Source organism: Arachis hypogaea, chromosome 6, assembly GCF_003086295.3.
Source record: "Arachis hypogaea cultivar Tifrunner chromosome 6, arahy.Tifrunner.gnm2.J5K5, whole genome shotgun sequence".
In the NCBI taxonomy this organism is placed as follows: domain Eukaryota; kingdom Viridiplantae; phylum Streptophyta; class Magnoliopsida; order Fabales; family Fabaceae; genus Arachis; species Arachis hypogaea.
Genome location: NC_092041.1, coordinates 95764189 through 95836277, shown reverse-complemented (window position 1 = coordinate 95836277; position 72089 = coordinate 95764189). Strand labels below are relative to the sequence as shown.

At 38.2% G+C, this 72089-nt stretch overlaps 3 protein-coding genes across 4 annotated transcripts; 2 read left to right on the top strand and 1 right to left on the bottom strand.

Moving 5' to 3' along the window:
• Positions 1 to 14199: 14199 nt before the first annotated feature.
• Positions 14200 to 27526, top strand: LOC112805771 (protein FAR1-RELATED SEQUENCE 5-like). Its single transcript, XM_025848107.1, has 6 exons — positions 14200 to 14322; positions 25476 to 25535; positions 25641 to 25842; positions 26270 to 26387; positions 26472 to 26824; positions 27123 to 27526. The coding sequence occupies exons 1-6, from the start codon at positions 14200 to 14202 to the stop codon at positions 27524 to 27526; spliced, it is 1260 nt and encodes a 419-aa protein (XP_025703892.1).
• Positions 27527 to 34548: 7022 nt separating this feature from the next.
• LOC112697031 (uncharacterized) lies at positions 34549 to 37606 on the bottom strand. 2 transcript variants are annotated; one of them, XM_025750011.3, is made up of 3 exons: positions 37467 to 37606; positions 35912 to 35970; positions 34549 to 35332 (listed from the first exon to the last, which is right to left on the bottom strand). In XM_025750011.3, the coding sequence occupies exon 3, from the start codon at positions 35248 to 35250 to the stop codon at positions 34681 to 34683; it is 570 nt and encodes a 189-aa protein (XP_025605796.1). In that variant the 5' UTR covers positions 35251 to 35332; positions 35912 to 35970; positions 37467 to 37606; the 3' UTR covers positions 34549 to 34680. The 2 variants fall into 2 exon arrangements, with proteins under 2 accessions (XP_025605796.1, XP_025605797.1); XM_025750012.3 differs by having other exon boundaries at positions 35912 to 35964; positions 37467 to 37605.
• A 25033-nt stretch (positions 37607 to 62639) lies between these two features.
• LOC140173721 (protein FAR1-RELATED SEQUENCE 5-like) lies at positions 62640 to 64203 on the top strand. The gene is made up of 3 exons (XM_072198262.1): positions 62640 to 62654; positions 63202 to 63874; positions 64001 to 64203. The coding sequence occupies exons 1-3, from the start codon at positions 62640 to 62642 to the stop codon at positions 64201 to 64203; spliced, it is 891 nt and encodes a 296-aa protein (XP_072054363.1).
• The last annotated feature ends 7886 nt before the right edge of the window (positions 64204 to 72089 follow it).

Sequence of the window (72089 nt, the reverse complement as noted above, 5' to 3'; positions counted from 1 at the left end):
GAATTAAACTTCATATCTAGAAAGAAATTAAGTTAAATAAATGTAATTAATATTCTAGATCTAAGAAAGAATCTAGTATTTGTTAAGAAATGATTCAAAGTTGTAATGGAATTCAACAAATAATTTTACTTAAAAATAGTGTATTCATAGAAAAATAATATTGTACTGAAGACATATTCAAATTAGCATAAATAATAAAGTAGTAAATATTTTTTTGTATAAAAATTTTTGGTGTCCAGCAATTTTAGCAATTTTGGCCCGCATAAACACTAAGTTATTTTTAACAAATAATTTTATTAATTTATGTGTACAAATTTTAAAAAAATATGAGTGAAAAATGTATTAATTTAGGTGTAAAAATTATATGTTTCTTATGTACAAATTTCTATTGATGTGGGTGTAAATTATTACTAGCCAAATACTATTCCAAAATAATAATATTTGCTAACCATATAGCATTACTCTTCTTTATATATTGTTGATAGATTCTTGTGATTTATGTCAAATTTTATTATCTCTCTAAAATTACAATCAATTGAATATAGGCATAATAATAATTTTAATAATAAATTTGATATTTGTATATAATCCAAAATTATTAAGAAATATTTTTACTAAAGTTGAAAGAAATACATATTTACTAGAATTGATTTATAATAATATTTGTGAATTAAATAACAATATTTTATAACTTTTATTGATAATTGTTCTAGGTTTACATATGTGTATTTATTTAGAATTAAAGATAAAATTTTTAAAATATTTAAGAGATATAAAATGAAAATAAAAAATATACATGATAAAAAATACAGCGATAGAGGTAGAGAATATTTGTCTAATGAATTTCATAATTTTTGTAGTCACATAATATTGTGCAAGAATCTTCCGCTTATCACGTAACAAAATAGTTTGACAAAAAAAATACCTAAGAAATATGGTTAATAAAATACAACTAAATCAAAATTATATTAAAATTTATGGAGTGAGACATTATTGACAGTATCTCATATTTATAATAGGGTAAGATACAGAAATATTTCTTCTTATGAAATATGGAAAGAAAGAATAAATAATTCGAACAATCTAGAAGGTTGTGAGTATTTATCTTTTTATTGACTTCTTAATTAAAAGAGAATTAAATTAATGCCAAGAGTCATCAAAAATATCTTTATAGAACATGATCAAAATTATAAAGCATATAGAATATTGGATTTAGTGTCTAATACAGATGTTGAATCAAGAGAAGTACAGTTTATTAAAAATATATTTATCAATGATTCAACTTCTTACTCAAAATATTCTAAAAATGATACTAATATTTTACATACAATAAATGATCAAAATAATAAATATATAAGTGATAGAATTGATTGAATAAAAAAAGAGATTGAGAATGAGAAAAGTAAAGGAATTAGGTCCAATATTTATTTCTTCTCAGACTATGACTTTTTTTTATTGAAGAAATTATGAATTTTGTAACAAACATGATTCTTATTATGATGAACATAAAGGGTGATCCTCAAACGTTCAAAGAGATCAGGACATTTCGAGATTCTGAGTTTTAGAAAGAAGTAACGAATAATGAAATGTATTAAATATTATCAAACAATAATTTAGTCTTACTTGATTTGCCTCTAGAATTAAAATCTATTAAATATAAGTGGGTGTTTAGACAAAAATATAACATTAGTTATTCACTATGAATCTTTAAAACAAGATTATTGGCTAATAAATTTAGAGAAATTAAAAAAAACATGTAGACTACTTTGATATCTACACACTTGTGATAAGAATGACTTTTATTAAGACACTTATAATATAAACATACATTTACAAGTTTCACATATATTAAATGAATGTTGAGACAAATGTTCTAAATGAAAAAATTTATATGGAGCAACCAAAATATTATGTGCTATCTAAAAATAAAAAGAAAGTTTGTAAATTAATTGAGTCATTCTATGGTTTAAAACAAGTGCCTAAATAATGGCATGATAAGTTTGATTAATCAGTAGTGTTATCAAATAATTTCTCACATATAATTTAAAGAGATGTATTTATTTAAAATTTACTAAGAATTATGGAGTATCTAATGTTTGATTCACTATTTGAGTAACGAATGAGTATCTAACTTCAAGAGATGAAGAATTTGAATGAAGTTGATATAATTTTAAGCATAAAGATTTCTAATAATGAAATTGGCTTTAAATAAAAAAGGTATTAAAGTATTTAATCATCTCACAATTAAAGAAATTCATACATCCTATGATCTTAATTTTAAATTAAAAGAGAACATGGAAAGACCTGTAGCATAATTAGAATATAATAATGCTATATAATGTTTAATGTATACAATACAATTCATTACACCAGATCTAATATAGCATTTATTGTGTATAAACTATCAAAATTTCTAGAAAATCCTAGCAACGACCAAATAAAAGCTATAACAAAGTTTTTTATTATCTCAAGAAAATCATAAACTTGGGATTGCATTGTAGTGAATATCCCATAGTTTTGGAAAGTTATATTTCGACATAAGTTGGATTACAAACTTAGTGATAATCAATTTAGTTTAAGATGGATTTTCACTATAGAAAGTAGAACAATAAGTTTGGCGTAAAAAAATAAACATGTATCTCATATTCTACTATAAAGACTGAGTTTGTAGTTTTATGAACCACAAGTAAAGATGCAGAATGACTAAAAAAATTGTTATATGATATAAAGTTGAGGCCACAATAAGTGAGAATCATTTCAATTTTTGTGATAATAAATCAACAATACCTGGACCATAGAATAAAGTTTATAATAAATACTCTAGACACATGTTTGAGAAATAAAGTTTGTAAAGTAACTAATAAATATAAAAAAAATTTAGCAAATCTTTTGAGTCAATATTTGTCAAGGAATAAAATCAAAGAGGTTATTGGTAAAATCAAATTAAAATGTATTGGGATTAAATGATAGGAAGTAAACCTTATTTAATTGACAAATAATTTTAAAGTTTAATGGATAATAAACATTATTCAACAAACAGAATAATAAGATATAGGATTTATTTCCTATAAATAAATTAAGAGGATAAATTAAATTTTTTATAAATTGATAATAATATTTGTTAAAAATTTTTACCTATATGAAGATAAAAGTTATATTATTTTAGTTGAAAATTCTAAAAATTATATTCTTGTAAATATTTATAAGACCAAGATGTATAGAAAAAATTATTATATAAGTACTTAAAAGTATAAATTTTTAAACTCGAAGAATATGAATTATGTGTCTAATTTTTTGGTATTACACATGGAATATTGATTTAATTAATTATATTTTTTGTCAAAATTTTTAAAATTTATACTAGAAAAATATTTACACGTTGTTTGAATTTGTTGAAAATGAAAGGAAGAAAAATGTTTGAAAGGAAAATGGATGGAAAAGTTAATTTTATATTGTTTGTATAGAAAGTGAAAAGAGAATGAAAAAGAAAAAAGTTGTGTGAGACCACTTAATTTTTTTTTATCTCTAACTTATGAAGAAAATTGAGAAAGAAGGAAGAATCAATACAAAATGACTTATATATCCTTTGAATTATATATAATTTGTGTATAGTTTTATTATATAGTTTTTGGAAGATAGAGTTAAGTATATTAATAAAAATAATATATTAAAGTATTGAAAGTTAAATTGAGTAACTAATTTTTTTTGAAAAAAAGACTTAAATATATTAATAATTTGTAATTTACATATAATATAAAAAAGAGTATTAACGTAATTTTACTCTATTTTTATTTTCTCTCTTTTCAATTTTCTTTTTATAATACCCTAACTATCAAACTGTCACGCTTCCGGCTGCGCCATTCTGATAGCTCAAGTATTACAACAACTCTTAAAATATTAAATATTAAAACATGAGCCTGTTTAAAACTTAAACCGAATTTTTTCAAATCATACATCCATATCACACACACACACACATATATATATATATATATATATATATATATATATATTACTTTACAGGCATTACATAATCAATTTTCTATCCCTCTTATAGAAACTTGTAAAGATAAAGGCAAGGAAAAAATTAACTAATACAACCCAAAACATCATTTAAAATAGAAAAGGAATAAATGAGCTTTTTCGAACTTTGTCGTCCATAACCTGAAAAAGAAAGACCTGTAGGGGAGTGAGAATATAGTCCTCAAAAGGCTTCTTAGTAGAGGATTTTGAGAATTGTTATAAGAAGATATTTTTAACGTAAACTGTTTTCAAGTTCAGTAGTTATCATTGTCTTGTGAATCTATTCAATATCGACATATAATTAAATCCGAAATTCCAACACCCATATCTTAATTTCGCAAAAGTTTCATTCTTTATAAATAGACATAATATTCAATATAAATACCAAGGGATCAATCAACCCAAACTCACCAATCACGGCCTCCAACCCAATATACAATCAAATCTTGGCCTCTAGCCCAACAAAACTCATCATCGCTATCATCAATCCACCACCAATACTTAAAACAGAAATCAGTCACAGGCACAAACAAATACAAGACAAACATACTCAAAGAACAATTATAGCAAATATCACAGTTACTAGTTAAGCATAACTTATCAGATAGGCAAACCAAAACAATTTAAGCACCCCTAAACAATGGCAAACAAATGTAGTATGATGCATGTCTGTCCTACTGGCAGTGAACTCACGTGTAAGTTACTTTGCCAGAGCCCAACACATCCGGTAGCTAATCTGGATATCGTCCTCTTGAAAACCAGTGGGCGGTACACCACCACGAACCCCACCTGGTGGGCGGTACACACTACAAGAAAAAGCATATTTTTTTATGCAAAAATCGACGGCTATCTCTCCCGTCGATATTTAAAAAAAAAAGATAATTAAAAATAAACTAATAAAATCGACAGCCTGGTTGTCGATTTTTTTATGTTGCATTAAACCTTTTTAACTATCGTCGACAAACTAGGGGGTGAAAATACCTTTATTCTAAAATCGACGGACCTAATGTCTATTTTTATATTTAAAATATCGACAAAGCTCCTGTCGATAAATTTGAACGGTTTAGATTACTTTCTAAAATCAAATAAATGGTGTGGATTTAATGTATAAAATAGACACAAAAGCCGTTGATTTTTTTCAAATTAAAATTGACAATGATACCGTCTATGTTTATTGCTAAAAAGACCATCCCCGTGCCCACTTCCCGCCTCCAAGTCCAAAAATACCATTTTGCCCCAAATTCCTCACCAACCCTCATTTTATCCTTTTCTTTTTTGCATTCCTCACCAATCCGCCTCCAAGTTCAGAAACAACCCCCATTCTCTTCTGCGGGCGTCACGGTTGCGCCATTGTCACTCTGTTTGCTCGCGCCGCCGTCGCGCTCTGTTGCTGTCGTGCCGCTGTCGCTCCTCACTATCGCTCCTCTTGGTCGCACTGCATGTCACTCTGCTGCTGCCGCGCTGCCATCGCTCCTTCTCTCTGTTGCCGCCATGGCTCCTCCTACTTTGGTCCTTCTCCATTCTCTCTCAATCGAGCTCACAAGAACCAGGTATCATTTTCAAAGCCAACTTCAGTTTCAATTGGAAATCTTCTATTTTAGGTGTAAACTATGACCTAATTGTAATATCCTGTTTTTTAAATCTAGAAATCATGGTCATCATGTTTATTCTGGTTCCATTTTATTTTAAGAGCTAAGACTAAGTTTAATAATTCCATAATTTCACAGAAGCTCGTTTTATTTCTCTGTTTGGTGGAAACAGAAGCACTCTTAATGGTGGATTCTCATACTCACATGGTCCATATTTAAGCTAAGATCTTTCTTTCAATTTGTAACAAAATTATTAGGTAAATATGAAGTAGTAGTAATGTAGTATTAATTTGCACCTCTGCAACTTGCATGGCCATTCTGTTCATAATTATTAGTCATATATTGTGTTCATAATTGTAATATGGGTCCATGGGACTAAAATTCAGGTTGTGTGCTTTGTTGTTCAGATTCCTGTCAATAAAAAGAACAAGAAAGAAAGTTACCAAGAGGAATTGGAGGAGCACATTGTGTCACTGATTTCTTCATATTTGGTAAGCAAGCAAGTGAGGTTACTATGGAGTTCACTTAGGATGTTTGATATAGGAGTGAATAGCTTTTACATTTTACATGTAATTTATCTAAGATTTTGAAATCTATAATGGTCAAATTACACCATTGTCTTGTTTTGCAATGCCTGTGCATTATGCATTTTTCCTTGACATTATCAATGTAAAAAAGAAGGAGGAGTGTTATCAGATCAATTGTTTAATTGATAGTTTAATTTTTAATCTTTCTCAATTGCATTATTTGACTTGTGTAGAAGTTTCTAGTATTACTGAATGAGATAAGGCCTAGTTAATTGTTGAATGTCCCACTCCCGCATTGTTGCCTTAGTATTGTAGTCTGTTCCATGTTATTTGCAATTTTGCATATTAAATAGACACCAGATTTTTACATTTTTAGTAGAACAGTTAATTTCATACATGCATGTTATATGTATACCGGACTTTGCCTTTTATGATATTGAACTTTCAATACTCTTTTAACTTGCATGGATCCCGTCGCTACACGTGGCAACAAACTTACCATCGTTTCCATTGATTCGCCTCTGCTATCAACAATCGTTCCATCGGTCTCGACAACACCGTAAGTATTCTCTCTTTACTCTCTCTGCATAAAACAGGTTGTGAGGTTTTCGCTTTTCTCTTTGCTTTGCTCGGATTTATATTTATTCATCTCATTTGGCAGATTCTTATTTTTAGTGTTCACATAATCAATAGTAGATTCTTATGTCAATTTGCCGCAATTTTTTATATCAATGTTTACATAGATAATAGATCAATAAAGTAGCTATGTTCTTTATGTACCGTATTGCAGTAATTTTTTAAGAGCAATTCGTTAATCTAAATAATAATTGAGACTAATAGTTTTTAGCATAAAAAATAGAAAATTAGTTAGTATTGATTAAATATACTTATACCAAGATGTTGAAGAAGCAGTTGAAAGCAGAAAATATGTTGAGGAGAAACACCAAGATGAAGAATCTCATCTTCTTATATTCACTCAATTGTGTCTTGTGTCTCTAGTTAACTAACCTGTTCTGCAAGTTACCATTACAATCTTACTTTTCTAATGATAAATGATAAAAAAAATGTTAAGGGAACAAGATATCTACCTGTGCTGCTTCTAGAATTCTTTATATGACTTTATTATTGATGATGATTGATGAATGAATGAGAAAAAGAGAGATGCAAATTATGTGTTGAATTAATGTTCCTGATCTAATTATATGTTGAGCCTTCTTCAATTATCAACGACAAGTGAACAGGGTACTTCACATGGAGTTTCATCATTTATCTATGAACTCACTGTGCTTGGTTATTTCGTGTTTGTATTCTTCTTATCTGACTGGCTTTCTTTCTTTCTCATTTAATAGCTCTTCATAACTTAATTTGCACTATCAATTCGAATTTTATCTAGTCTTGTAGCTAATAATATTCATTCAAGGCACAATCATTACATGTGGTTATTTGAAGTGTCTTTGCTTGGGTTTCCTTACATCAGCAAGCCCTGTTTTGACCATTTGATCTTTTGCCTTTCCTCGTAGGATTTCAGCAACAATGTTATCTCTCAGCACGTCTAAGGGGTATTAAATGATAGTGCATTAGAGTAACTATATGCACAATTCAATATCCTACTTTGTAGTCCATTTCTGCAACTTGATCCAGCACTCCTTCAAACCATTCAAAAGATCCAGGTTCTCTGGTGACCCAGTAGAAGTAAGCATTTGTAGTCCTTTGTGTTCTCTTGTTTCCACTTGGCGTCAAATTTGAAGATGCAAAACTATTTAAGCTGTCTCCTGATTTTGTTGTTTCCGTCATTGATTCCTGCACATGAGATTATACAATTGATATCTGAAGAAAAAGAAAAAATCAACTTTACGAAAAATCTATTAAGATTATGTATAATACCATTTCATCAATTACTCTAGTTTCATTGATAAGATTCCTGAGAATGCTAATGAAAGGAGTTGCTCTAATTCCTAATCCTATGAGGAGCAATACATCATAACTCTGGTAGTCTTGTAGGAAATTAAAATCATTAATAATGAAAAATCGGAACCGAAGTTGCATGTATGATAGAACGTATGACATTTGGTGCAGGCTCTTATGAAAAATTTATTTTCTATTCTTTATTCAATCTATTAACCGAAATTCATATAAAATTACAGGCTCTTATGAAAAATTCAACTGATGCCATAAAGGAATCAAGGGTCCCTGAGATGTTACATTTGGTGAGTTATTTGCGATATGTAATTTAGGCATACATAGTCATCTTGATTGTTTCTAATTTAACATATTGAAAGTTATTGGTGAGTTATCTGCCATATGTAATGTATATTTGACAAATGAAAAATCTTTTTTGATTGCATTGCAATACTAAAATCTGCAATATGTAATTTTATTTTTATATTTAAAAGTTTATTTGTCTTGTTATTTATACTCTATATAAATTTATTTCTATATTTATTTGCATTAATTGTTTACTATTTTTCAAATAGAAAAAATAATTAAAACATATCTATTAAAATCGACGGAATGGTTGTCGCTTTTTAATTTTAAAATAGACAAGAAAAACCAAATATAGACAAAATTTGTTGGTATCTAAATAATAAAATCGACGGCAACTATGTCAATTTTATTGGATCAAATATCGACGGTAATGTTGTCAATTTTAGTAAGCATATATAAATGAAAACATTGTCGATTTTATTGAATCAAATATCGACAAAAATGGCGTCGATTTTATATAATAATATCGACGGCAACGTTGTCGATTTTAGTAAGAATGTAAAATTCTCTAACTCATATTATAGATAGTAAAGCCGTCAATTTTATTAAATTATTATCGACTTTATTAGAATTTTGAAAATTCGACAAGCTTTATAGCAACCACATCCGCCGTTCATTTTGCCGTCGAAATTTAATATTATCGACGGCTAAGCCGTCGATTTGGCCGTCGATTTTAACGATGTTTCTTGTAGTGACACCACCACGAACCCCACCATTGTGAGCAGTACACCACCATGAACCTTGCAAGATCTTCAATTGGAAAAAACAACATACACATGTGGCCGGTAAACCACGACGAACCCCACAAAGCATTCACTTTTAAAAACATGTGGGCGGTACACTACCACGAACCCCACACAACATCCTCTTTTAGAAACATGTGGGCAGTACACCACCCCGAACCCCACATACATCTCGACACTAGGTAAGCGGTAAACCACCACGAATCTTGCTAGGTCAAAGTTCAAAACAATTTCATTTTTATTTGAAAATCAACATCACACCTTACAATCTTTTCCAAAACCACCCTACTTAAAACAAGTTCTTCTTTCATACAACACCCAATTTTTATTTAACCAAGATTTTTTTCTTCCAAACCAATTTCAAGACCATTTCAGATTAAAACATCTTTCAAAATACTAAAAGAATCATCTATTAATTAAACCTCACGGTGGGGTCTTGAGACTTTAGCGAGGATGACAACCAATCTCATTCTTTAAAATTATTAAACTCCTTGAATTATAATTCTTTAAAATATAGTTCTTTAATCAAACTCAAAACATAAAGCTTTTCTTAATAAATCAAAACTCAAAATATAATCCTTTCTAAATAAATCACATTCAAAACATAAAGTTTTTCTTAATAATTCAAACCTAAACATAAATCTTTTCTTAATAAATCAAATCCAAGGCATAACCCTTTTTATTAATAGTTCAAACTCAAAACTTAAATCTTTTCTTAATAAAGCTCAAAACATAATTCTTTTATTAATAAATCAAACTTAAAGCATAGCTCTTTATGTAATAAATCGAAATCAAATAATATGATTCTTAAATCAAATTTTCTTTTAAGTAGTGCTTCAAATAAAGTCTCAAGATTTCATAAAATTTTGGCAGCACCTTCCCTAAAACTCAGACTTTGCCACCTTTTTGGGTCCCAACCAAACCAAACCAAACGACTGTCAATCATTCAAACCACTTTCAAATTCTCAAAATCTTTTCCAATAGATCAACAAAACCCATTCCCAATATCTCAAATAATTTCAAATGCCAATTCATTTTCAATATCAAATTAAACCCCAAACCAAGAAAATCATTTTACATAGTATTTAATCAAACCAACTTTCTAACTCAATAATCAGAAACAGCCATAGCCCAATCATCATCATAATACCCTTAATCCAAGTATAAAACCCGACTAAACATCTTTAATTAATTGATAAACCATTCAAACACGCATTTACGTTCATTCAAGGCAACGCATTTCAATTCAAAATACTTACAAAATCATAAAAAAACATATTTTTCATATTAATATCAACTTAAAACAATTCTCGAAAGTAAATTAAGTTTAAGAAATCGGCCATACCTTGATAAGTCGAAACTATAGCCCAAACACCTCACAGAATTCCTTTCGTCTCGACCCAAAACCAACGGCAACTGCAACCTCCGCTCTGCTCTCTTCCACAGCAGCAGAAACAGCCCGTACATGCAACATGCCTCCCCGATAACTTAATCCTAAAACATTAACGCCGCAAAAAACTTAATAATAATACATAATTGAATACTAACGCGCGGGTTCCAAGTCAGAAATACTTACTATAATGACAAAACGAAGCAAGCGAAACTCTGAATCGACCCGGCAGCAGATCTGACAACTATTTCAAGCGACAGCGGTGACCAAAAGCTTCGGTGACTACAACTACAACAACCACGCCGTGATGATAAAAACCCAGGAAATTAAGAGAACGAAAACGCAACTATAAAATCCTTACCGACGGTGAATCTCAGCAGCGGCTGCGGTATTTTCAAGTGACAGCGGCGTGGCTGGTTTTTCCTCTGGCAGTGGCTATAATGGAAACAGCTTCTTCTCCCTCCGTTTGTGATCTAACGGCAGCTTCTGATGGTGACTGAAGTGGATATGAACGGTGGCGCTGAAGGGACGTGGTGGCAAGGAGCACAGCGACGACGTTAGGTTCAACGGACGGCGGTGGTAGCAACTGGCTTGACGGCGATGACTCTTCTCTGTTCATGCTTCCAGTGGCAGCAGCAAGGACATGTTCATTGGCGGATATACGAGTTATAGATAACGTAAATCACGGGTTTTGGGAACGTTAGAATCTATTCCTCTAGGTTACTCAGCTAGGTGTCTCAAACTCTGTAGATGTTATGTGACTTGTTCTTTCTCGATGGGCCTTGAGGTTTTTGTTTGCGATTTCTTCCTTGGAAAGTAATTTGACTATCTCCCAATTCTATCCTTTTGTTTATATGCATTCTCGTCTGATCTAATCTACATATATCTGTTTAAAATTCCTTGAATTATCTACCTTTGCTTGACTAAACTTTTCTCCTTGACTCCTATACTCTTTAATGTAACTTTGAAAATTGTTTGGTACCTCAAAAGATCCTTGGCAATATTAAATGAATCATTATCAATTGAGTTGTCCTTCTTTTCTCAAGTCTAGTATCTTTCTGAATAAAATTGAGGATTGCTTTAGAATCACGTATGACCTTTAGGCGTAGCAAACGAAACGTTGTCTCTTTAGAATGCAGTTCGTGAACATAAAAAGGTGGATCGGTAAGTGTTCCACATTATGAGAAGTTATGGGAGTTTCATTTTTCGTGAAAAGGGTTTCCGGATGTTAGCCTTTTGACCAATTTCTTTTGGGTTGCGAAGTGACTGATGGAGTTCGAATGAAGTTTTGAAGTGGGTACAAGAGCGGTGAGAGAACGCTTTACCCATTGTCTAAATACCAACCTGCTTTGTAGCCTTTTGCCACATTAACTATAGCTTTGCTTTGTGAACGCCTGTCTTGTATTTTCTGCCTTACACCATGTTCCACCCTTATATTTAAATCTTACAGTTATTTAGTATTTGAACATTTATATACATGTGTATGCTCAGATTTGTTACTTTTTCAAAAAAAAAAGGTATTTAAAAGAGTGCTAAGACTATGTATTACCTTATGTATTACTTTAATTTTCGAGGACGTAAATTTTTATAAGGTGGGTGGAATGTAAGACCTAGAATTTTTGAAAAGTTATTATGAACTAATTTTAAATTATTTACAGTTTTAAGTTCATAAATTATTTTATTGAAGATAATTAAAGGTAGTTTTGATTAATTGGATTTGAAATAAAGTAAAGTTTTTATCCAAACTCTATAATTATGGATATATGATTTGAAAAAATTCGGTTTAAGTTTTAAACAGGCTAATGCCTTAGTATTAAATATTTTAAGAGTTATCGTAATATCCGAGCTATCAGAGTGGCGCAGCCGGAAGCGTGACATTTTGATAGTTAGAGTGTTACACTTTCCATCCAAACAAACAAAAAAAATTCTCTCTGTTTTCTTTCCATTCATTTTTTCTTTATCCAAACAACATATAAAAAGATATATTTTTTCTTCTATTTTCTTTCTTCTCATTTTTCATCATACATCCAAACACACCCTTAATTTTAGTGCATATTCTTTACACATATACTACATTAATTAAGTGTGCATTTTAATTATTGAGAATTATAATTTTTTTAAAGGAAATATAAAATTTATTATTATTTCTTAGCAAAAGAATTCTTAGAGGTTTTGTTATATTGTGCCAAAATATTATTATCAATCTAATAGTAATTCTAGATAGAAGAATATATCTTTAAAGATAATAATGTAATCATACTTTTTTTTGTGACGATGTAATCATACTTTAAAACCATAATAAAATTTATTTTTTATTATCTTTTATTTGTTATTTCCCAACATATATAGACAAATTTATAAGGTTAGAGAATTTAAAAGGAAAAAAGGTTAAATAAATATACTCATTTAAAGAAAGAGAAACTCTACTAATTCTTCCATTCCAACTCAGAGAATGTGTGGATGAGCAAAAGAAATTTATCATTCCTCACCAAGTGCTCATAATTCAACCATTGACCTGGGTACAAAAAAGTTTAAAACTTTGAGCCGATTATTTTATTTGCAAACTAGCATCTAACTAGGATTAATTGAAGGTGAATATCCTAATCGCCTTAAAATACTCCATCGCACCACCAAAAAAAAGGAAAAACTACCAAAATGAAAAAACAAAAAAGGGTTACAAACTCCTCCTGGCTCGATCCCACTACAACTCATTATTCGGCATCCAAAGTGGATATTTTCATTTGATACTCAAATATGATTGTTTTTTTAAATAATGCAAATTTTTCTCTCGTGTATTTTCTGTTAATCCAACTTAAGGGTTAAAAAATTTGATGATAAAAATCACATTTGAGTTATGAAAATAGAAGAGAAAATATATTCCGCATTCAGCATCTATATGCAGCCCTTCTCAAGCCTTGACATGATTTTAAGAGTCTGTTTGACAATTTTTCAAAGAAAAAGTATAAGATGCCAAGAGTTGTATCTGCCAATTATTACCAACAATAACTAAAATTAAATAAATATAATTTGCTATATTAATCAGGAATTTAGTGGGGTCCATTATTATTGCATTTTCAAAGAATAAGGATTGGTAACGTAACATGAGGTTTCACATCATCGCGGTGCAATCCGTCACGCAACCCTATTCCTCTTTCACAAACGCCGGCCGTGACTCATTCGTGCAAATTTTTTACTCACTAGGACGCTGCCATTACCGTCCAACGGTGACTGTGCCTTCCCCTGGATCCTACTTTGTGGCACCACCAGTCCCATGGAAGAGAACTATGACGTGAGTGTATGAAGGAGTCACGCAACCCTCTTCTCCTCAACCATCTCCGGTAATCTCTCTGTCCTGAAATTGTTCACTTCTCCAAGAATCCATAATCATTGTTTGATTTGTGACACATCCTCTTCTACGCGAACCAATTTTTTGACCCCGTGCTTCCTGTGAGTGATAAAGCCATCATATGCAACCATATTACACCCCACCATAGGGGCTGTCATTGTCGTGGATGCACATTCAGCCATAGCCATAGCCTTCCAACACTATAGGATCAAGGTGAACAGCCCTCAAAAGTCACTGGTAATGTGAACAGCTACACTCATTGACAAATAGTTTTTAAAATAGTCTCCGTTGAACGCGAGTGTACCACATGACGTCGATGGATCAATCAATTTTTGAAGAAGTATCGTACGATACTACATATAATGTGAGTGATCATCCTAATTCCATCGATGTTAATGTCATGTCCTTGAGTGAAGATGACACACAACGTGTGAACACGGTAATTTGTGTGTTAGTAGTACATTTGATTATGTCTATTCGCACCTTTTTTTTAATTTTTGAGTTTTTAATAGTGATAGGTTTTATTGGAAGGATTGTTATTTCATTTGTTTAATTACAATTGGTTTGGTGATGAGCGGATAATTTATACACTTTTTGGCATTGTTTTTAGGTAGTTTTTAGTAGGATCTAGCTACTTTTAGGGATGTTTTCGTTAGTTTTATGCTAAATTCACATTTCTAGACTTTACTATGAGTTTGTGTGTTTTTTGTGATTTCAGGTATTTTCTAGCTGAAATTGATGGACCTGAGTAAAACTCTGATAGAAGGCTGACAAAAGACTGCTGATGTTGTTGGATTCTGATCTCCCTACACTCGAAATGGATTTTCTGGAGCTACAAAACTCCAAACGGCGCGCTCTTAACGGCGTTGAAAAGTAGACATCTAGAGCTTTTCAACAATATATAATAGTTCATACTTTATTCAAGTTTAAATAATGCAAACTGGCGCTCAACGCCAGTTTTATGCTGCATTCTGGAGTCAAACGCCAGAAACACGTCACAAACCAGAGTTAAACGCCAAAAACACGTTACAACTTGGCGTTTAACTCTAAAAGAAGCATATGCACATGTAAAGCTCAAGCTCAGCCCAAGCACACACCAAGTGGACCCCGGAAGTGGATTTCTGCATCAATTATTTACTTCTGTTAACCCTAGTAGGTAGTCTAGTATAAATAGAACATTTTATTATTGTATGAGACATCTTTGGACGCCTAGTCCTTAGACCAAGTCCTTTTCCCTAGTTTCGAATTTCATATTATATTTTCGGGGCTAGCCATTCTTCCATGCCTGAACCATCACTTATGTATTTTCAACGGTGGAGTTTCTACACACCATAGATTAAGGTGTGGAGCTCTGTTGTACCTCAAGTTTTAATGCAAAGTACTACTATTTTCTATTCAATTCATGCTTATTCTTATTCTAAGATATTCGATGCACTTCAACCTGATGGATATGATGATCCGTGACACTCATCATCATCCGTCCTTATGAACACGTGCTTGACAACCACTTTCGTTCTACTTTAGACGGGGCGCATATCTCTTGGATTCCCTAATCAAAATCTTCGTAGTATAAGCTAGAATTGTTGGTGGCATTCATGAGAATCCGGAAAGTCTAAACCTTGTCTGTGGTATTCCGAGTAGGATTCAGGGATTGAATGAATGTGACGAGCTTCAAACTCGCGATTATTGGGCGTGATGACAAACGCAAAAGAATCAATGGATTCTATTCCGACATGATCGAGAACCGACAGATGTTTAGCCGTGCTGTGACAAGAGCATTTGGACTATTTTCACTGAGAGGATGTGATGTAGCAATTGACAACAGTGATGCCCTACATACAGCTTGCCATAGAAAAGATTAAGAAGGATTGGATGACAGCAGTAGGAAAGCAGAGATTCAATAGGAGCAAAGCATCTCCATATACTTATCTGAAATTCCCGTCAATGATTTACATAAGTATTTCTATCTTTATTTTATGCTTTATTTATTATTATTTTCGAAAACCATTATAAACCTTTTGAATCCGCCTAACTGAGATTTGCAAGATGACCATAGTTTGCTTCATACCAACAATCTCCGTGGGATCGACCCTTACTCACGTAAGGTTTATTACTTGGACGACCCAGTGCACTTGCTGGTTAGTTATGCGGGATTGTGACAAAGTGTGATTCACGTTTGAGAGCGCTACCAAGTTTTTGGCGCCATTGTTGATGATCACAATTTCGTGCACCAAGTTTTTGGCGCCGTTGCCGGGGATTGTTCAAATTTGGACAACTGACGGTTCATCTTGTTGCTCAGATTAGGTAATTTTCTTTTTGCTTTATTTTCAAAAAATTTTCAAAAATCTTTCAAAAAATTTTTACTTCTGTTTTCGAAAAAATTATTCTAAATTTTTAAGAATGAATTCTAGTGTTTCATGAAGCATGTTAAAGCTTGGCTGGCTGAAAAGCCATGTCTAACTCAATTGGATTGAGGCTTCCCCTTATCAGTATATGAAGTTGGATGAAGTATCAGCTGTTGTATGTCTGATTTATATGCTAAAGCTTGGCTGGCCATTGGCCATGTCTAGTGTTTTGGACAGAAGCTTTCGCAAAAGGCTTGGCTGGCTATTAAGCCATGTCTAATTCCTGGACCGGAGCTTTAGACTAACATTGCAAAGATTCCTAGAATTCTTATTAAAAATTTTGAATTTCTTATTTTATTTTTCCTATATGTTTTTGAAAAAAAAAAACCAAAAAAATTAATAAAATCATAAAAATAAAAAATATTTTGTGTTTCCTGTTTGAGTCTAGTGTTAATTTTTAAGTTTGGTATCAATTGCATGTTTTAAAAATTCATGTATTTTTCGAAAATTTCATGCATAGTGTTCTTCATGATCTTCAAGTTGTTCTTGGTAAGTCTTCTTATTTGATCTTGATATTTTCTTGTTTTGTGTTTTTTGTTGTTTCTCATATGCATTTTTGAATTCTTAGTGTCTAAATATGAAAAATTTCTAAGTTTAGTGTCTTGCATGTTTTTCTTTTCTTGAAAATTTTTCAAAAATAAGTCTTGATGTTCATCTTGATCTTCAAAGTGTTCTTGGTGTTCATCTTGACATTCATAGTGTTCTTGCATGCATCTTGTGTTTCGATTCATAATTTTCATGTTGTGAGTCATATTTGTGTTTCTCTCTCTCCACATTAAAAATTCAAAAAAAAATAAAAAATATCTTTTCGTTAATTTTCTCATAAATTTCGAAAATTTGAGTTGACTTAGTCAAAAAAAATTTAAACTTAGCTATTTCTTATAAGTCAAGTCAAATTTTCAATTTTAAAAATCTTATCTCTTCAAAACTTTTTCAAAAAAATCAAATCTTTTTCATTTTTTTTATTTATTTTCGAAAATTTTCAAAATTTATTTTTAAAATCTTTTTCTTATCTTTATTTCAAAATTGAAAACTTCACTAACAATTAATGTGATTGAGTCAAAAATTTGAAGTTTGTTACTTTCTTGTTAAGAAAGGTTCAATCTTTAATTTCTAGAATCATATCTTTTAGTTTCTTGTTAGTCAAGTAATCAATTTTAATTTTAAAAATTAAATCTTTTCCAAAATATCTTTTTAAATCATATCTTTTCAAAATAAATTTTTCAAATCATATCTTTTTATCATATCTTTTTCAAATGATATCTTTTTAAAAATTTTGATTTCAAAATATCTTTTCTAACTTCTTATCTTTTCAAAATTGATTTTCAAATCTTTTTCAACTAACTAATTGACTTTTTATTTGTTTCTTATCTTTTTCAAAACCACCTAACTACTTTTTCATCTCTAATTTTCGAAAATACCTCCCTCTTTTTCAAAATTCTTTTTAATTAACTAATTGTTTCAAATTTTAATTTTAATTTTTTTTCTTATCTTAATTTTCGAAAATCACTAACACTTCTTCAAAATTTATTTTCAAAATTCTTTTCTCTCTCATCTTCTTCTATTTATTTATTTATCTACTAACACTTCTCTTCTACTCAAGAATTCGAACCTATCATCCCCCTTGTGTTTGGATTCTTACCTTTTTCTTCTTCTATTCCTTCCTTCTTCTACTAACATAAAGGAATCTCTATACTGTGACATAGAGGATTCCTCTTCCTTTTTTGTTCTCTTCTTTTTCATATGAGCAGGAGCAAGGACAAGAACATTCTTGTTGAAGCTGATCCTGAACCTGAAAGGACTCTGAAAAGGAAATTAAGAGAAGCTAAAATACAACAATCCAGAGACAACCTTACTGAAATTTTCGAACAAGAAAAGGATATGGCAGCCGAACCCAACAACAATAATGCAAGGAGGATGCTTGGTGATTATACTACACCTACTTCCAAATTTGATGGAAGAAGCATCTCAATTCCTGCCATTGGAGCAAACAATTTTGAGCTGAAGCCTTAGCTAGTCGCTCTAATGCAACAGAACTGCAAGTTCCATGGACTTCCTTCAGAAGATCCCTATCAGTTTTTAACTGAATTCTTACAGATCTGTGAGACTGTTAAGACCAATGGAGTAGATCCTGAAGTCTACAAGCTCATGCTTTTCCCTTTTGCTGTAAGACAAAGAGCTAGAACATGGTTGGACTCACAACCTAAAGATAGCTTGGACTCTTGGGACAAGCTGGTCACGGCCTTCTTGGCTAAGTTCTTTCCTGCTCAAAAGCTGAGCAAGCTTAAAGTGGATGTTCAAACCTTCAAACAGAAAGATGGTGAATCCCTCTACGAAGCTTGGGAAAGATACAAGCAGATGACCAAAAGGTGTCCTTCTGACATGCTTTCAGAGTAGACCATTCTGGATATATTCTATTATGGTCTATCTGAGTTTTCTAAGATATCACTGGACCATTCTACAGGTGGATCCATTCACCTAAAGAAAACGCCTGCAGAAGCTCAAGAACTTATTGACATGGTTGCAAATAATCAATTCATGTACACTTCTGAGAGGAATTCTGTGAATAATGGGACGCCTCAGAGGAAGTGAGTTCTTGAGATTGATGCTCTGAATGCCATATTGGCTCAGAACAAAATGTTGACTCAGCAAGTCAACATGATTTCTCAAAGTCTGAATGGATGGCAAAATGCATCCAACAGTACTAAAGAGGCATCTTCTGAAGAAGAAGCTTATGATCCTGAGAACCCTACAATGACAGAGGTAAATTATATGGGTAAACCTTATGGAAACACCTATAATTCATCATGGAGAAATCATCCAAATTTCTCATGGAAGGATCAACAAAAGCCTCAACAAGGCTTTAATAATGGTGGAAGAAATAGGCTCAGTAATAGCAAGTCTTTTCCATCATCTTCTCAGCAACAGATAGAGAATTCTGAGCAGAGCTCCTCTAGCTTAGCAAATATAGTCTCTGGTCTATCTAAGGCCACCTTAAGTTTCATGAGTGAAACAAGGTCCTCCATTAGAAACTTGGAGGTACAAGTGGGCCAGCTGAGTAAGAAAGTCATTGAAACTCCTCCTAGTACTCTCCAAGCAATACAGAAGAGAATCCAAAAAGAGAGTGCAAGGCCATTGACATAATCAAAATGGCCGAATTTAAAGAGGAAGGAGAGGACGTGAATCCCAATGAGGAAGACCTCATGGGACGTCTCTCAAGCAAGAAAGAGTTCCCTATTGAGGACCCAAAGGAATCTGAAGGTCATATAGAGACCATAGAGATCCCATTAAACTTCCTTCTGCCATTCATGAGCTCTGAAGACTATTCTTCCTCTGAAGAGGATGAAGATGTAACTGGAGAGCAAGTTGCTCAATATCTAGGAGCTATCATGAAGCTGAATGTCAAGTTGTTTGGTAATGAGACTTGGGGAGATGAACCTCCCTTGCTCATTAGTGAACTAGATACATGGGTTCAGTAAACTCTACCTCAAAAGAAACAAGACCCTGGTAAATTCCTAATATTTTGTACCATAGGCACCAGGACCTTTGAGAAGGCTCTTTGTGACCTGGGGTCAGGGATAAATCTTATGCCACTCTCTGTAATGGAGAAGTTGGGGATCATTGAGGTACAGCCTCTCACATTCTCATTGCAGATGGCAAACAAGTCAGTAAGACAAACTTATGGATTGGTAGAGGACGTGTTAGTAAAGGTTAAAGGCCTTTACTTCCCTGCTGATTTCATAATCTTAGAATGGAAAGGAGCATGATGAATGCATCATCCTTGGAAGACCCTTCCTAGCCACAGCAGGAGCTGTGATTGATGTTGACAGAGGAAAGCTAGTCCTTCAATTGAATGGGGACTACCTTGTGTTTAAAGTCAAGGATATTCCTCTGCAACCATGGAGAGGAAGCATGAAAAGCTTCTCTCAATACAGAGTCAAACAAAGCCCCGACAATCAAACTCTAAGTTTGGTGTTGGGAGGCCACAACCAAACTCTAAGTTTGGTGTTGGGAGTCTACAACATTGACCTGATCACCTGTGAGGCTCCATGAGAGCCCATTGTCAAGCTAGTGACATTAAAGAAGCGTTTATTGGGAGGCAATTCAATTTTTATTTTTATTGTTCTTTTATATTTTATTAGGTTCATGATCATGTGGAGTCACAAAACAAATACAAAAATTGACAACAGAATCAAAAACAGCAGAAGAAATAGCACACCCTGGAGGAAGAGCTTACTGGCGTTTAAACGCCAATAAGGAGCATCTGGCTGGCGTTCAACGCCAGAACAGAGCATGGATCTGGCGTTAAACGCCAGAAACATGTAGCAATCTAGCGTTTAAACACCAGGATTGCACACTGAGGAAAGCTGGCGTTCAACGCCAAAAACATGCTGCAGACTGGCATTGAACGCCCAAAACAAGCATAGAACTGGCGTTTAACGCCAGAAACAAGCATCAATCTGGCGTTAAACGACAGGATTGCATGCAGAGGGAATTTTACACGCCTCATTGGTGCAGGGATGTAAATCCTTGACACCTCAGGATCTGTGGACCCCACAGGATCATCTCAGGATCTGTGGACCCCACAGGATCCCTACCTACCTCAACACACCCTCTCTCTTTTTCACACAATCCAAATAACACTCTTCCCTAAAACCCTTCACCAATCACCTCAATCTTTCTTCCCCATCATCTCTTCACCACTCACATCCATCCACTCTTCCCCATAAACCCCACCTACCTTCAAATTCAAAATCCCTTTTTCCACCCAAACCCACCCAATATGGCCGAACCTTAACCCCTCTCCCTCCACTATATGAACCCCTCTATCCTTCATTTTCACACAACACAACCCTTTCTTCTCCCCCTTGGCCAAATACACATCTTTCCCTCTCCTCCATTTTTTTCTTCTTCTTCTTCTTTTCTTTTCTTTCTTCTCTTGCTCGAGGGCGAGCAATATTCTAAGTTTGGTGTGGTAAAAGCATAGCTTTTTTTGTTTTTCCATAACCACTTATGGCACCTAAGGCCGGAGAAACCTCTAGAAAAGGGAAAGGGAAGATAAAAGCTTCCACCTCCGAGTCATGGGAGATAGAAAGATTTATCTCAAAGGTCCATCAAGACCACTTCTATGAAGTTGTGGCCAAGAAGAAGGTGATCCCTGAGGTCCCTTTCAAGCTCAAGAAAAATGAGTATCGGAGATCCGACATGAGATCCAAAGAAAAGGTTGTGAAGTTCTGACCAACCCCATTCAACAAGTCGGAATCTTAATGGTTCAAGAGTTCTATGCCAATGCATGGATCACTAGGAACCATGATCAAAGTGTGAACCCGAATCCAAAGAATTATCTTACAATGGTTCGGGGAAAATACTTAGATTTCAGTCCGGAAAATGTAAGGTTGGCGTTCAACTTGCCTATGATGCAAGAAAATGCACGCCCCTACACTAGAAGGGTCAACTTTGATCAAAGGTTGGACCAAGTCCTTATGGACATATGTGTTGAAGGAGCTCAATGGAAAAGAGACTCTAAAGGCAAGCCGGTTCAATTAAGAAGACTGGACCTCAAGCCTGTGGCTAGAGGATGGTTGGAGTTCATCCAACGCTCCATCATCCCTACTAGCAACCAATCCGAAGTCAATGTGGATCGGGCCATCATGATCCATAGCATCATGATTGGAGAGGAAGTAGAAGTTCATAAAGTCATCTCCCTTGAATTCTACAAAATAGCCGAAAAGTCCTCCACCATGGCAAGGCTAGCTTTTCCTCATCTTATTTGCCATCTATGCTACTCAGCTGGAGTTATCATAGAAGGAGACATCCTCATTGAAGAGGACAAGCCTATCACTAAGAAGAGGATGGAGCAAACAAGAGAGCCCACTCATGGATCCCAAGAGATGCATAAGGAAGCACATCACCAAGGAATCCCTGAGATGCCTCAAGGGATGCACTTTCCTCCCAACAACTATTGGGAACAACTCAACACTTCTCTAGAAGACTTGAGTTACAACATGGATCAATTAAGGGTGGAACATCAAGAGCACTCCATCATTCTCCATGAGATTAGAAAAGATCAAAGAGCAATGAGGGAGGAGCAACAAAGGCAAGGAAGAGATATAGAAGAGCTCAAGGACATCATTGGTTCTTCAAGAAGAAAGCGCCACCATCACTAAGGTAGACTCATTCCTTGTTCTTATTTCTCTGTTTTTCGGTTTTTAAGCTTTATGTTTATATATGTTTGTGTCTTTATTACATGATCATTAGTGTCTAGTAACTATGTCTTAAGGCTATGAATAATTCCATAAATCCTTCATCCCTCTTAAATGAAAAATGTTTCTAATTCAAAAGAACAAGAAGTACATGAATTTCGAAATTGTCCTTGAAATTAGTTTAATTATATTGATGTGGTGACAATACTTTTTGTTTTCTGAATGAATGCTTGAACAGTGCATAATTTTGATCTTGTTGTTTATGAATGTTAAAATTGTTGGCTCTTGAAAGAATGATAAACAAAGAAAATGTTACTGATAATATGAAAAATCATGAATTTGATCCTTGAAGCAAGAAAAAGCAGTGAATAACAAAAGCTTGCGAAAAAAAAGAAAAAGCAAGCAGAAAAAGCCAATAGCCCTTAAAACCAAAAGGTAAGGGTAAAAAGGATCCAAGGCTTTGAGCATCAATGGATAGGAGGGCCCAAGGAAATAAAATCCAGGCCTAAGCAACTAAATCAAGCTGTCCCTAACCATGTGTTTGTGGCATGCAGGTCCAAGTGAAAAACTTGAGATTGAGTGGTTAAAGTCATGATCCAAAGCAAAAGAGTGTGCTTAAGAGCTCTGGACACCTCTAACTGGGGACTTTAGCAAAGCTGAGTCACAATCTGAAAAGGTTCACCCAGTCGTGTGTCTGTGGCATTTATGTATCCGGTGGTAATACTAGAAAACAAAGTGCTTAGGGCCACGGCCAAGACTCATAAAAGTAGCTGTGTTCAAGAATCAACATACTTAACTAAGAGAATCAATAACACTATCTAAAACTCTGAGTTCCTATAGATGCCAATCATTCTAAACTTCAAAGGATAAAGTGAGATGCCAAAACTGTTCAGAAGCAAAAAGCTGCAAGTCTCGCTCATCTAATTAGAACTAATTTTCATTGATATTTTGAGATTTATAGTATATTCTCTTCTTTTTATCCTAATTGATTTTCAGTTGCTTGGGGACAAGCAACAATTTAAGTTTGGTGTTGTGATGAGCGGATAATTTATACGCTTTTTGGCATTGTTTTTAGGTAGTTTTTAGTAGGATCTAGCTACTTTTAGGGATGTTTTCATTAGTTTTTATGATAAATTCACATTTCTGGACTTTACTATGAGTTTGTATGTTTTTCTGTGATTTCAAGTATTTTCTGGCTGAAATTGAGGGACCTGAGCAAAACTCTAATAGAAGGCTGACAAAGGACTGCTGATGCTGTTGGATTCTGACCTCCTTGTACTCGAAATGAATTTTCTGGAGCTACAGAACTTCAAATGGTGCGCTCTCAATTGCGTTGGAAAGTAGACATCCAGGGCTATTCAGAAATATATAATAGTTTATATTTTATTCAAGTTTAGATGATGCAAACTGGCGCTCAACGCCAATTCCATGCTATATTCTGGAGTCAAACGCCAGAAACACGTCACAAACCAGAGTTAAACGCCAAAAACACGTTACAACTTGGCGTTTAACTCCAAAAGAAGTCTCTGCATGTGTAAAGCTCAAGCTCAGCCCAAGCACACACCAAGTGGACCCCGGAAGTGGATTTCTGCATCAATTATTTACTTCTGTAAACCCTAGTAGCTAGTCTAGTATAAATAGAACATTTTATTATTGTATGAGACATCTTTGGACGCCTAGTCCTTAGACCAAGTCCTTTTCCCTAGTTTCGAATTTCATATCACATTTTGGGGGCTGGCTATTCGGCCATGCCTGAACCATCACTTATGTATTTTCAACGGTGGAGTTCCTACACACCATAGATTAAGGTGTGGAACTCTGCTGTACCTCGAGTTTTAATGCAAAGTACTACTATTTTCTATTCAATTCTTGCTTATTCTTATTCTAAGATATTCGCTGCACTTCAACCTGATGGATATGATGATCCGTGACACTCATCATCATCCGTCCTTATGAACGCGTGCTTGACAACCACTTCCGTTCTACCTCAGACCGGGCGCATATCTCTTGGATTCCTTAATCAGAATGTTCGTGGTATAAGCTAAAATTGTTGGCGGCATTCATGAGAATCTGGAAAGTCTAAACCTTGTCTGTGGTATTCCGAGTAGGATTCAGGGATTGAATGATTGTGACAAGCTTCAAACTCGCGATTGTTGGGCGTGATGACAAACGCAAAAGAATCAATGGATTCTATTTCAACATGATCAATAACTGACAGATGATTAGCCGTGCTGTGACAAGAGCATTTGGACCATTTTCACTGAGAGGAGGGATGTAGCCATTGACAACAGTGATGCCCTACATACAGCTTGTCATAGAAAAGATTAAGAAGGATTGGATGACAGCAGTAGGAAAGCAAAGATTCAACAGGAGCAAAGCATATCCATATACTTATCTAAAATTCCCGCCAATGATTTACATAAGTATTTCTATCTTTATTTTATGCTTTATTTATAATTATTTTCGAAAACCATTATAAACCTTTTGAATTCACCTAACTGAGATTTACAAGATGACCATAGTTTGCTTCATACCAACAATCTCTGTGGGATCGACCCTTACTCACGTAAGGTTTATTACTTGGACGACCCAGTGCACTTGCTGGTTAGTTGTCGGGATTGTGACAAATTGTGATTCACGTTTGAGAGCGCTACCAAGTTTTTGGCGCCATTGTTGATGATCACAATTCCGTGCACCATTTGGATATTTTTTTCTTTAAATTATGCTAGAATGATTCTTTTTTTCTACATGGTGATGTGGTTTATTATTCTTTTTGTTCACCAGTTTGAATTGATGTTTGCAACTTTGATGAATTTTTGTTTCATAGATATGAAAATGGATAGTGTTGTATTATATGAGTTTAGTTTTGGTTGTTTATTATTTGGTGTTATCATTAGATAAGTGGTTGTTGGAAGAGTTTTTATGAGTGTCGAAGGATTGATGGTTATCTTTGTTGGTGATATATCCTCGGTTATCGATTTCAGGGGAAAGAATCTGTAGATTTCATTCAATTAAAGGACGATGCTACGGCAGTGAATCATGAAGTGTGAAATATGTTGTATTCTAGTCACAACATTAGCTAGATATTGGAAATTAATTAGTTGAGAGTTTTTTGTGTTGAATGGTTTTTTTTCTGAATCGATTTGCAGTTGCCCGATCACACTAGAATTCCAATAGAAGAAATCCCGCACGTAGGATTAAGATTTGTTTCGTTGCAGTGGGCACAAGAGTTCTATTCTAATTATGCAAGAAAAGTAGGGTTCGTGACTAGGAGTAGGAATAACAACGTTGACAAGACCAACAAGAAATCAAGGATACCCATTAACCAATCGATACACTATAGTCATGAAGGTTGTTGAGAGTCTCGAGTCAAGGCAGCAACTCGGGTAAAGAGAATAACAACAGCCGGATGCAAAGCAAGGATGTACGTGATGCTTAATAGGCAGAAAGATAATTGGATGATGTCCAAATTAGAATTGAAGCATACCCACCCGTGTTCTATCAAGCAAGCTGTGCATTACACTGAGTACAGGGAACTAACCATTTGTGCGAAGTGTGTGATTTAGGACAACGATAAGGCTGGCATACGGCCCAACAAGATTTATCTCGCATTGGCGAACGAGGTTGGTGGCTCCTCAAACTTGGGTTACTCAATAAAAGGACGTGAGGAACTACATTACGAGCAATCTGTGTTGTGCTGACCCAAACACAAATGTGAAGGAAATGATTATTTATTTCATGTGAATGAAAGATATCAACCCAAATTTCTTTTATGCAGTTGATGTGGATGAAGCTAACAAGTTTAAGAGTGCGCTCTGGGTAGATGCAAGGTGCAGGACGTCATATGAATATTATGGAGACATGGTCTCGTTTGATACAACATACAGTAGAAACAAGTATGTTTATGTTTCTGCCTATATTAAAATGGTTAGTGTCTTTGCACTATCTTGATTTATTAATTTTGGCTGAATTTATTACAGGCACGGACTTCTGTTTGCATCTTTCATTGGCGTCAACCATCACGGCAAGTCTACTCTACTCGGATGTACTTTGTTGGGAAATGAGGAAATTCGTAGTATTGAGTGGATCTTTAAGCAATGGTTGCAATGCATGGGAACTCCCCCAAAGGCCATCATCGTGGACCAGTGCAAATTCATGCTTGGTGCTAGTAGGAATGTCCTTCCAAATACTCACCACCAATGGTGCATATGGCACCTAATGAAAAAGATACCACATAAGCTTGGAGGATATGCTCGGTATAGGAAAATAGATGCTAGAATTCATGGCAATGTTTGGAATGCCCGGTTTGTGGAATCCTTTGAGAAGGATTGGTGTGCATTCATTGCTGAGTTTAACTTAGAGCAAAACAGATGATTATCAGGTTTGTTCTGTATTATGCTCCTTTTTTCTTTTTGTATAGTGGGTTTGTTATGCAAGTTTTATTTTGAATTATACTCAAACTTAGGTCATGTTGTCATCGGATGATTTATAACCTATTTGGGTACTTTTATGCGATTTCTCTATTTGAAAGGTCAATGTCTACTTGGTTCACGAAGTCTGTAGTTGTGTGTTGTGATCTAGCTAATTGTTCATGATGTTGATTATTGCTTTATTTTCATTTGGTTTTGTAGACCTTTATGACGATTGTCGAATGTTGGTTCCAATATATTTTCAAGGTGAATTTTGGGCTGGTATAAGAAGTACCCAACGGAGTGAGAGTATGCACGCCTTTTTCGATGGTTACTTGCATTGCAAGAGTGGACTGGTTCAGTTCGTACATGAGTATGATAACATGCTTGGGAACAAGGAGCTGGAGGACGATGTTGCAGACTCTAAAGGAGTTGTTCCCTATTCATCGAGCTCTACAATTGAAATACAATTTCATTGTGAGTACACAACCTCTAAGTTTAGGAAAGTACAACAGGAATTTAGGAAAAAAGGGGATTGTTTAGTCTGTGGTGCGACTCAAGATGGTGATTTATTTTGTGTGACCGTGAACGAGCAATACCTACCATATGGTGATCCTAGGACCTAGACGTACAACGTCGAGTTGAACCCAGTGACATACGAGATTCGGTGCGAGTGCCACATGTTTGAATCAAGAGGTATCCTTTGTTGTCACTGTTTTGCAATTTTCTTTTATTATGGAGTATACAGAGTACCATCTTGCTATGTGCTCCCTCGATGGAGCAACAATGTACAACGCAAACACACTTTCATCAAGAGTAGCCACGACGAGAAGCGATCCGATGAAAGCCACAACTTATTTAGAGGACTTTTTTTCCCACTTCTTTAATGTTGCCCAAGATTTTGTGACATGTGAAGAAGAAGCGGCCATGTTACATTTGGGTCTTGCTGAGTTAAGGTCCAAGCTGTTTGATTATCATGTGAACGTAGGGTCTAGAAGTGTTCCAAGAACACACAACAGCAAGGTGACACAGCATGACCCTGCTCCTGTTTCATCTCATGTTCGAGGTCCTTCAAAGGTCACAACAAAGAGTCGGCCGAGATTGAAGAGGCTTGGATCTGAACTGGACACTTGCATCAAGAAATCCATGCGAAGAAAGAAGAAGAATCCACATTCGGAATGTGTTTACCATTTCTTTAGTTTCGAACCACTTGTTAACATGACTTGATGGATAAAGTTGCTCGTAATATTTACTCTTGTTTATGCATTTTTTGTTTTTTTGTTTTTAGAAAAATGATAAAGCAATCAACCCAACTACAGTGATCCAGCGAATGAATCACAGGAACATGCTGGGTTCTTGTCTTTGTTAAACTCATTTCGACATATTTAAAAGACTTTGGATTATAGATTTGCATGGACATTTCCCTTTCTTTATTTGTAACCTTTTTTTCACTTATCCTTGACAAAGGACTCAGGTTTTTTGGTTGATAAACATTGTTAAGCTGAGGATATGTCATTATTTATTGAGTTTTTTTATCCACCAACAAGATCATACTGTTACAAGTTTCTTAAGTTTGAATTAGCTTCACAAAACAATCATGACTACTTTGTGCTATTAACGTGGAATACAAAGGCGAGTAAGTTTATTTATTTTAGGCTGCGTTTCATTTTGTTACAGTTACTAACCCAAAAGGTGTCATTTTAGCCTCATAATGAATCAATCAGGTCTTAATTGAAGCCTCCTTCTACGCTAGCATAAAAAACTATCGAAAAGCATAAGACACATCCATAAGAATACACCTCCAAAGAATATACGGCGAAATTAGACACAACCCTCGAAAGACACATCCGCGATTACATGAAAACACGAAAGACACATTCGCATAAGACACCTCCAGCTAAAGACGCATCCAACATAGGATGCCTTCAAAGAAGTCACTAGAAGAAGACACTTCCCTCGGAAGACACATCCTCAGGTTAACAAAATCCGAAAGAAACATTGGCAAAAGACACTTCGATCATAAGACATATCTGTGAAAAGACACACCTGCCAACATTACACAACTTACATAGACACATAATGCAGAAGACACATCCATATGAGGATGCCTCCAAAGAAGTCACTGAAGAAAGACACTTCCCTCGGAAGACGCATCCTTAGTTAAAAAATCTCTAAATTCACATCGGGAAAAGACACTTCCATCATAAGATACATCCGTGAGAAGACACACCTGCCAATGTTACATGACTAACATATACACATAATGCAGAAGGCACATCCATATGAAGACATTTCAATCAGAAAATAGTTCCGTTTTCAGTCACCTACGAACAATACAAACAAACAAAACATGAATAACATATGTAGAGACATCCAGGGTCAACATATTGGAACCTCAACAAGATTAGTCACTAGTAATAAAAATACTTCAAAACGCATAAGGTGTTGAGCCTGTGCACAAAATTACCACAAATCAAGGTGCAAAAGACAAGATTCACATCCATATTACATTCATTATCGTTGAATTAACCAACAAAGTTTGTCAAAAGACACAATCACTTTGTGTAAATTAAGGAAAATAAATAGTCCCAACAGTATATAACACATAATGTGAGGATATCCCTGCCCTAGGTAAACAAGGAAGTAACATGAAGCCTTTACACTTTATCTTTCCATGTTTAGCTCTTTTTGATGGTCTTTTTCTTTGGCTTTCCTACAGCTCACCGAAGCATGCTCTTGGTGTCAGGTGCTGTCAATGGTGTCCTAACCTCTTTACGTTTGTTCCTGGATTGGTTGCGGCGCACAAGAGGTCAAGCACGGCTGTCAAAGGCATTCAAAGCATCTCCAATAGCTGAATTTTTGTGACATGGGATGATGTCAAGCATTATTTCCAACCTATATAACGATGGTGTCCTGCATGTGAAAGTCACTATCCAAACTATATAACTTAATGGTATCTTGTATTCTCCAAATTCAACTAAGAAAGAGGTACAAAAAATTGGTGGAAATAAAATCAATATATATAAACCTCTATAAGTGCAACAAATAACAAAGAGCACTGAAAATAACCAAATAAATTTAGATTGGGATAATTGAACGTGTAAGACCAACCGTATGACTACGCCTTATATATTAAATATCGAAAGAAGACACACCCATTCTAACAGAATTAAGAACTCATTTCATACTGTGTCGTGCAAAATTATAATCAACATAACAAATAAGACATAAAAACAAAGACCAAGTTTTAGCTTTTGTGTTTTCAATATCAACATGGACACACGTTCAACCATAACAAGACATAGAGTAATTTAACCAAAGACACACGTTCAAATAATTAAAATATTGATTAATGGAATATTTTTTGTACAAAAAAATATAATGCCATCTACTCAAATAGACACACGTTCAAATAATTAGAATAAGGACCAAGCTTCATGTTTTGTATTTTCTATACCTACATAGACATACGTTCAACAATAATAAGCCAAGCAGTAATTTAACTATCAAATTCTGTTAATCAAAGAATTAAAAAATTCTGAAGACACAACTATCATATATGCGTGCACACTTTTCTAATTATATGAAGGTTTTCTTCCATGACAATCAAATTATTCAAAACCAGCTAAATGGGATAAGTATTGTTTTGGTCCCTAACGTTGAGGGTCAGAATTGAAATCATCCCTGATGTAATTTTTTATTTAGAATCGTCCTTAATGTTGCATTTTATTTTAAAATCGTCTTTTCTAATAAATTTTTTTTCTAAATGATAAAAATACCCTTTTTTCACCATTTCATTCTTCTTGTTCTTCTTCTTCCAGAAGAACAAATTCTTCTTCCATTAACAAATTAAAAATACAGATTCAACAAAAAAAAAAGAACACACAACTCAAAATCAGAAATTCAAAAAATTCAAAAACAAATCAACAATAAATCCAAAAACAAAAAAAAGCAATAGCAATTCAGAAATCAAAACAAGAACAAAACCAACAATAAAAATTAGAAAATTAGGGATTATGATGAACAAATCCATTATTCAAATCCAGATTCAACAAATCAAAATCAGATTCAACAAATCAACATACAACAATGATAAAATTAGAAAATAACAAATTAAAATCAGATTAAAAGTAGAACCAGAAGTAGACCTAAAAGATGCAAAAGCAGAAGCACTCAAGCAGAAGTAGAAAGTAGAAGACGAAGCAGAAGGAATCAAGCAGAAGCAAAAAATAGAAGACGAAGCAGAAGATGCAGAGGCAGACGATGCAGAAGCAGAAGCAGAAAGTAGAAGACGAAGCAAAAGATGCAGAAGCAGACGATGCAGAAGCAGAAGCACTCAAGCAGAAACAGAAAGTAGAAGACGAAGCAGAAAATGCAGAAGCATAAGCACTCAAGCAGACCTAGAAAAAGTAGAAAACGAAGCAGAAACAGAGATCAAAGCAAGAAGCAGAAGAGGCGAGGTGGCGAGGAGCAGCGGCGAGGCAGCGAGGCGGCGAGGAGCAGCGACAAGGTGGCGAGGCAGCGAGGCGGCGAGAAGCAGTGGCGAGAACACGGTGAGGAGCAGCGGTGCAGAAGCCGAGGCTCTCTCCCTGGCTCGCGACGGCGACAGCAGCTCCAAGCTTCGCCGGCACCGTCCCCCTCCCCCCTTCCCCTTCTCCCTCTCCTTTTCCCCTTTTCCTCCCCCTCGGTGTCCTTTCCCCTTTCCCCCTCGTTTGTCCCCTCCCCCCGTGTCTTTTCTTTTTTTTTTATTTTATATATTTTTATTTAAAATAACTATTTATAAAAAAAAGGGTAGTTTTATCATTTATTAAAAAATTTTATTAGAAAGGACGATTTTAAAATGAAATATTAAGGATGATTTTAAATCAAAAATTACATCAGGGACGGTTTTGATTCTGACTCTCAATGTTAGGAACCAAAATAATACTTATCCCTACAGTAATAGAATCAATTCTGAGTAGGTAAAACCTTTTAGGAATATTCCTTAAAAACTAAATTTGATCACAAGACACATCAATTTAAAATTGAAAATGCACCGTTGCGCTTGTCGCTCCTTAGACCATAAACCAAACAATTATATAAAAAATTCATCATAAAACTCAATGTAATTTTAACTCTGATTTTGACTGCATTAATTGATTAACAAGATTTTATGATCTATGTTGTTAATATTTATTTTTTAGGTTTTCTAAAATTGTACTCTAAGCAGTAATCAAACACACAGGTCATAAACCAATTTTCTTCCTAAGCCACTTAATTAACCTATATGTATAGTAATATAATCAATTTGTGTACGGAAAAACCTTTTTGAAACATTCCATATAAACTAAATTTGATCACAAGACACAACAAATTTAAAATTAATTTTACTCCTTCACAATGGTCGCTCGTTGGGCCATAAAGCAATCAATTATTTAAAAATCTCGATATAAATCTAAGTGTAAATTTAAAAAAAAAAAAGCACATAATTTAATCATCCATGTTGTAACCATTTATTTTTTTAATTAGGCTTCATTAGCAAGTACTCTAAGTAGTAATTGAATATGCTTGTCTTAAACCTATGTTTTTCATAAACCAAAATACAACTCATTACAAACAAATTAAAACAATCCAACTAATTATGTTTTGTTTACTCAACAACAATCAACTATGCATATTCAATTTAAAGATCAAGCAATAAACCAAATTTTTTTTAAGACACATCCAAGGTAACATGTTAATGTGAGTACTTCTAATTTTTTACACATCATCACAAGACATGGCTCCTACTCTACAGAAATCAGCACCGGACATATCTAAAAATAAATTATATGTTGACTCATTTCGAAATCTTCTACAACAGGACAAATTATACGTTGACTAATAATAAAAAGACACAAAGGATATACTCAATTTTTTCCCTAAAAAAACACATAGTGGCGTGAGTTGTTGAGTCAATGCGTCTTCGTGGCGCAGTTGTGACCTCGAAGCGCCCTGTTTGGGTCGACGACCGGCGTTCCAGCGGCGCTAACCTTGGTTGAAAGTGGCGCTGACCACGTGCAGGAAGGAATGAACGGCACCGAAGGAGAAGAGGTTGGGGGAAAGAGACTGCACGATAATCCTATGTAAATTAGGTTTTCACTTAGCTAAATTGAATCAATTAGGATTTGTCTTGGGTAAATGGGGATGTGGCTTTTTGAGGTTATTGAGTTTTTTGGTCCAGCCTATTGAAAATTGACAAGAGTTGGCAGATATAGTGTTAGTAGCGTAACCAAGTTGGGATTGTTTAGTGGTTAACTCACTAGTCCGTTTAAGCAAGTGTCGGAGGTTCAAATTTCGCCTTGTGCATGCAGCAACTCATTGGTCAGCGGCAAATCCTTAAATGGAACTTAGTACTACGGCAAATTAGTCCTTGACCTGCCGAGTTGAGGGATACCGTGAAAAACAAAAAAAAATAGTATTGGTAACGTAACATGATTGTTTTTCAAATCAAATTGCGATTAAATAAGTAGGGTCGAGTTATACATAAATAACGTTTGGCAATTGCTCATATTTTATTTACTTTATTTTTTTGGATTGTAATTACTTAGATTTTTGGGCGAGACGGGGATTGGCTAATTTTAAGATTGGGCATTTGTGCTATATCAAAAGATAGTTATTATTTCAGGGTCTGTGTTTCATCACATAGCTTCTATTTATGAAGACCACTTAGTCATTGTTTCGAAAAAGAGACAAATAAAAAGAAATTTATTTAAAGAAAGAACCAAATACAAAAATATATGATGTCTTTGTTCTGAACTGAAACAAAATTTTCCAATCCTCTGTCCACCAAAAACTAAGGATCAGACACAATTTTGGCATTGTGGGAGACACTAACTAAAAACAACCTTAGTGGGGTTTTGGTCAACAAAAGTGCCATAGGCCTAAAACACCAGAAAGCCTACACTAAAACGGGGCAGAGACATCCCCATAGCATCACTGATCAGGAGTTGCTCGATCCCCACAGGGGGCAAGTTCCAGTATTTGGTGTTTGTATTTGCACAATTATTTGCTTCTCTGAAGCCTTAGTGTTGGGTGAGTGAGTGTATAGTGTGGGTGACTGTTGTGACGTTATCATGCTATAATGTCTAGTATTGAAAGTTGTCCAACCTATTCTCCTGACCAAAAAATGAAAAGACCATTCACAAGAGAATCTGACCACAGCTCATCGAAACCATTCACTTAAAGATTACCTCAAATCAAAATGTCTCAACTTAAACGAAAATTCTCCATTAAGAAACACTGGAAGTGTTAAGATGAAAAGAGCTCGAGCCAAGCAAATAATGGAGCCACGTTGTTATGAAACCATTAAAGGCTTGTTACCTACTCAATGGAAATCTCAGTCATAAGCAAAATTTATAACTAACTGACATACATGACATTCATCAGGAATCACATGATAATTATTATTTTCTTCCCTCTCTTAGGAGATTCTATAAACAAATTATTGGCCTTATTTTGGGAGAACATTTTTCGAAAAAAAAAAAAAAACATAATTAAAACACTGAGAAGAAAATCCATTTCTATAGTAGCAAAGCCAAGGGTACAGTTTATTGTATATAAATCAAAACTTAACAAGAAAATCATGATTTTAAAACTGAAATTGGAAATTAACCACCTTCAGCATCAGTTATAAAAACGGAAATGATGATTGCATTAAGAACCCGGTCATAAATCATAAATTGCTACAGTTATGCAGCTCCAGATTATCTTCAACCTAAAAATAAGGGAATAAAGGTTTACAATACATAACAAAACATGATCAACTGGTCTTCGGATCGGGCATGGGAAAGAGGCTGCCGCTTGCACCCCTTGGTGGTGCAAAACCCAAGAACTTCTGCAAATTTGTTCGGATGCTGATGGAACATAAGAAGTATAGAAATGCCATGGAACAATCAGTGGGGTCACTACCCTGTAACCCTCGATGGCTCATCTTCATAACAAGACCAAAAGGCTTAAAGGGTAATTTGGCAACTACCTTGCCTTCAAAGAGTGAATTTAGCAAACCAAAGACCACAAAGAGAACTAGCGCAACCACACCCCCAGACTTGAATTTGAAGAGAGACAAGTCACGACTAGATTCTTTCAGGCTCGTCTCAACACGGTCAATTTTTTTGGTCTTAGACTTCTTGATGTTGATTTTGTTGCTCTCTGTCTTCATTGTCTCAAGCTTCTTGGAGGCTTTGTCGATTGAAGAGCGAAGGTTCTTGTATGAATTGGTGCGGTAGATCAGAACCCATGAGATAGCCTCACAAACAATAGCTGTGCAGAAGGAGATGCCCACTACAGTTAGACCATCTGAGTACTTGAAATCTGAGAAAGGATTTGCCATGGAATGGAAGGAAGAATTTATGGGAAAATTATAGAATTAGAACTGGATGTTGGTCTGAACTGTTGTTTTAAGCTTCCAAAGCCTGTTAATATATAGAGACCAAATCATATATCATAGTAGAGGGTAAGATAGATGATTTTTATAATTAAATTTATACTATATATATTAATTCATTCTAACCCATACAACATATTTACCAATAATAAATATAAAATTATAAAAATACCAATATCCACATTATTAACATAAAACTCATTTTCACAAATATGTGTGAATAACTATTGTCCTTCACCTTCCACAATATACAATAAATAACCATTACAGAACTTGACTTGGGCTACTTGCAATCCATGTGCTTAATGTATAATTAACAAATCTTAAAGGGGAAAAAATCCTTTAAAAAAAACAAAGTGAAAGAACTGATGGATGTAGAGCGATTTATATCAAGTTATCGACATCCCATTCCTGTCTGAGTGTCTGTCATGTTTAACAAAATGCAAACATCATGGCATAAAGAAAGTGATTTGTGCAGAAGAACAAACACCAACCAGGGACTTGTCACAGATATCTTGATGTTCAAACATAAAAAGCTCATACTGATTTAGTTGTAAAAGTGAATATACATAAAATTAAGGAGGCAAGAATTAGGAAGCAAATTTACCTGGGCTAGCATGGAAGCTTCCCTTCAAACTATGTCTCCAATTTCAAGATAAACTACAACTTCAGAAATATGAAAGTCACACAAAGTGCAATCACATAATAACACTAAAGAAGCAACTAAAATTATATATGCATAGCACTGTAGACAAGAACCTATTTTCCCATTTACTTGTTATCATCTTCATCTATCAATAAAGTATAACCAATTAGCAATAAATAATCATCATTTAATTTTGTGATTGGTAGAAACTAAGGGAAGAAATTTAGAAAAGGGGATCTGCAATTTTTGAGAGCCAATATGATACACGGTGCAACCTACTTATAGGTGTTTAGTAGTGTGAAAAAAAAAAAGAGCAGAAAGATAACTATTTAAGTTAAATTCAGATATTAATTCAAGTATCTAACTACACCATCCTAACTAATATTTAAATACTCTAACGGTGATAATCCATAAACTAAACATATATCTAAGAATGTTAATATACCCGTAGCAGCAACTAAATTACCAGAGCTACATAATAAGGATTAAAACTCTTCTACATCTATATACAAATAAGTTAAATGAGTAAATGCTCATATCAAGTTGGTCCTAGAAATTATTTTTGAATCAACTTGGTAACCGATATTTTCCCGTCAATCAAATTAGACATTGTGAAAACTTCCATTAACAGAATGCTATCGCAAACTGTTAATTGCCAAAGTGGCACTCAAACAAGACGAGACCATTTTGTTGTTGAGTGAATCCAACAAAAACGTCATATTTGCCTTTCAAACACCAAATACAAAAATGAATTCACACCCCACCCCACATTAACTACTATTTCCCAGTAAAACAAACAAATTCTTATTCTTCCAACTCATCTTATGTCATCTTCTAGCCACTGTAGTACCACCTGATGACAAACCTATCCATGCAAGGACTCCATTAATGAATCGCAGGACGAACATGATTCACCGAGAAAATATCAGTACCACATTGATTCAAAAAATATTTGGGAACCAACTTGATGCAAGCATAAAAATTTAGGGACTAAGTAGAAATTTGCTCCAAATTAGACCATAAATTCTGTGCATAATTAATTCCAAGTTTCTATTAATATCTGAGTAAAAATCAACTCGAATCAAGTGATGGATCAAAGAACATGCAAATCTTCTTAGTAAGGCAATACAAGATTGACATTAAATCTTCTTATCACACGAATCGCAAGTGATCGGAAAGCAAACATATATATATAGGATTTTCGACCTAAATGTTTAGATTTTGAATGTAACCGTCAAAAAGATTGGTCAGCCTCTCTACCCACTGAAATCTGAACTCCAACGACAGGGGTTGCACACAAAAGAAAAGATGTGATGTCAAAAGCCTTTGACTTCTAAGTTCTAACTTTAAGATCAACCAATATCCAAAACAGATAATAATAGCAACAATAACAATGATGATAACAAGAATAACAATCATAAATAATTGAAGTTGGAAGATGCATTAGGACGGAAACAAATCAAGATAACCAGCACAAAGACGAAAGCGAAGAACACATGAAACAGAAAATTGGAACCTGCAGTTAGCTGTGACTGATGTGGAAGACGAGTGGAGCCGCTGCGAAAAGTGAGGACCGAAGAAAAACAGCGATGGGATTAGATTATTTGATCTGAGAAAGAAGTAAACAACTCAATAATTTGAGATCGTGCAACAGTTTTTTTTTCTTATATATGTTGGACGGAGTATGAGAAGAATTTTAAAATAGAGAAGAATGAGCCCTGTATGCTGCGGCCTTTATTGCTGAGCCCACTTATAAATCAATAATGACAATTATTATGACTACAAAAAAAATAGTTATTTTTTTAGAAAAAAATCCTAAACGGTCTTGACGATTACTTCGAAAGACAACAAGGTCTTTAATAAAAAAAATTTAATTGGCCCTGAGCTTTACTTTTACGAGACAAATTAATTCCTGTGCCAAAAAAAATCAACATTTTTTTTCACAGAAGCTGATCAATTCTTAAAAAAAAGACTAGGAGTTGAGTTGGGTGTTTTTTTTGGATCTCATTGTCTTTCCAAAGTAATTGTTAGGAACGAATGAAAAATTTATTCTATTTTTTATTTTTTACAACTTATTATTTATCTTTGTTATTTTATCTTTCATTAATGTTTTTTTAAAAAATAATTTCACGATAATATACAAGAATCAAAGATTTAATCATTTATTTTAAGACCATAATATGAATCAAAGATGAAGCGATTCTTTAGATAATTTTAAAAGTACTTAGTTAATAGTGATCATAGATAATAGATAAGGGAGCTTTTGAATAATTTTTTTCTAAAATATCTTTTCTTCAATAATATTTTAAATAAATATTTTAACAAGTAAATCATCAAAAATGCTTTTAAATGATCAAATCACTAAAAAAAATAATTTTTAAATTTATTAACAATAAAAATATTCTAAAATATCTTAAAATGTGATAAAAATAATTAACTGTTAAATATATAATCTTAAAAGAAGATTTTAAAGATCGAATTTTGATATAATTTTTTGTGAATATAATTAAAAATTAAAATATTTGTTATTTTTAGAATTTGATGATTTTGAGTCAAGTAGTATCTTTTGAAAACTTTTGTCAATAGTCAAAAATAATTTTTTAAAAAAATAAAAAATTAAATCTAAATATCAAATTTTTCTTTGATTTTTGTATACACTTTTTAAATAACTATCCAAATATTTCTATAAATTTTCTTATTAATCATTTGCATAATATAAAAAAGAGGTGCTTGCACAAACTTTTATTAGTAGCACCAAATATAATTTTATTGAGATAAACATGTCCCAAAATGATAATTTTTTTAATTTAAGATAAATAGTGTTATATACTTATATCAACTTTCGACGAATTTTTGCAGAATTTACGGAACCTACAACAATAAAGACGTGGATGATCCCTGTAGATGGGTTATTCAACAAACTCAAAAGTGCAGCAAGGATTCTTAGATATCAACAATACAATACAAGAATATGAGTATCCCTCAAATTTGAGTTCAAGTTCTTCAATGACCAAATAAAGTATGAAGTGTTTATTGCTAAGCCTAGGCTTGCCAGAAAAGTAGTGGGAGCAACGAAAGTCGTGATCCTAAACAACGTAACTTTGAAGTCGTAACTTCACAAATCAGTGGAGAATTAAGCCACGGTCATTAACATGGAAAAGTATAGTTATAAAACTCTTAGAGTATGTTTAGATTTGTGTTGGAGAAGAAAAAAGCGTGTTTGATTAACCTAACATATAAACCATGAGGAGAACGTATGAGCCAACAAACTCTCAAAACTATATCTAGATGGTAACAAATGAAACCTCATTCAAAAATTTTGTACATGCCCTGACCTAACATTAGGGCTCAGGACTAAACAAGCTAAAAAGACCCAATCCAAATATTGGTCTTTGCTGACAACCGACCTCTCTCAAAGAGGTCGGATTCTATGCACGTTTCACTCCCAAGAAGTTGGATTTTGAGGATAGCTAGTAGATAATACTTATTCAAATAAGTAACTGCCCCTAAAATCTCTCAACTCACTTTCAGAAGCCATATCTCAACTTCCCTAAGATAAAGGGACGGTTATCTATCCACCTTAAAAGGTGGAACTATTCCAACGGTGATTATTGCATCACCACTATAAATACACTGACACTCTCACGTATCTCTAAGTTCCAATACTCTATAAACCTATAAAACCCTTTGCTGATTTAGGCATCGGAATGTCCTTACAGGTATCACCCCATTCCTTCACACATACAAAGTCGGAGGGCGGCTCCCAGATGCAAACCAAGTCAGAAACCTCCTCCTTCAGACGATTGGGCCAACCTCATAAGTCCAACTCATTAATCTCTGATTACCCATAATAACAAAGCTCATTGTTGGTATTAAAATTTGTCTAAATAATTACATGTTATTGTTGTTGTTATTATTTTCTTTTCTTTTTTTTTTTCAAAAAAATAAAACAAAAAATCACAAAAATAATTTTATTTTAATATTTTTTATATTAATATCCAAAAAAAAATAGAAAAAATTCCACTACTTTTCCATGTGAGATGCTAAAATGACACTTCCATCCTCTCTATTTATAAAATGTACATTTTCCTTTCTTATAACTTAAAAAACCTCCTCTTTAATTCATTTTAATTTTTTTGTGTTAACTAATGTTAATTTGATCCATTTTTCAAGAAAAAATAAATTATTTTTTACAGAAATACTCTTTAGCAAAAATTTTATTTTTTTGCCATTAAATTTTGCTTACCAAAATATTTTTTAATAAATTATTTTTTTGTCATTAAATTATTCTAGTTGATTTTGGTTGATTTTGGGAGAAGTTCTTATGATAATGATGATGACCATGACGATAATGGTGGTGGTAGTGGTGGTGGGTTTTGGTTCGGCTTGGCTTCTGTTCTGCTTCTGTTGATTTTAGTTAATTTTGAAGAAGAGGGAAGAAGGGTATTTTCGTCCGAAGGATGATTTTAAAACTCAGTTAAACTTTGGGGACCATTTTGTAGCAAAAAAAAGGTCGCTTCGCTTCTGTTCATACCCTGGGCCGAGCTGTCCGACTCGGGATGTTCTACCAACAAAGCCACTGACCTCCTTAGGTCAGGACAACCCGACCTCTTCTCAAAGAGCTCGGCCAAACTACCAGGAAAGCCCAATAAAGGGCCCAAACAGAGGAACACGACCCGAATCCAAGGGCAGCCCAAGCTTGTAGAGATAAAGGCAGTTCCCTTAAAGATAAGATGACCTCGCTCGAAGATAAAGAAAAGATAAGATAACTAACTTATCTTATCTAAGGAAGGTCTCTCTACACCATTATAAATACACTGGAGCACCCAGGTATAACTCATATTCTGATTCTACTCAATACCTGCTTAATACTCTTGCTAACTTAAGCATCGGAGTCCCTTGCAGGTACCCCCCACCCTCCAAGGACGAAGGATCAGCACCACCATCAAGTCCAACAGGTCGGACACAACAGCTCCGACCAGAACAGAAGATCTCATCCGAGATCGACCTACAGTTTCAGGTAACCCTCGGAACATTGGCACCATTGCCGGGGAACCTGGAAGTCATCCCATCACCATGGCGGATGACCATGACAACAACCACACTTCAGATCTAGAGGAAAGAACGCCGCATAAAAACGTGGACACCACACCAAAAGATACTTCCCAAATCAACAACAAGAAGAACTCTCCAAATGAGGGAGCCATGGATACATTTCAAGACCGGTTAAAATAACTTGAAGAAGAAGCCCTACGTCAACGAGAAGCTGAGAAAGACCTACAAAGGGAAATAAGGCGACGCCGGGAATTGGAGAACAAACTCCTAAAACTTGAAGCCGATGTCAAGACTAAAGCCAGCCGATCCACTCCCGAAGATAGCTCCCGCAAGGAGCAAGACCCATTCACTCAGGAGATCATGAAGACGAAAATCCCAAAGGACTTTAAACTCCTAGACATGACCTTATACGACGGCACTACAGATCCTGGCCATCATCTCAGCAATTTCAGAAGCAGAACGTACCTCACCGACGCCGCAGATGCAGTTCGTTGGAAAGCCTTTCCAACTACTTTGACAAAAACAGCAATTAGATGGTTCGACAACCTCCCTCCTAGGTCCATCTCAAGTTTCGACAACATGGCTAAAAAATTCCTGGCCAGATTCTCCATCCAAAAAGATAAAGATAAATATGCTCCGAGCTTACTGGAAATCAGACAAGGAGAATGGGAAACCCTTCGCAATTACATGGAATGATTTAACAAGACATGCATGGACATACAGAACCTACCAATGGAAGCCGCTATTATGGGCCTCATTAATGGCTTGCGAGAAGGGCCCTTTAGTCAATCTATATCAAAGAAATACCCCACATCTCTGAACGAGGTGCAGGAACGAGCGAAAAAGTACATCAACATGGAGGAAAACTCCCGATTAGGAGAGACCTCGAAGGCCGGATTCACCTCCCGAGATAAAGACAAAGATTCCAGAATGAAGAAAGATCGACATGGAGAGAAAATAAAAAAATACCACAATTATACCCCTCTTCGGGTATCTCTTGTGGATGTTGTTCACACCCTGGGTCGAGCTGTCCGACCCGGGATGTTTGACAGACAAAGCGACCGACCTCTTCAGGTCAGGACAACCCGACCTCTTTCTTAAGAGCTCGGCCAAGTCACCAGAAAAGCCCAAAGAAGGGCCCAAATAGAGGAACATGCCCCAAACCCTAAGGCAGCCCAAGCCTACAGAGAGAAGGGCAGTTCCCTTGAGGATAAGATGACCTCACTTGAAGAAAAAGATAAGATAAGATAACTAACTTATCTTATCCACAGAAGGTCACTCCTCACCATTATAAATACACTGGAGCACCCAGGTATAACTCATACTCTGATTCTACTCAATACCTGTTTAATACCCTTGCTAACTTAAGCATCAGAGTCCCTTGCAGGAACCCCCCCACCCTTCGGTGACAAGGGATCATCAGCATTCTCAATTCCACAAGTCGGACAAACCAGCTCCGGCCGCTATACACCTGCCGAACACGTCGGCTCCGACCAGCACAGAAGATCTCATCCGAGATCGACCTACAGTTTCAGGTAACCCTCGGAACATTGGCGCCGTTGCCGGGGACCTGGAAGTCATCCCATCACCATGGCGGACGACCATGACAATGACCATGATTCAGGTTTGGAAGATAGAACGCCACACAAGAACGTGGATGCTATACTCAAAGATACTCCGGAGCCCAACGGGGACAAAAATTCATCAAATCCAGGGGTGATAGAGGTGCTTCAAGATTGATTAAAGCAACTTGAGAAAAAGGCCCAACATCAACGTGAAAAAGAAGAGGATCTACATCGGGAGATAAGGCGACGCCGAGAATTAGAAGATAAGCTTCTAAAACTCGAAGTCGATCTCAAAACTAAAGCTCCTCGATTCACTCCAGAGGATAGCCCTCGCAAGGATCAAGATCCATTCACCAGGGAAATTATGAAGACCAAAATCCCAAAGGACTTCAAACTTCCGGATATGACTCTGTATGACGACACCTCAGACCCCAACCATCATCTCAGCAATTTCAGAAGTAGAATGTACCTCACTGATGCCTCGGATGCAGTTCGCTGCAAAGCCTTTCCAACAACTCTTACCAAAATAGCCATTAGATGGTTCGACAACCTACCTCCAAATTCCATCTCAAACTTCGACGACTTAGCCAAAAGATTCTTGGCCAGATTTTCCATACAAAAAGACAAGGCTAAACACGCACCCAGCCTACTAGGAATCAAGCAAGGAGATCAGAAGAGTCTTCGTAACTACATGGAAAGATTCAACAAAACATGCATGGACATACAAAGTCTACCAACAGAAGCTGCCATTATGGGCCTCATAAATGGCCTACGAGAAGGACCGTTTAGTCAATCTATATCAAAGAAGTACCCTGCATCCCTGGACGAAGTACAAGAACGGGCGCAGAAGTACATCAACATGGAGGAGAATTCTCGACTTGGGGAAGCCTCGAGGTTCGGTTCTGCCTACCGAGATAAAGATAAAGAATCCAAGAAAAAGGAAGATCGCTCCGGGGAGAAAATAAAAAATATCATAACTACACCCCTCTCAGGGTATCCTTGGTAGATGTTTACAAAGAAGTCTGCCAGCTCGGCCACTCAAAGGCAAAAGAGGAGGAGGGAATCGGAACGAATACTGTGAGTATCATCGAGTTCGAGGACATTCCACCAACGAATGCTTCGACTTGAAAAACGTCATAGAAAAATTAGTAAGAGAAGGAAAACTAGATCGATTTTTGGCCAACTGTGACGAAGAGCCAAGGAAAAGAAGAAGGGATGAAGATGTCGGACGATCTGAACGATCACCTTGCACACTAGAGAGACACATCCACGTGATACACGGCAAATTTACGGGAGGAAGAATCTCCAAATCATCCCTCAAGTGACACCTCAAAGAAGTATACCATGTCGAAGGAAAGAAGGAGGCGCCAGACATCCCAGCAATCACGTTTACCAAATAAGACGCATCTGGAATCATCTCGGGACACGACGACCCCATGGTCATCACTATCATACTGGCAAACGCCAACCTCCACCGTACATTAATTGACCAAGGAAGCTCTGCCGACATCTTATTCAAAACTGCCTTCGACAAGCTCGGCTTAGAAGACTAAGAGCATATCCGAACAGCCTGTTCGGACTTAGGGATACCCTAGTACAACCACTGGGATATGTATCGCTACATACAACCTTTGGAAAGGGGAACTAGTCCAGAACACTTAAGATTGACTACATCGTGGTCGACGTAAGCTCAGCCTACAATGCCTTAATAGGTCAGACGACGTTAAACCAACTCGGCGCAATAGTTTCAACTCCACATCTATGTATAAAATTCCCAACTGCAGAAGGGATAGCTACAATAAAAGCAGATCAAAAATGGCGCGTCGCTGTTATAACGAAAGTCTAAACCTCAGAGGCGAAGGAGGAGAGTTCCACATAATCGAACTTGGCGGAGTTCAGAGACGAGAAGAACTCCGTCCACAGCCCGAAGGTGAAGTAGAGAAAGTTCAGATCGGAGACACCTCGGATAAGACAACTAATATTGGCACGATCCTGAAAAGAGACGCAAAGGAATCACTCATACAGTTCCAACGAGATAATGTTGATCTCTTCGCATGGAAAGCTACCGACATGCCAGGCATAGATCCCGAACTGATGAGCCACAAGTTGGCAGTCTATCCGGGATCCTGGCTGGTACAACAAAGACGGAGAAAACTCGGGCCAGAACCGTCTCAGGCTATAGCAGAACAGGTGCAAGCACTACTAGAGGCAGGGTTCATAAGAGAAGTTAAGTACCCACTATGGCTAGCAAACTTTGTCTTGGTGAGAAAGTCATATGGGAAGTGGCGAATGTGCACCGACTACACCGACCTCAACAAAGTCTGCCCAAGAGACCCTTATCCACTACCAAGCATCGACGCTCTAGTAGATGCCTCATCGGGATATAAGTATCTCTCGTTTATGGACGCATACTCGGGGTACAACCAGATCCCAATGTATCCACTGGATCAAGAAAAAACCTTGTTTCTAACACCCAAGGCAAACTATTGTTACATCGTAATGTCTTTCGGCCTTAAGAACGCGGGAGCTACTTATCAAAGGCTAATGAATAAGGTCTTCTCAGACCACATCGGAAAAATCATGGAAGTCTACGTGGATGACATGTTGATAAAGACACAAAGTGAAGAAACATTAATGTCCGACTTGGTTCAAGTATTCGACACCATACGGAAGAATGACATGCGACTTAACCCGGCTAAATGCACCTTCGCAGTGGAAGCCGGTAAGTTCTTGGGCTTTATGCTCACACAAAGAGGAATCGAGGCAAATCCAGATAAATGCCAGGCCATACTCAACATGAAGAGCCCAACCTACGTCAAAGAGGTACAACAACTCAATGGAAGACTGGCAGCCTTATCCAGATTCCTAGCAGGGTCAGTGATAAGATCCCTCCCTTTCTACGCTACTTTAAGGAAGGGAAAGAACTTTGAGTGGACAACGGAATGTGAACAAGCCTTCCAAGACTTCAAAGAATTCTTGGGACGGCCACCTATCCTATCTCGACCACGAGAAGGGGAACCACTCATATTGTACCTCACAGTAGGAAGTCGAGCAATAGCCTCAGCACTAATTAGAGAAGACGAGGGTGGGCAACAACCCGTCTACTTCATTAGTAAAGCACTGCAGGGGTCAGAGCTGAACTACCAGAAAATAGAGAAGTTTGCCTACGCTCTCATACTCACATCCCGACGACTTCGCCCGTACTTCCAAGCGCATACCATTAAGGTTCGGACCAACCAGCCCATAAAGGGATATTACAGAAAACAGATCTAGCAGGAAGAATCCTACAATGGCAATCAATTTGTTTGAGTTCGACCTCCAATACGAAGCGTGGACAACCATCAAATCACAAAACATAGCCGACTTCATTGCAGAATTACCAGACACCCCAGAGATCCCCATAGAGTGAAATATATACATGGACGGTTCCTCGAATAAAGCCGAAAGTGGTGCAGGTGTGATAATCGAAAGCAACCAAGGAACCCAACTTGAGCTTTCCCTCAAATTTGGATTCTCGGCCTCAAACAACCAGGCGGAATACGAAGTGTTATTAGCTGGCTTAAAGCTGACTAGAGAAGTTGGAGCTCAGAAACTCAACATCTACAGCGACTCACAAGTCGTTACCTCACAAATAACAGGGAGCTACCAAGCCAAAAATCCTACTATGAAAAAATATTTGGATAAAACCAAGGAACAGCTCGGATAACTCGGGGAATATAGGATCTGCCACATACCCCGCAAGCAGAATGCCCGAGCTGACGTACTCTCAAAACTTGCCAGCACCAAACCAGGGGGTAACAATAGAAGCCTCATCCAGGAAGTACTGCAGAACCCATCAATATCGGAAGAAGAAAAAGTCCTAGCCATAACAGGTCGGGATAAAGGGTGGATGACCCCCATAATTAATTACCTCAAAACAGAAACTCTCCTTACAGATGAAAAAGAGGCAAAGAGGTTAAAAAGGGAGGCATAGTACTACACTATCATAAACAACGCACTGTACAAAAGAGGGATCTCAATACCATTGTTAAAGTGCGTACCGACTTCCAGCACAAAGGAAGTCTTGGAGGAAGTACACAGCGGCATTTGTGGCAATCATCTTGGAGCGCAAGCTCTCACCAAAAAGGTACTCCAGGCGGGATTCTATTGGCTAACTCTACAAAGGGAAGCTACAAAATTTGTAAAGGCATGTCCACCATGTCAGAAGAATGCCAACTTTCACATCGCCGCGCCGGAAAAACTCATTAGCGTGACCTCACCCTGGCCATTTGCAAAATGGGGACTCGATCTTCTCGGACCCTTTCCACAGGGATCGAGACAAGTAAAATTCCTCATAGTAGGGGTAGACTATTTCACGAAATGGATCAAGACAGAACCCCTAGCCAACGCCACTGCTCAAATAAGTCAGAAATTCCTATATAGGAACATCATTACAAGGTTCGGGGTCCCATACTCCATCACCACAGACAATGGCACCCAATTCACAGATGCAGGCTTCAGAAAACTAGTGGCCGACTTAAATATAAAACACCAGTTCACCTCCGTCGAGCATCCCCAAGCCAATGGACAAGCCGAAGCGGCTAGCAAAGTCATATTGGTCGGGCTGAAATGGAGACTGCAAGAAGCAAATGGGGCTTGGGCGGAGGAACTTCCACAAGTCCTATGGGCGTATCGAACAACCCACCATTCTACTACGAACGAATCACCATTTCGATTAGCATACGGAGTGGAGGCAATGATTCTAATAGAAGTCGAGGAAGGGGCTCCCCGAGTAGTCCACAACAATGAACAAACCAATTCTCAATTTCAAAGAGAAGAGCTCGACCTACTTCCGGAAATCCAAGAAAAAGCTCGGATCAGAGAAGAAGCACTAAAGAAGTGAATGGCTTCCAGGTATAATCAAAAGGTAGTGCCAAGAGGTTTCGCTGAGAATGATCTCATCTTAATCCGAAATGATATTGGAACAACTCGACCCAGGGAAGGAAAGCTGGCAGCCAACTGGAAAGGACCCTACCGAGTCACAGAAGTACTTGGGAAGAGCTACTACAGACTGTCCGAACTCGAGGGACGAGAACTCCCCAGATCATGGCACGCCTGTAACCTAAGAAGGTACTATAGTTAGGAAAGGTAAAAGATCTCATCACAAGATGCACTCTTTTTCCTGAAAAGGTTTTTTAATGAGGCGTCAAGATTGAGATTTAATCCGACTTAAGGGTATGAAAAACTTCCGTCTGTATATATTTGCACTTTCTTTAAATAAAATACATTTCAAATATTCTACAAATTCCCAAGACGCATTAATCTGAAGCATTCATCGTCCGATTATAAAGCAACGAATCAAACAGAAAGTGAAGAACAGATTCACTGTACGATCTTGATAGGAATGATCGACCGACAAAGGTGAAAACACGATTCACTTAAAGGTCGATTAAACCAGGACAGAAACCACCATCTACAAATCGGCAAAGATGAACACAAAATAATGCAAGAAGTTATCGAAAGTGATCCCAAAAAGAACCTGACGAGGTCTTATGGATTGCTATATAATAACTTAAAAAGACTGGCCGACACTAAAAAGTTGGACCAAGTCAACCCAAGTTATCAGCAAATCCCTGGAAAGAGGTCTGGCCAACCCTATTAAAGAGGAATTGCTATAACTTAGAAGAGATTGACCTAACGAAGTCGGTCTCCTACAAAAGAAGAAAATCCCTGAAAGAGACCTAAACAAGGTCCAAGAAAGAGGATTATCAAATAACTCGACAGAGCCCGACGTGACAAAGTCGACCCGGAAAGATAAAGTTACAAAAGATAAATCCCTGAAAAAGACCTGAACAAAGGTCCAAGAAAGAGGATTATCGAGTAACTCAACGACGTCCGACATGACGAAGTCGGCCCGAAAAAGATAAAGTTACAAAAGGTAAAACCTCAAAAGAGATCTGAACAAGATCTAAGAAAAAGGATCGCCTAGTAATGAAACAGGGACCAACATGAAGAAGTCGGACTAAAGCTATAAAAAGTTATAAAAAGTAATCCCAAGGGGTTGCTCGAAAAGATCAATTGAGAAGATCAACCAACAGAGGGGAGATAACTCGACCCGATAGACCTCGACCTCGCCACAAAAGGATTCAAAAGAGGATGGATAAAAACAACTCTGAAAAATCCAGGTAAATGCTAACGAAAGCTGCAAGCAAGCATATCGCAGTTACCATAAAACAAAGGCTCAACAGGCTGCTTGAAGTCAACCCCAAGAGCAAGAGAAACCATTTTGTTTTTCAAAATAAAGTTGCTAAAAGTAGCAACTGGAGTATCAACAGTCAACAAAACATCATTTACAAAAAAAGAGTTTAAAGCCCAGAAACCGGGCTATTTACACAAATACTTAAAAAAGGAGGTCAACCAAGATCTAGAGCCTTCCCAGCAGCATCAGTACGGGGAGAAGGAGGGCAAGTCTGAATAGGCACAGCATCTACAGTTCCATCATCCCGGTTCAGAATCTGGCAATCCGGATTAGACATAACGGGAGGAACCGAGGAGGTCGACACTTTGACAGAAGGCACTGGGGGAGGGTCAACATCATCATCATCCTGGTCATCAGGGACAATCTTACCATCCCTCACAACATTGTCCAGGCTGAAGAGAGTAAGGTCGGCCTCAGGAGCAATAACTCGAACCTGCTCCTTCTGGTTCTCGTAGGCAGCAGTTACACTGTCAACAAGATGACCTTGAAGCTCGGAGTAATCAGCTCGGACGTTCTCTAACTCCTCCTTCAGACGCATTCCCTCCCGACAAGACGTGACATAGCTATCCTTATGCCTCAGTGCCGTGTCCTCAGCCAGCCTCACAGAGGCAGCCAAAGAGAGGGAACTCGCCTTCTCATTCGCCAGATCTTTTTCCAACTTGGCCACCTTCACTTCGAGCTCCCCCTTCAAGCCTTTTATCCGATCAAACTCCCGTTTGGCCTCCTCCATAAAAGCTTTGGTGGCATGAAGAGGAAGACTTTGAGCAGTTCGATACAGGGCCGCTCCCATGTGTGCCAACTTAATACCACTTCGAGTTACATAATCAAAATGATGAAGAAGTGATACATCATCCATAGAGAGGGCACCATAAGGACCGATTTGTTGATCTACAAACTCGATCGGATCAAAGTCGGGAGCATCAAGGTTGAAAGGCTCTGTTGTTTTTTGCTTCTTACTAGAAGGAGCACCAGAAGCAGCGGCAGAAGTCTGTGGAGGATCGACCTGACGAAACCGAGGAGTAGGAATTGCTTTCCTCGGCCCGAGAGAACTCGGCACAGGAGGCTTCACGGGGGCCTGAGAAGATCCCTCTCCGGCAACCTTGGCCGAGATGTTCAGAGCAGCAGTTGCCTTCTTCGCCTTTTTAAAGGCCCTCATGGGGTCATTGTTCTTTGACATCTCTACAAATACAGAATCATCCACAGCAAAGAGTTACAATCTCAATAAGAGGAAGGAAAAATTAAGAAACAAGTATAGAAACAAGTCAGACAAGTACCCAAAACAGTCCGAACCAAGGACGGGTCATTCAAAAACCTTTTTGTATCAAGATGGGGTGGTTTCCCCAATAGATCCTCAAGAACAACAACAAAGACATGCTCAACATCATCAAGCATCTCCCAGGTATAGCGAGACACTCTCACATCCCTCTGCCACTCTAGAGGGAAAGAAGGCTCATCATTTTCATCAAGAAAAAAGGGGCGGGCCCCCTCGACAGCACGAACCTTAAAGAAGTAATTCTTGAAGTCCTTAAAGGACTCATCATACATAGCAAAAACTTTATGGCCCTGGGCGGACCTGAAGGAAATCCAGGAAGCTTTCTTTTTTGAAGAACCGCCAGGCTTGGCGGAAACAAACAAATAAAGGAAAAGAGTCTGAGAGGGTGTTACATCTAATTCTCGGCAGAGAAGTTGAAAAATTTTAATAAAACCCCAGGAATTTGGGTGAAGCTGGGATGGGGCAATATTACACGACCATAACAGGTCGATCTCGAAAGCAGTAAAAGGAAAAGTAACGTTCAACTGACTGAAGAAGTATTCGTAGGCATAGAAGAAGGGACGCTCCCTCTCAATGGAAGTCGGAAAACAAACTCTCTCATTAGAATCAGGAGCAACAAGCTCGTAATCCTCCTCACGGGCATTGTTACCACAAATCCTATGGTGCTTCCTCAGCTCTATGCAAAATTTAGCATCCACAACAGAAACACACAACAAAACAAGGAAGTCCAGCCAATCGGACATCCCCTCGGAAACTCTGGAAGACATCTCTATAATGTTATTGCGAGAAGACATGAGACCAACTAATCCTACAAGTAAGAAAAGAAGATGGGGTTACTAAAAACATCCCGGACAAAGGGAGAAAACAACTCAGTCAATACGATACAGGCGAAGAAACAAGAAAAGGAAAACCCTAAGACTCAAACCAAAGTCTTGGGGCATCCTTTGGAGGCAGTAACAAAGCAAGGTTTCCAGGCAAGATCTACAGCTTGAACCCCAGCATTTCTCAGAAAGAATTCAAAACAGCAAACATTTTTCATCAAAGAAAAACCCACAAAGTCATTACAATCTACCAAGCAAAAAGCATTCCCAAAAATCAAAGCACTCCAAGTAGAAATCATCAAAGACAGGAAAAATATGTTACAGTGACAAGCAAATACAAGACCACGAAAAGATTCAAACTTTCAAACACGCAAAATCAAAGCTTCACCTAAAAACTGAAGACGAAGCTACGAAAGAAGCAAGAAAGCTAGTACCAACCTGAAAGAGCGGCAAGCTTCAAAGAAATTGAAGATGGAAGATGAAATCTGGAAACGCCCCCTCACAAGCAAAAGAAAGAACACGAACAAGAGCAATGTCACAGGGAGAAACGCGAAACTGCAAAAACTCCAGGCGGAAACAGAGGCTCCAGAAAAAACGCCAAACGACGCCGCAACACAAGAAAGTAGAAGCGCAAACGAAAAATAGAGAGTGAAGGGAGCGGAGAAAAGAAGTTATGAAAAGGGCGAAGAAGAAAAACCGTTTCTGGATTTTCAAAATCAAAGTAAAGAGCCAAAGGAAAACGGGGCAATTAATGCTAAAATTAATGAAAGCATTAAACCCTCGAACGTTCCCAAAGCGCCGATATAAAAGCACGCGCTTTTAGAGGAAACGTTTTACATTCAAAAACTACTACAAAGGAATCAACAAGATGCTTGAGTTCGGCTTCACCAAAGAAGGACCGAAGTCAAGGACTCGACCTCAAAAAAGAAGACCGAGCTCAAGCAGGGGCACTGTTCATACCCTGGGTCGAGCTGTCCGACTCGGGATGTTTGACAGACAAAGCGACTGACCTCTTCAGGTCAAGACAACCCCACCTCTTTCTTAAGAGCTCGGCCAAGTCACCAGAAAAGCCCAAAGAAGGGCCCAAATAGAGGAACACACCCCAAACCCTAAGGCAGCCCAAGCCTACAGAGAGAAGGGCGGTTCCCTTGAGGATAAGATGACCTCACTTGAAGATAAAGATAAGATAAGATAATTAACTTATCTTATCCACAGAAGGTCACTCCTCACCATTATAAATATACTGGAGCACCCAGGTATAACTCATACTCTGATTCTACTCAATACCTGTTTAATACCCTTGCTAACTTAAGCATCGGAGTCCCTTGCAGGTACCCCCACCCTTTGGTAACAAGGGATCAGCAGCATTCTCAATTCCACAAGTCAGACACACCAGCTCCGGCCGCTATACACCTGCCGGACACGTCGGCTCCGACCAGCACAGAAGATCTCGTCCGAGATCGACTTACAGTTTCAGGTAACCCTCGGAACAGATGTATACAGAGAGGTTTGCAACACAGAAAAAATACCACCAGCTCGGCCACTCAAAGGCAAAAAAGGAGGAGGAAATCGGGCCGAATATTGTGAATACCATCGGATCTGCGGGCACTCCACCAATGAGTGTTTCGACTTAAAAAATGTCATAGAAAAGCTCGTACGAGAAGGAAAGCTAGATCAATATCTGGCCACCCATGACGATGAGTAAAGAAAAAGAAAAAGAGCAGAAGATGTCGGACCAACCGCGCAATCATCTCGAACGCCAGAAAGACATGTCCACATGATACACAACAGATTTACCGGGGGAGGAATCTCTAAATCATCTCGCAAAAGACATCTCAAAGACGTATATCACGTCGCAGGAAAGGAGGAAGCACCCGACATCACGGCGATTACTTTTACCAAGGAAGACGCATCCGGCATCGCATCAGGGCATGACCATCACATGGTCATCACTATTATACTGGCAAACGCAAATCTTCACCGCACGTTGATAGACCAGGGGAGCTCCGCCGACATCTTATTCAAAACTGCCTTCGACAAACTCGGTCTGGAAGAAAAAGAACTCAAAGCATATCTGGACAGCCTGTTTGAGCTAGGAGATACCCCAGTTCAACCGATGGGGTACATCTCGCTCCACACAACTTTTGGAAAAGGAAGTCAGTCAAGAACACTCAAAATAGATTACATCATAGTCGACGTAAGTTCAGCCTACAATGCCCTAATAGGTCGGACAACGTTAAATCAGCTCGGCGCAATAGTCTCGACTCTGCATCTATGCATGAAGTTCCCAACTGCAGGAGGGATAGCTACGATAAAAGCAGATCAGAAGATGGCGCGTCGTTGTTACAACGAAAGTCTAAACCTCAGAGGCAGAGGAGAAGAATTCCACACAATTGAGCTCGGTGGAGTTCAGAGGCGGGATGAGCTCCGCCCACAACCTGAAGGTGAAATAGAGAAAATCCAGATCGGGGATACCCCGGACCAAACGATCAATATCGGCACACTCCTGAAAGGAGACATAAAAGAATCACTCATATAGTTTCTACGAGACAACGTCGACCTCTTTGTGTGGAAGGCCGCAGACATACCAGGCATAGATCCCAAGCTAATGTGCCACAAGCTAGCAGTCTACCCAGGATCTCGGCCGGTACAACAAAGGCATAGAAAGCTAGGACCAGAACGCTCTCAAGCTATGGAAGAACAGGTGCGAGCTCTACTGGAGGCAGGTTTCATAAGAGAAGTCGAATACCCGCTATGGCTTGCTAATGTCGTATTGGTAAAAATGTCAAACGGAAAGTGGCGAATGTGCACTGACTATACCGATCTCAACAAGGCCTGCCCAAAAGATCCTTATCCACTCCCAAGCATCGACACACTGGTAGATGCCTCCTCCGGATATAAATACCTCTCCTTTATGGATGCATACTCGGGATATAACCAAATCCCAATGTACCCACCCGACCAAGAAAAAAACCTCATTCTTAACCCCAAAGGCAAATTACTGCTACATTGTCATGCCCTTCGGTCTTAAAAACGCGGGAGCCACTTACCAAAGATTAATGAACAAGGTTTTTTTGGATCACATCAGAAAAGTCATGGAAGTCTACGTGGACGACATGCTAGTAAAGACGCAAAACCAAGAGATGTTATTATCCGACCTGACACAAGTATTCAACACTATAAGACGACATGGCATGCGACTCAATCCCGTAAAATGCACCTTCGCAGTAGAAACTGGTAAATTCTTGGGTTTTATGATCACACAGAGAGGAATCGATGCAAACCCGGATAAATGCCGGGCCATACTCGACATAAAAAGTCCGACTTGTGTCAAAGAGGTACAACAGCTTAACGGAAGGTTGGCAGCCTTGTCCAGATTCCTGGCCGGATCAGCAATAAGATGTCTCCTCTTCTACGCCACTCTAAGGAAAGGAAAGGAGTTTGAATGGACAGCAGAATGCGAGCAAGCCTTTCAAGTCTTCAAAAGATTCCTGGGATAGCCACCTATACTAACTCGGCCACGGGAAGGAGAACCACTCATATTGTACCTCGCGGTAGGAAATCGGGCAGTAGCCTCAGCACTGGTATGAGAAGACGACAGCGGGCAACAGCCCATGTACTTTATTAGCAAAGCATTACAAGGATCCAAGCTGAACTACCAGAAAATAGAAAAATTTGCTTATGCTCTCATACTAACATCACGACGACTTTGCCCATACTTTCAAGCCCACACCATTAAAGTTTGGACCAACCAGCCCATAAAAGGAATCTTACAGAAAATAGACTTGGCAGGTAGAATCTTGCAATGGGCAGTCGAGTTGTCTGAATTCGATATTCAATACGAAGCTCGGATGGCCTCAAATCACAATATCTGGCCGACTTCATTGCGGAATTCACGGACACACCGGAAATCCCTAAAGAATGGAATCTCTATGTTGATGGTTCCTCAAATAAAACGGGAAGCGGCGCGGGTGTAATAATTGAAAGTGACTAGGGAACCCAAATCGAACTCTCCTTCAAATTTGGGTTCCCTGCCTCAAACAATTAAGCGGAATATGAGGCACTACTAGCTAGTTTGAAGCTGGCTAGGGAGGTTGGAGCTCAAAAACTTATCATCTTCAGTGACTCACAGGTAGTTACTTCACAAATAGCAGGAAGCTACCAAGCCAAAGATCCCACTATAAAAAAGTACTTGGACAAAATCAAGGAACAGCTCGGACAATTTGGAGAATATGAGATTCGTCACATACCCCGAGAACAGAATATCTGGGCCGATGCACTCTCAAAACTAGCCAACACCAAACCAAGGGGCAACAAAAGAAGCCTCATCCAAGAAATTCTATAGAATCCATCAATCTCAGAAGAAGAAAAAGTCCTAGCCATAACAGGTCGCGATCAGGGATGGATGACTCCCATAATTTACTACCTCAAAACAGAAGCTCTCCCCACAGAGGAAAAAGAGGCAAAGAGATTAAAACGGGAGGCATAATACTATACCATCATAAATAATACTCTTTATAAAAGAGGGATGTCAATACCACTGCTAAAATGCGTGCCGACTTCCAACACAAAGGAAGTCCTAGAAGAAATACACAGTGGCATTTGTGACAATCACCTCAGAGCGCAGGCACTTGCCAAAAAAGTACTTCGGGTAGGATTTTGTTGGCCAACTCTACAAAAAGAAGCCATAGAATTTGTAAGGACATGCTCATCATGTCAGAAACATTCCAACTTTCACACCGCCCCGCCAGAGGAACTCATCAGCGTAACTTCACCCTGGCTATTCGCAAAATAGGGACTCGATCTCCTTGGACCTTTTTCCCAAGGACCAGGACAAGTCAAATTCCTCATAGTAGGAATAGACTACTTCACAAAATGGATTGAGGCAGAACCCCTAGCAAACGCCACTGCTCAAAGAAGTCGAAAATTTCTATATAGAAACATCGTCACAAGGTTTGGAGTTCCATACTCCATCACTACAGACAATGGTACCCAGTTCACAGATGCAGGCTTTAGAAAACTAGCGGCCGACTTGAATATAAAACAACAATTCACCTCTGTCAAACACCCCCAAGCCAATGGGCAAGCTGAAGCTGCTAATAAAGTCATATTAGCAGGGTTAAAACGGAGATTACAAGATGCAAAGGGAGCCTGGGCTGAAGAGCTCCTATAAGTCCTATGGGCATATCGAACAACGCCACATTCCACCACAAAGGAATCACCCTTCTGATTAGCATATGGAATGGAGGCAATGATCCCAGTAGAGATTGAAGAAAGGTCACCTAGAGTGATCCACTACAGCGAAGAAGCCAACTCCCAACTTCAAAGGGAAGAGCTCGACTTGCTTCTGGAAGTCCGAGAAAGAGCTCGAATAAGGGAAGAGGCATTAAAATGACGAATGGCTTCCAGATACAATTGAAAGGTAATACAACGAGCCTTTGCAGAGGACGACCTCATTCTAATCCGAAACAACATTGGAACAACTCGACCTGGAGAAGGAAAGCTGACAGCAAACTGGAAAGGACCCTACCGAGTCATAGAAGTAGTAGGAAAGGGCTACTACAGGCTTTCCGAACTCGACGGGAGAGAGCTTCCTAGGTCATAGCACGCCTGCAACCTAAGAAGGTACTATAGTTAGGGATGATAAAGGACCTTGGGACAAGGTGCACTCTTTTTTCTGAAAAGGTTTTTTAACGAGGCACCAAGACCAAGTCCTACAAATCACCTGACTTAGGAAATTAACCCCCGCATGTATATATTTACATTTTCTTTTAATAAAATCTGTTCAGATTTTCTACAAATGCTCAAGCCGCATTATTCCGAAACATTCATCGCCCAATTATAAAGCTACAGATCGACAGAAAGTGAAAACCAAATTCACTACGCGATCACAATAAAGACCAAAAATGAAAACCAAAGTCATTAAAAGGTTGACCAAACGAGGGTTAAAACCCGAACTCTACGAAATCGACAAAGATGAAAATAGAATAATGCAAGAAGTTATAGAAAGTGATCCATAGAAAGGACCTGACGAGGTCCTAATAAAATGGATTGCTATAAAATAACTTGAAGACTGGCCGGCATAAAGAAGTCGAACCAGCCACAACAACCCAAGTTATAAGTAAAGCCATGGAAAGAGGTCTGGCCAACCCTATAAAAGAGGATTACTATAACTTAGAAGAGCCCGACATGATGAAGTCGAACTCCTACGAAAAAGTTACAAAAGGTAATCCCTGAAAGAGACCTGAACAAGGTCCAAGAAAGAGGATTACCAAGTAACTTGACAAGGCCCGACATGATAAAGTCGGCCCAAGATATAAAGTTACAAAAGGTAATCCCTGAAAGAGACCTGAACAAGGTCCAAGAAAGAGGATTACCAAGTAACTCGACAAGGCCCGACATGATAAAGTCGGCCCAAGATATAAAGTTACAGAAGGTAATCCCTGAAAGAGACCTGAACAAGGTCCAAGAAAGAGGATTACCAAGTAACTCGACAAGGCCCGACATGATGAAATCGGCCCAAGATATAAAGTTACAAAAGGTAATCCCTGAAAGAGACCTGAACAAGGTCCAAGAAAGAGGATTACCAAGTAACTCGACAAGGCCTGACATGATAAAGTCGGCCCAAGATATAAAGTTACAGAAGGTAACCCTGAAAGAGACCTGAACAAGGCCCAAGAAAGAGGATTACCAAGTAACTCGACAAGGCCCGACATGATAAAGTCAGCCCAAGATATAAAGTTACAAAAGGTAATCCCTGAAAGAGACCTGAACAAGGTCCAAGAAAGAAGATTACCAAGTAACTCGATAAGATCCGACATGATAAAGCTACCCCTAAAAGAGACCTAAGTAAAGTTCAAAAAGGAGGGTTACAAACAAACAACTCGGGCAAAAACCAAGTTAAAGAAATCGGCAACCTCAGTATTATGATTCATAATGAAGACCTGCACAAAAGTTTAAAATTGTTGAAAGCAGCATCAGGCAAAGGAATCAAGCTGATCATCCCAATACTCTCAAAGACTATGAAGATACCAAGACAAGCGCAAACAGATATGATATAAAAACAGAAAGTCATAATAATAGCCAGCTTCAGAGGCCAACAAATTCAGCCTACAAAGCCAGGAAACTATTTTGTTTATCAAAATAAAGTTGCTAAAACCAGCAACTAAAAAGGTGTCAAAAGTCAACAAAATAAAGAGTTCAAAAGCCCACAAACCGGGCTATCTACACAAAGTAATTACAGAAATCAATCAAGCACCCGAAGGCTTCTCGGCAGCATCAGCACGGGGTGAGGGAGGGCGAGTCTGGAGAGGCACTGCGTCCACTGTCTCGTCATCCCGATTCAATATCTGACAATCAGGATCTACGTCGGGACAAGCAGGAGCTGAAGAGGCCGACACAACAGAAGCTTTGGCAGCAGGCTCAGAGGAAGGCTCAACATCATCATCATCAGGATCATCGGGAACGATCTTGCTGTCCTTCACGGCATTATCCAAAATAAACAAAGTAAGGTCGACCTCCGGGGCAAGAACCAGGACCTGCTCTTTTAAATTCTCATAAGCAGCAGTTACGCTGTCCACAAGGTGACCCTGGAGCTCGGAATAATCAACCCGGGCCGACTCTAACTCCTCCCGAAGATGCATCACTTCCCAGTAGGACGTGACATAGCTTTCTTTGTGTCTCAAGGCTGTGTCCTCGGCCAACCGCACAGAAGCTGCCAAAGCAATGGAACTAGCCTTCTCCCCCTCCAACTCCTTCTTCAGTTTAGTCACCTCCGCTTCAAACTCCTCCTTCAGACCCTTCATCCGATCAAACTCTCGCTTAGCATCCTCCATAAAGGCTTTGGTAGCATGCAGAGGAAGATTTTGAGCAATCCAATACAGAGCAGCTCCCATATGAGCCATCTTAACGCTACTCCGAGTTATGAAATCTAGGTGATGAAAGAGAGATACATCATCCATAGAGAGGGCACCATAAGGTGCGATCTGCTGGTCCACAAAGCCAATAGGGTCAAAATCTGGGGTATCCAAATTGAAAGGTTCAACGGTTCGAGGTCTGTTAGGAGGAGGGACGGCCGAAGAAGAAACCACAGCAGCAGTAGAAGATTGTGGGAGATCCACTAAACGGACCCGAGGTGTCGGGATCATTCTCCTCGGGCCAGGAGAGCTCGGCAAAGACGGCTTCAATGGGACCTGAGAAGTCCCTTCCCCATCTACACGGGCCGAGGTGTTTTGAGCTGCAGTAGCTTTCCTTGCCTTCTTGAAGGCCTTCATTGCATCAGTATTCTCGGCCATCTCTGAAAAATGGAAAACAACAATTTATCATACTGGGAAGAAAGGGGAAAAGCAAAAAAAAAAAAGAAATAGTATACATCAAGTAATACCCAATATATCTCGGACAAGGGAGGGGTCTCCCAAACATTTTTTGGTATCTAAATGAGGAGGTTCCCCCTAAAGATCCTCCAAAACCGTCACAAAGGCCTGTTCGACCTCATCAAGCATCTCCCACGTATAATGGGACACTACTACATTCTGCTGCCAATGTAAAGGGAAGGATGGCTCTCGATTCGCTTCCAGAAAAAAGGGACGAGCTCCCTCAACAGCTCGAACCTTGAAAAAATAATTCTTGAAGTCCCTAAAAGACTCATCGTACATGGTAAAAACCTTATGTCCTTGTGCAGATCTAAAAGAAAACCTTTGAAGAGATCCCGGGCTTAGTTAAAACAAACAAGTAAAGGAAAATAGTTTGAGAAGGGGTAACATTCAGTTCTTGACAAAGAAGTTGAAAAATCTTAATAAAGCCTCAAGAGTTTGGATGAAGCTGGGAAGGAACTACATTACACGACCACAACAAATCGGTCTCAAACGAGGTAAAAGGAAAAGTGATATCCAACTGGCTGAAGAAACAGTCATAGGCATAAAAGAAAAGGCACTCCCCCTGGTCAGGACAGGGAAGCAAACCCTCTCCTCGGAGTCAGGTGCCACCAACTCATAATTCTTCTCTTGATCCCTACTCTTACAGAGATGGTGATGCTTCCTAAACTTCACACAGAATTCAGTATTAACCACAGAAATACACATCAAAATAAAGGAGTCCAACCAATCGGACATACCCTCAGGAACCTTAGAAGATGTCTATCTCTACAATATTTTTGCGAGAAGACATAGCCAACTAGTCCTACAAACAAGAAAAAGAGAGTGGATTACTAAAAACATCTCGGACGAAATCAAAGTAACTCAGCCAGCATAGTCCAAACATGGCACAAACAGCAAAAGGAAACCCAGGACCTACACCAAGAAGGTCCAGGGACATCCTTTGGAAGCAATCAGGGAATAAAGATTCAGAAAAATCTACAAGACTAATGTCCCAACAGAAATCTGCAGCAAGAACAAAGAGAAACCCTTTCCAAGAAAAACAAACGCGAAGAAGATCAAACGAGCCGCCAAAAGAAAAAGTTACAACAGTTCAAAAATTAGCAGTAGCATACAAAGCCCTAAAGAGCCAAACCAGGAAAATACACTCAAAAGCATACGTAAGGTCAAAAGGAAAAAGCATGTATCACAGTAACAAATCGGGCGCGATAAAAATTCAAGCTTTCCAACATGCACTCAGTCAAAATCAAAGCTTCAAAATCAAACACAACGCAGCAGAAATAAACGATGAGGGGAAAGCAAAACCAACTTGAGAAAGGAGAAGAATACAGAAGAAGGTTGAAGACGAGGAGGCCAAAAATCACCGTCGAAAGCACTTACGATCACCAAACAAACGTCGCAAGAAGAAACACCAAGAAACGCAAGTTTTCAAAAGAAAACAGAAGGAGAGGAGAAAAAGGGAAGTCACAGCAAAAGCAAGAGAGGAGAAAAACATTTTTTGAGAGTAAATTTCAAAATAAAAGCCAAGAGAAACGGAGCATCAAAAACCAATTAATGGGGCATTAAAAACCCTCGCACGTTCCCAAGGCCAGGACGCTAATCCAAAAGTGTGCGTTTTCAAAAGAAGCGAAACGTTCTGCATTCAAAAAGGGAACCCTACAAAGACAAAAACGACAAAATGCTCGAGTTCGGCTTCACCCGAGAAGGATCAAAGTCGTAAAACTAAAGACTCAACCTCAAAAAGAAGACCAAGCTCGAGTAGGGGCACTGTTCATACCCTGGGCCGAGCTGTCCGACTCGGGATGTTCTACCGACAAAGTGACCGACCTCCTTAGGTCAGGACAACCCGACCTCTTCTCAAAGAGCTCGGCCAAACTACCAGGAAAGCCCAATAAAGGGCCCAAACAGAGGAACACGACCCGAATCCAAGGGCAGCCCAAGCCTGTAGAGATAAAGGCGGTTCCCTTAAAGATAAGATGACCTCGCTCGAAGATAAAGATAAGATAAGATAACTAACTTATCTTATCTAAGGAAGGTCTCTCTACACCATTATAAATACACTGGAGCACCCAAGTATAACTCATACTCTGATTCTACTCAATACCTGCTTAATACCCTTGCTAACTTAAGCATCGGAGTCCCTTGCAGGTATCCCCCACCCTCCGGGGACGAAGGATCAGCACCACCATCAAGTCCAACAGGTCGAACACAACAGCTCCGACCAGAACAAAAGATCTCATCCGAGATTGACCTAGAGTTTCAGGTAACCCTCGGAACAGCTTCCAAAAAGAAAAATACATCCTTTCTTGTATTAAGAGTGTCTTTTTTTGTTAGTTGTACTTGATTGAGGGAGACGAAATAAATTTTCAACCCATATCTTAAGAATTAAAATTGTACTTAATCCTTCATATTAAGTAACGGACCATAGCTCCCAAATTTTACTTGTCAATGTGATCCAGGCTAAACTTAAAAAAATAAATAAATTATAAATCAGTTAAAAGATAACATAAATAATGATAATATGATTAACTTTTAAATTTAGTTGAATTATTATGTCATTATTTATTCAAAAAATAATTAAATAGTAAAAATTATTCGTTAAAAATAATTAATTATTAAATATTAGAAAAATAATAAAGATGTTGTGATATAAATAAAATATATTAAAAATAAATATACATAAATTACTGTAAAATAAGAAAATAAAATGGATGAGCCCATTATCCATATATCAATTAACGATATTAACGATATTTGAATTTGCTTAATTTATGATATCACCGCTAAACATAAAAGTTCCAAATAAATGAATCGTTATTTATTCACGTATAATGGCTATGTTGATCTTGTATTTAGCTGCATGACTTCCATGCTAGAAATCAGTATTGAAATTCGTATGATGTTATGGTATTTAATTTAGAGTGAATATTCTATGTCCAACTCCTGATAATTATCTTGATTGGATAACAAGGTTTAAAAAAAAAATACTCAATCTAATTTTTGATTTTTTTTAAATTAATTAATTTCTATATCAAAAAAAAATAATATTAACTTTTTTTTTAATACAGAAACTAATTAGTTCCATAAAAATATATCTTAGAAGTCGAATTAAGTATTTTTTTTGTCAAAAATTTTGTTATTTTTTGAGATAATTGTCAAGAATTGTTTTAAATTTTTTTCTTTAATTTATTTTAAATGCTATAACAAAAAAATTGAATAATAATAATAATAATAATAATAGTTCAATAAAAGGCAGCATTAAAAATTATGGTTACAACTTGCAAGCTACACCATATTTAATGACGCTTTCTTTTATCTAAGTTAAGTAAGATTTTATTCAATGAATAAGGAAAGTTGGGTCGACGATGGATCTCACCGAGGTAAAGTTAAGAATCCCATTACAATAAAATAAAACTTGTAATAACTTGAAAAAGGTAAAGATATAATTTGGATAAATAATTAATTAATTTAAAAATAATTTAAGTAATAAATATTTATATTAAAAATAATTTATAAATAAATTATTTTATAATTAAATTTTTAATTATAAAAGTATTTATTTTAAAAAAATATAACAAAAAAATTTATTATTATAAAAAATTATTTTTTTAATTTTTCTATAAATTTTTAAATAACTTCTTAAACAGCTACAACTTAGTTTTTAAAAATTACACTAAACACTGGAACTATTACTTTTCATAACTTAAAACCTCAAAAAATTACTTTTGAAGAACGGGCACGGATTCAGTACGCGACTTACATAACGCACTGAAACGCAATTTTATTGTTTGGCGCACCGATAAGCCAGGGAAGGCCGGAATAAAAATACATGCTTTTGTTGGGTCCTTTCCACAATTTCGCACAAAATAGAGGGGTCACTTTTTATTTTTTTAAAATGAATACAGTTAACTTAATTGTTAGAATTAGTCAACTATTACTGCCGTCCTCTTCCTTCCCTTCCACTCCCCTTTCATTCTATCGCAATCGCACCCGCTTCCTCCCCTTTCCCTCCGGTTTAATTTCACAGATGTTGACATTGCATTTGAGTTCTACCAGCAATATGCAAAGCACCATGGCTTCGGCGCGAGACGTTCCAGAAGTGAAAAATACGGCGAAGTAAGGATACGGCAGGAGTTCGTGTGCCACCGACAACGGTACCGATCCCTGAAGTTCTACTCGATGCCTAACCGGAAAAAGAGGCCGAGGGCCGAGACACGATATGGATGCCCTGCAAGGATGCTACTCAGCATGGACGATGAATCAGGACGTTGGCACGTTGCGTACTTTTCAGACGCGCATAACCACCACGTTCTTGAGTTGCGATTTTCTTCCATGCTCCCGGGCCATCGGAGGATGAGTGAAGCGGACATCAAGCAGATGAACGACATGCGCAAAGGGGGCATTGGCGTCTCCCGAATCCACGATTTTATGGCGAGCCTGGCCGGCGGGTATCATAATGTCCCATACACAACAAGGGACATGCACAATGTAAATGCGAAGCAACGAAGCGAGGCTGGCCTAGATGCGGAATCGTGCCTAAGGTATCTCCGAGAGTGCAAGGCAAACGATCCAGCACTGTACTACAAGGAAGTTGTTGACGGTGAGGGCGTGTTGCAATACTTGTTTTGGTGTGACGGCACCAGCCAAATTGATTACTAGGTGTTTGGAGACGTGGTTGCATTTGATGCAACGTACAAGAAAAATGTTTACCTTTCACCTCTTGTAGTATTCTCCGGTGTGAATCACCACAACCAAACGGTTGTCTTTGCCACTGCACTGGTGGCAGACGAGAAAGAAGAGACCTATGTCTGGCTGTTTCAGCAGTTGCAAAATTCAATGAAAGGGAAGGCTCCCGTGTCCATAATAATCGACAGTGACAAGCAAATGAAGTCTGCGATTGAGAAAGTTTTTCCAAAGGCTCACCATTAACTCTGCGCTTGGCATCTACTCTAAAACATCACGAGCAACATCGGAAAGCCCAAATTCACCAGGATGTTTAGGGATTGCATGCTTGGTGACTACGTGGTCCAAACATTCCAGAGAAAGTGGTTTGAGATGGTTGAGAAATTTGGCGTCGCCGATAAAAGATGGGTACATGACATGTATGAGAGAAGGTACAGTTGGGCCACAGCACACATACAAGAAAAGTTCTTTGCCAGATTTCGAACAACATCAAGGTGCGAGGGCTTGCACTCTGTGATATCACGGTATGTTAAGTCTCGATACAGTTACACTGAGTTTTTACGTCATTTCTATCGATGCTTGATGTTTGTGCACGCAAAGGAGGTGGAGGCTGATTTTGAGTGTGCAAAGGGTGACCCTGTTATGACCACCAACCTGAAACAGCTGGAGCGGAGTGCAGCCGACAACTACACTCGTGCGATATTCTATTTGTTTGTTCCCATTCTTGATAGGGCCTGTGCAATAAGGGTGGTTGACTCTGAAGACAACGATTCCTATTTTATCCACACTATCTCTCGATACGGCACTCCGGGGAAGGATTGGCGTGTTTGCAACGTCTGATACGAGGGAGGTCCGATGCACGTGCATGAGAATGAAATGTTTCGGGGTCCTCTGCGAACATATAATTGCGGTGCTTGTTCTTAACAATGTTCATGAGATCCCGAGGTCTCTGATATTGCCGAGATGGACCAAGGATGCAAAACTTGTGGCGGTGCAGTCGATGGGCGTGATTTGGGATTCTGTACAACTGACGCAACACTGGTGCCTGATGGATTGGTACCGAAAAGTGTGCAAGATTACATGTCACAGCATCGAAAAGTTTCAGGTTGTAAGAGACATTGCCGTGCTGATGTTGAAGCACTTCGAGAACGAAGATACAGGGGACACCAGTTTTCCACCCGAGGGGCCACCTATTGAGGGTGGCAGAGCCTTGGCGTGGAATCCACCCAGGCACAATACAAAGGGTAACGGTGCTCATGGTGGAAAGAAAACCCAACGATGTTGTTTGTGCTGGGAGGTAGGACACAACAGGACGACGTGTCCGGACCGCCGCACAGTGGAATCATCCAGTGCAGTTGCAGATGACATGGATTTGATGGACACTGACATGGTGGGTTGGTCGCTTTATAGATGATATAGTTAAGTTTTCTTCTCTGTTAAATGGATATAATAATTTGTCTTTTACATTGGTGTCATCTCTATGATAACCTATCCGGCGATCTGTATGCGACTGCGGAGATTCCTTCGTTCCAATGCTCCGATAGTGACACGCAGGTTGGGTTTGCTAACAGCGACTTCGCTGGGACCAACACGTCCGGGCCAGTCATATCCCTCGCCGATTGAGCAAATGGGGTCTATAGTCGTCACCACCGTGTGTTGCAATGGTAGGTTGGTCAAACCCTTTCACGTTCTCCGGCAGGCTGTAGCCGCACACCAAATATTGTCTGCATTTCATCTGGGTACAGAACCGTCTATAGGTCGTCGATGTTAAAACAAATTTTTTCTATGTTGGCTTTCGTTGGTATGTGGATGTGCTCTAGATATCACTGATTTTAATCGGGATTCAAGAAGTGGAGGTGTGAAGTGGTGTCATACGAATAGCTGCAAATCCACTGTCAAACCTGATGTATTATTAATCGGTCGTTGTCCACTATTTTGTTGAACCAGACATGGTAGTTAGGGGCATGTTTACAACGATTCTATGTTTAGTGGATATTTTGTATGTATGGTAAGTGGATATTTTGTATGTAATGTTTATGCAGATATTTTGGTTGTAACGTTTAGTGGATATTCAGATCCACGTCTCCTAAAAAAACTCGTTGGAAAATGCATGTGGTTTAATCGCGGTTTTGAAATTCTTTGTAAGGGATCATGGCTTCTGGATGTAATTTAAAACACACGCTTAAAATACCGGAAGTGATGAATAACATGCACTAAATGAAGCACGGCAACAACTCTGAATCAATAAACAACCACTACTAATTATCATTTTTAGGGTATTAACAAATCAGTGTGAAGTTTCAAAATTCAAAATTTAAAGCTACAAAAAGTAGGTGAAGTGAATCGAATTACATTCAAGCTTCACAGCTTAAAATTACATTCAAACTTCACAGGCACTAATTGACATACATTTCTAATATTGGGAGATCAGGCACAAACTTCATTGCACACACGACACACTGGACAAATCGCTCAATAGTACAGTCAGGGGAGGATTGGCGTGAATGGTAAACAGTCACAGTCGTTCAGATGCGTGCAAACAATTCATTTAAGATCACCGTGGTATCTTTGCAAACGTCCGTCAAGAAATTAGTGTAGCTCTCGAGCTGCCCAGAAATACGAAAACCCTCCATCATTTGAACACCCCTAACCATGTCTTCCTCGTCTTCGTGATCAAACATTATCAACATGGAAGACAGGTAACCTGCTTCGACGCTGCCCTCCGTTGAGGCCCTAGCAAGCAGTTCCATGCCTTTGTCAGGCGACCAAACCGGAGATATTTCACGAACCCATGTCGGACTATAGCATCCACATTTCCCACTTCCACGCAGCGATTAAGGAATCTCCTTTCAGGCCCATCGAGGTTAAGTAAAAAGCGCGCTAACGATTTATAAGACATCGTCGCATGCTTGTATACAGCGTCTAATCTCGCTGTACCGAGGAAAACCTTACACGTCACCTGCATGTTGAACAGATCCTCAATCGAATTTGATGCAACCATGATGGCAATAAATCGACCAAATTTCGCGAGGAAGGAGATTTAGCGGGAATTCGTGCTGAATGGATACGTCCACTTTCTTAGTGTCCTTCTCAGAACTTTCGGCCATTTGCAAGAACTTCGTCGAGGGATTATTGGGGATTATGAAAAGGATAGACGAGTGAGCTTGTGGCATTTTGCCTTTTCATATAATGCCATGGGGGGGAGGGGGTTAGGAGGTTGTGGTTCAGTACCGCATATGTTTTCCTAGATGTTTTCGTTTATCGATGGGTTCAGATAGTATAATAATTATATTGATGAAAGAAGCATTCATCGTATTTAACTGGATGCCCATTTTCTAGGTGGGGCTAATATTCTCAAGAATGAAGTAATTTAAAGGAGCCTTAATAGTGGTGAATAAGATAAATGTTATTTATTTGTTCTTTGCTGGTGCAAGTACACCACTATTCGTGAACCTAGAGTCCCTACACCCCTACTCCTGAGTCCTGACCATAGGGTCGCGTGAAAGTAAACCTCAACTAATGTCGCACCCCCCACCATTCTAGTTGCCTTATTTGTTTACTCTTCCATTTCTTAGCCTCCAGGTGAGAGAAAAAACCATAAACTGTATATTCCACCATCAACCCTAACCACCTCTCCCTCTTAAGGGTCTACCAGATCTCCTCTAACAGAAGGATGGCAATGTGCACAGAAGGTGTCTAGTACGTCATCTTTAGAAGGAGGATACCCAGAATATACCCTAACAGCGAGACGGTAGTGACTCAGGTGGATGGCTTTCCACGGAACCTGCTTCTTCGTTACCGGAGTTACCAAGAGGCCGTGAACGCCTGGAATGACTACTTCCAGGTGAATGCATCACCTACTATGGCACTGGGCAGCGAGCTCCTGCCGGTGTCAGGGTTCAATCAACTCGTTCGCGGCGGACAGCACGATTCAACGGTGACAACGACTCCGCCTATTCCGGGTCTGGGCAGCGAGCTCCCGCCGCCGTATGCGTTCAATCGATTCGTCGTTCACGGCGAACGGCACGATACGACGGTGAGAAATAGTCCCGCGCGGAACCAGTGCAACTGGTAAGCGAAAAATGTGTTCTTGCGACACCCCCACGTCTAGTCAATTGCGTCGGTATCAATACGTAGCTAACAAAGTTACAGCACTTGCAGCCAGCCAATCAATTAAGGACATACAACGGGCCATTGCATCGATCGAGTACCCTATATCCCAGATGGAGAGAGAGAGAGACATGAACTCAGGACTCAACTAGGAGAAATAATACGGTAGCTGGCCGACGTTTTGCTGGACAGGTGAAGTCCCAGGTCTTAGGGGTCAGTGCAACAACGGGATGGAGACACCGTAAACCGACCCCTCCCCTCCCCGACAATATATGTTTAGGTCTAGTATTGTACTGTTTAGGCCCAACACTAATATTAAACTGTTTTCGTCTGTTTTTTTATATTCCGCTTGGCCTATTAGCTAATGAAGTTATGAAATAGTGCTTCTATCGAAGGTTATACGTGGGAGCATTTAAAAGTTAAAACATGTTGATATGCATCGGTTCGAATATGTCATTTGTCTGACCCACGAAAGAGGGAATTTACAAAGCCACCCAACTCAACCGCACGAATCATTAGCAATGAAATACATTCAAATTTGGTTACAACGAAGCTTCATCTGAAAGTAAATAGACTAAGAAAATGCAACACCTTAAACTCGGCAAGGCAGTGGATGCACGACACACTTGACGAATCGTTGGCGGCATCCATGGTTCCGCGGGTCGGGTAGCTGCTTGACCGGCAGACAACGGGCTTCCCTGGATCCTACGGTTGCACCCCAATCAGCGGATTTGCGAACAGCTGCCCGAAGAATTCTCTGCACGATTCAATTTTTCCAGCAGCCAGTACGTTCTCTTACATTTCAACTCCCCTGCCAACGTGCGCCTCGTCCCCAACACCTGGCGTCAGTAGCAGCTTCTGTGCTGGTCGGAGCTGTTGTGTCCGACTTGATGATGGTGGCTGGGGCCACCGTGTCCGACTTGTTGGACTTGGTGGTAGTGCTGATCCTTCGTCCCCAGAGGGTGGGGGTACCTGCAAGGGACTCCGATGCTTAAGTTAGCAAGGGTATTAAGCAGGTATTGAGTAGAATCAGAGTATGAGTTATACCTGGGTGCTCCAGTGTATTTATAATGGTGTGGAGTGACCTTTTTAGATAAGATAAGTTAGTTATCTTATATTGTCTTATCTTTATCTTTGAGTGAGGTCATCTTATCTTCAGGGGAACCACCTTTATCTTTCTGGGCTTTGGCTGCCTTTAGATTGGGCTGTGTTCCTTCGTTTTGGGCCTGCTTTGGGCTCCTTTGGCGAGTTGGCCGAGCTCTTTGAGAATAGGTCGGGCATTTGGCCGAGCTCTTTGAGAAGAGGTCGGATAGTCTGACCTGAAGAGGTCGGTCAGCTTGTCGCTAAACATCCCAGGTCGGACAGCTTGACCCAGGATATGAACAGTGCCCCTGCTTGAGTTTGATCTTTCCGTGAGATCGTGCTTTTCAGAGCTTCGATCTTTTTGGAAGTCGTGCTCAAGCATCTGTCTGGCTTGTTTCTTCATTGCTTTGCAAACTTTGCAGATTTTCTAGAGGTTTGGTACTTCACAGTCCAACCTCTTTTGAGTGGTAGTGTGGGTTTTCTACCATTGCCTTCTGGATCATGCCTTGCTTTAAGTTTGTGTTGACAACCCTCTGCTTTGGCGAAGTTATCCTTGCGGCTTGATATTTGGGCTTTTTGTCCAATGACTTTTTAGTGTTCTTTATATAGAACTTTTTTTTAGTCTCGGATGACGTTCGTAGCCCTGTTTGAGATTGTGCCTTCTTTGAGTGGAGTTGTATCCCTTTTGGCTAAGCACATTTGAGCCTTAAGTTGTTTTCCAACCTTTTGGCTTGTTCTTTTTTGAAGTCGTACTTGTGCCTTATCTTTAGCTGACGTCGACCTGTAATCCTTTGCCCCTGCTTAAGTTCGGACTTTTCCGTGAGACCGTGCTTTCAGAGTTTCGATCTATTTGGGGAAGTCGTGCTCAAGCATCCTGACTTTGGTCGATCTTTGAGTAGTTTCTCCTTGTGTGAGTCTGGTATTGCCCCTTTTACTTTGTTGAGGGGACTTTTCAGCCCCGTGTCCGACTTGTTTGTCTTCGCTGTTCGGGCTTTCTAGTCATAATCCAACAACTTTTTAGGTAGTGTTCCGATGGGGAACCTTTTTATATTTTGTTTGGATGACTTTTTAGCTCCGTCTTTGAGACCGTGCTTTTCGCTTTTTAAGTAGTGTCTTTTTTCAAGACTTTCATACTTTTCAGCGAAGCATTCCTGGCCTTCCTCTGGCCGTTTGCGAGATGTCTTTGTCCCTTTTTGTGGATCTTTGTAGAGTGTCGGTAATTTATTGTCCAACCTCTTTTGACCACTTCTAGTTTCGTCCACTTTCTGTTTGGTCGAGGTGGTCCTTGGGGCTAACTTGTCCGACGTCTTTTTAGCGTTCTCATAGAACACTTTTTAGTCTGAACAATTTTGATAGCCTTGTCACGGAGCCGTGGCTTTTTGGGTATTGTTATGTCTCCTCTAGTGCACGCCTTTCGTCTTGAGTTATTTTTAGTAATCCCTTGGGTTTACTTTTTATAACTTTGTCGCTTTTGGTCGGCTTGGGCCGACTTCTTTTGTCGATCATTCTTTAACTTTTGTTGGTCCGACTTCTCTTGTCAGTCCAAGCTGTAGCTTTTGTTGGTCTGACTTCTTCTTGTCGGTCCAAGCTATAGCTTTCGTTGGTCCGACTTCTTCTTGTTGATCCAAGTTGTAGTTTTCGTTGGTCTGACTTCTTCTGGTTGGTCCAAACTGTAGCTTTCGTTGATCCGACTTTCTTCTTGTCAGTCCCTTCTAAGTTATTTCTAGTAATCCTCTTTTTTAGACCTTTGTCGGGTCTCTTTCAGGGATTACTTTTTATAACTTTTTGTAGCTTTGGCGTGGGCCGACTTCTTCCTGTCAGTCCCTTCTAAGTTATTTCTAGTAATCCTCTTTTTTGGACCTTTGTCGGGTCTCTTTCAGGGATTACCTTTTATAACTTTTTGTAGTTTTATCATGTCGGATCTTGTCGAGTTACTTGGTAATCCTCTTTCTTGGACCTTGTTAAGGTCTCTTTTAGGGATTACCTTTTGTAACTTTATATCTTGGGCCAACTTCATCATGTTGGGCCCTGTCGAGTTACTTGGTAATCCTCTTTCTTGGACCTTATTCAGGTCTCTTTCAGGGATTACCTTTTGTAACTTTATCGTAGGAGTCCGACCTCATCATGTCGGGCTCTTCTAAGTTATAGTAATCCTCTTTTATAGGGTTGGCCAGACCTCTTTCCAGGGCTTTACTTATAACTTGGGTTGTTGTGGCTGGTTCGAATTTTTTATGCCGGCCAGTCTTCAAGTTATTTTATAGCAATCCATTTTATTAGGACCTCGTCAGGTCCTTTCTATGGATCACTTTCTATAACTTCTTGCATTATTCTGTTTTCATCTTTGCCGATTTTGTAGAGATTTGGTTGAACCCTCGTTTGGTTGACCTTTTAATGAAGTTGGTTTTCATTTTTGGCCTTTATCATGATCGCATAGTGAATTTGATTTTCACTTTCTGCCAATCTGTAGCTTTATAATCGGACGATGAATGTTTCAGAGAATGCGGCTTGATTGAGCAGTGAATTTTGATTTTCACTTTGTCGACCTTTGTCGAAATCAAACGATGAATTCGGTTTTCATCATGGTCGGGCGGTGAAGTTGGTTTTCACCTTGCCGACCTGTCGCTTTGAAATCAGACGATGAATTTGGTTTTCATCTTGCCGACTTTGTCGTGATCGGGCGGCGAATTTGGTTTTCACCTTGCCGACCTGTCGTAATCGGATGTCTTGGTAGGAAACTTTTTAGGAAATCTGCGAACTTTTAAACAATAAAATGAAGATATGAATAAGATTGTGTACATGTTAGTGCTTACCCTTCTAGGTCGGGCAATCTTTTAGATCTCGGCCTGGCGCCTTTTGCAGGCATGCCATGACCTTGGTAGCTCTCGCCCCTCGAGGTCGGACACTTTGTGGTGACCTTTCCCCAGTACTTCCGTGACTTG

Bases quoted from the DNA above. Each gene is read 5' to 3' on its own strand.
- LOC112805771 (XM_025848107.1), top strand. From the start codon at position 14,200: ATGGATCAATCAATTTTTGAAGAAGTATCGTACGATACTACATATAAT. The intron at 14,323-25,475 runs GTAATTTGTGTG...TATCGATTTCAG, and splicing joins ACACACAACGTGTGAACACG to GGGAAAGAATCTGTAGATTT. The intron at 25,843-26,269 runs GTTGTTGAGAGT...TCTTTTATGCAG, and splicing joins GATACACTATAGTCATGAAG to TTGATGTGGATGAAGCTAAC.
- LOC112697031 (XM_025750011.3), bottom strand. From the start codon at position 35,250: ATGGCAAATCCTTTCTCAGATTTCAAGTACTCAGATGGTCTAACTGTA.
- LOC140173721 (XM_072198262.1), top strand. The intron at 63,875-64,000 runs GTGAGGGCGTGT...CACCTCTTGTAG, and splicing joins CTACAAGGAAGTTGTTGACG to TATTCTCCGGTGTGAATCAC.